At 47.6% G+C, this 68,717-nt stretch overlaps 6 protein-coding genes and 1 long non-coding RNA gene across 14 annotated transcripts in view; 2 read left to right on the top strand and 5 right to left on the bottom strand.

Annotated features, from left to right (window-relative positions):
* Positions 1–2,525, top strand: part of LOC120691385 (elongation factor 1-delta 2) — a 4,169-nt gene extending 1,644 nt beyond the window's left edge. Inside the window, exons 3-8 of the mRNA XM_039974439.1 lie at positions 1–56; positions 138–222; positions 435–558; positions 848–961; positions 1,087–1,248; positions 2,257–2,525. The exon at positions 1–56 is cut by the window's left edge and continues 61 nt beyond it. Of these exons, the coding sequence (XP_039830373.1) occupies positions 1–56; positions 138–222; positions 435–558; positions 848–961; positions 1,087–1,248; positions 2,257–2,258 (543 nt within the window). The 3' untranslated portion in view covers positions 2,259–2,525. The remainder of the gene's footprint in view (positions 57–137; positions 223–434; positions 559–847; positions 962–1,086; positions 1,249–2,256) is intronic.
* A 442-nt stretch (positions 2,526–2,967) lies between these two features.
* On the bottom strand, positions 2,968–4,525 carry LOC120689194 (protein NEGATIVE GRAVITROPIC RESPONSE OF ROOTS-like). Its single transcript, XM_039971513.1, has 5 exons — positions 4,520–4,525; positions 4,334–4,418; positions 3,707–4,239; positions 3,448–3,625; positions 2,968–3,360 (listed from the first exon to the last, which is right to left on the bottom strand). Exons 1-5 carry the CDS (start codon positions 4,523–4,525, stop codon positions 3,341–3,343), a joined length of 822 nt encoding a protein of 273 aa, XP_039827447.1. The 3' UTR covers positions 2,968–3,340.
* A 6,032-nt stretch (positions 4,526–10,557) lies between these two features.
* Positions 10,558–12,668, bottom strand: LOC120693559. The gene is made up of 3 exons (XR_005683022.1): positions 11,692–12,668; positions 11,070–11,162; positions 10,558–10,905 (listed from the first exon to the last, which is right to left on the bottom strand). It is a non-coding gene; the product is annotated as an uncharacterized LOC120693559 (long non-coding RNA).
* Positions 12,669–17,280: 4,612 nt separating this feature from the next.
* LOC120693380 (protein LAZ1 homolog 2-like) lies at positions 17,281–20,480 on the top strand. 6 transcript variants are annotated; one of them, XM_039976803.1, is made up of 9 exons: positions 17,289–17,520; positions 17,719–17,930; positions 18,091–18,147; positions 18,412–18,520; positions 18,706–18,890; positions 18,971–19,059; positions 19,329–19,578; positions 19,689–19,928; positions 20,013–20,480. In XM_039976803.1, exons 1-9 carry the CDS (start codon positions 17,319–17,321, stop codon positions 20,304–20,306), a joined length of 1,638 nt encoding a protein of 545 aa, XP_039832737.1. In that variant the 5' UTR covers positions 17,289–17,318; the 3' UTR covers positions 20,307–20,480. The 6 variants fall into 6 exon arrangements, with proteins under 6 accessions (XP_039832739.1, XP_039832740.1, XP_039832737.1 ...); XM_039976804.1 differs by having other exon boundaries at positions 17,291–17,520; positions 17,738–17,930; XM_039976802.1 differs by having other exon boundaries at positions 17,298–17,520; positions 17,629–17,930.
* LOC120693379 (inter-alpha-trypsin inhibitor heavy chain H1-like) lies at positions 20,340–34,737 on the bottom strand. 3 transcript variants are annotated; one of them, XM_039976798.1, is made up of 13 exons: positions 34,241–34,734; positions 32,708–32,857; positions 32,397–32,609; positions 32,221–32,310; positions 30,827–30,943; positions 30,108–30,377; positions 29,868–30,024; positions 29,458–29,535; positions 28,724–28,824; positions 27,899–28,069; positions 22,195–22,269; positions 21,352–21,447; positions 20,340–20,975 (listed from the first exon to the last, which is right to left on the bottom strand). In XM_039976798.1, exons 1-13 carry the CDS (start codon positions 34,667–34,669, stop codon positions 20,640–20,642), a joined length of 2,283 nt encoding a protein of 760 aa, XP_039832732.1. In that variant the 5' UTR covers positions 34,670–34,734; the 3' UTR covers positions 20,340–20,639. The 3 variants fall into 3 exon arrangements, with proteins under 3 accessions (XP_039832732.1, XP_039832733.1, XP_039832734.1); XM_039976800.1 differs by having other exon boundaries at positions 20,353–20,975; positions 32,708–32,844; positions 34,241–34,728; XM_039976799.1 differs by lacking the exon at positions 27,899–28,069 and having other exon boundaries at positions 34,241–34,737.
* Positions 34,738–47,917: 13,180 nt separating this feature from the next.
* LOC120687219 (guanine nucleotide-binding protein subunit gamma 3-like) lies at positions 47,918–54,832 on the bottom strand. Its single transcript, XM_039969210.1, has 5 exons — positions 54,186–54,832; positions 52,283–52,335; positions 51,914–51,958; positions 51,780–51,833; positions 47,918–48,844 (listed from the first exon to the last, which is right to left on the bottom strand). The coding sequence occupies exons 1-5, from the start codon at positions 54,303–54,305 to the stop codon at positions 48,523–48,525; spliced, it is 594 nt and encodes a 197-aa protein (XP_039825144.1). The 5' UTR covers positions 54,306–54,832; the 3' UTR covers positions 47,918–48,522.
* Positions 54,833–62,221: 7,389 nt separating this feature from the next.
* LOC120692416 (serine/threonine-protein kinase RIPK-like) lies at positions 62,222–66,606 on the bottom strand. The gene is made up of 4 exons (XM_039975700.1): positions 65,787–66,606; positions 65,539–65,674; positions 63,597–63,733; positions 62,222–63,055 (listed from the first exon to the last, which is right to left on the bottom strand). The coding sequence occupies exons 1-4, from the start codon at positions 66,234–66,236 to the stop codon at positions 62,396–62,398; spliced, it is 1,383 nt and encodes a 460-aa protein (XP_039831634.1). The 5' UTR covers positions 66,237–66,606; the 3' UTR covers positions 62,222–62,395.
* Between the last annotated feature and the right edge of the window lie 2,111 nt (positions 66,607–68,717).

The following is a 68,717-nucleotide window of genomic DNA, read 5'->3' as shown; positions in this document are numbered from 1 at the left end:
AGCTATGTCAATGTTACAAGGTGGTACGATCATATCAGTGCTCTCCTTAGGTCCAGGTGAGTACTTGAGCTACCGCTGATATCTACAGTTTCGTTGCATTTTTCATGAGCCTAAAAATACTCTGATTTGATGTGCAGTGGAGTCACTGCAGAAGGTGAAGGTGTTAAGGTTGAGTCATCTGCTTGTTCTATGGCTTCAACTCCTCGAGTTGCTGACCAAAAGGTTACAAAACTGCTATATAGCTTTTGTTTTGGTGGTTAACTGTTCAGTATCAGGCTCAACACCAGAAGTTGTACTCAGACAGGCAATTTTTAGATACCAACAATGGGCAATTTGATTTACCATCTTTCTGGCACCAAATCTTCTATGTAACAAGTTTGCACTGTGAAAATTTGTATTTCTATCTCCTTTTTTTGAAGCAGTTGTGATTTCAGCCATCGACAGCTGATGAAGATGATGATGATGATGTTGACCTATTTGGTGAGGAGACTGAAGAGGAGCGTGCAGCAGCTGAAGCACGTGTAGCAGCTGTTAAAGCTTCTGGCAAGAAGAAAGAGTGTATGTCTGTCTCTGATTTATCTGGTTTCCTGCCCAGTATTTGACTTACTTAGACAGTGGTATTGAATAGTAGAAAAAAAAAGGCATGGGCCTTGGCATTGAAATCTCTAATTAGTATTTTTATGCAAAATGCAACAAGTCTTTAGCCAAATTTGCACCATCATATCTTGTAGTGATTTTTATTGCATTCAGTTGCATATATGCTCATTTAGCCCTCAACCAAAATAATGAAGTTAGGTTATATATGATCTGAGAAAATCCATTGCTAACTTGATGTATCTTACTTTAGCTGGGAAGTCATCAGTTCTTCTAGATGTGAAGCCATGGGACGATGAAACTGACATGCAAAAACTTGAGGAAGCTGTTAGGAGCGTGAAGATGGAAGGTCTACTCTGGGGTGCATGTATGTGACTCTGCTCTTTCATAGTATTTTACTATATATCAAAGCAGGTCTAACAACTTACTGTGACCTGTTAAAGTTCAGTTTGTTTGTTTTTTTTTCTGAACTTGAGATGGCATCCTTTGCAGCAAAACTTGTTCCAGTTGGATATGGCATCAAGAAGATGCAAATTATGATGACCATTGTGGATGACCTTGTTTCTGTCGACATGCTGATTGAGGATCATCTCTGCACTGAGCCAGCCAATGAGTACATTCAGAGCTGCGACATTGTGGCGTTCAACAAAATCTGTAAGTTGTCTTGAACCAGTAGTTTAAGAGCATGTTTCGACTGACTAAACTCACAACCAGTAGTTTAAGAGTATATTTGGACTAGCTTTAGGTTCAGTTTGGACTCATCTGTGAATTTTACAAGGACTTGAGCCCTTTTCCACTCTGAACTCTCCACTTAACTGAGAACATATTTGACAGAGATAAGCTTTGTAAGTTAGCTTCAGTTCATTAGGTCCAGGAGCCCCTTGTCATTGTCATTGGCTTGAAGCTTATTAGGGGTCTTCTGCTTTGAATCGGTCTAAAGCTTTCAGTAACAGTGCGACAGAACATCCCACAGTATTTCCTAATCTTTAAGAAGTTCATAAGCTGAAGCTGATTCAAACAGCAAAGCCAGAGGTAAGATTGTGGGACTTGGGAGCTGAAGCCACATAAAAGCTGCCTTTTAGTAGCACCTCTAGTTTGGCCAAAGTGCCCAAGAGACATGCTGATAGCCAACCTTTGGAGAAAGCTGATTGGTACTGCTGTTATCTGGCTGTTGAATTGGGGTCTCCTTGTTATAATTTTGTTTTGCTTTTTTTCCCCTCATAAGTATTCAGGTATGCTGTGTGTACATCATGAACATTTTTACTTGGAATAAATAATGTACCCCACTGGACTATTCTGGATCCATTGATCTGGTGTATGTGGGAGTGGATTCTGTATGCATTCCTTGAAATAAAACCCTAGAGTAGTCCAGTTGAATCACCAATCTTGCAAACCCTCAGGCCTCAATGGTTTAATTAGTTCCTAGCAGTAGAGTCTATAGTTGTGCACTGCTGGGTTCTGGAGCCTGTGCCCTGGTTTCTTTATCACTTATTTCACATCACATTAACATTAATACATTATATAATTAGATATGTCGAGTTTATTAGGTTAACTTTCATTCCTTGACCCTGATGTAGTGTTAGGACAAGGAAAGTTTATATTTCTATTATCTAACCTTTGGCTTCTGCCGGAATACTGATCTGCTGATTTTTTTTTCTCCAGAAAACTGGATCATCATGGAGCCAAAGTTGAATGGAGCACCTTGTTAAAGTTGCATCCCTGCCTCCAGCGCTCATCGTAGCAATCACCATTATATCTGTTTTGGCTTTGAACTTGTTTGCTGTAAAACTGACTGCATTTGCCACAGATTGCCACAGAAAGATGCTAGTTTGGATGTTAATTTTTGGAACTTCGCTAGAGTTTATACCTAGCACTGAGCTCCTTTCGTTGACTATAATTTTTAGGTTATGATATGAACCATGATTGGCTCAGATTTGGCCACGATGCTGCAGAGATTAAACTATGGCGATTCCACAAGGTTTACAGGCGTTGGCGCGTTGCTTGGGACGCACTTGTTTGCCCTCCTTTTTGTTAACCTGAAACCGGAAGTGCCGGGCCTCTGCTACCGATCCAATTGCCAAACAGCCAAAGCAGCCTGGCTTTCCTCTTTTGGTAATAGAAGTGCTCAAGTACCGATACCGATGCGGCCATAACAAGAGTGACGTTTTCAGCATTCAGACGCTCCTAAAACAAATAAAAATATCCATATCCCTTTTTATTAATACCATCCATTGACAAAACAATAGCAAAACTGCAGTGGCTGTGAAACTTCCTTTAAAGACAAACTACTCATACAACCTGTAGATGCTCAATCTCAACATACATGAACTGATTGATAAATAAGGTTCTGGTATGTTGTATGTTGACACTGCAGATCATAACACATTACATGTACTCAAAATCTATGTACCATGAGCTAGGCCTCATGAAACATCAATGTACCATATAAAAGCTGATTCAAAATCCTTCCAGCCCAACTATATGCGGCGCAAAATGAATTTACATATCCACATTAGGACAAAAAAAAAGGAGATTGTTATCTCAAAAAAAAAAGAGTTTTGAGATTTGATAATTTCCCCCATTGCAGGAATGCAAGCAGCTCAAGGTCTTTGCTTGCAGGGGGGGGGGGGTGCTTTTTTCCCAGGACCCTGATCGACTGTCACCGATGACTTGTTCATATTCTTCACCCCATTGCCATTGGTCTCACGTGTACATGTCTTTCACCATAGTCCTGGTTCATGTCGCTTCAAATCTCCAAAACAATGACTGCACAAGAAAAAGAAAGGGTTTTCAGATACAGAACTGTGTCTGAATATTGCATGTAACTTGGAATGTGAGTAGCCAGAGACTTACATTCAGAGTCTGTTCTGTCCCACCTGCAGCTCCCTTCCCTCTCCTCTTCGCGGCCACAACGACGACCACCTTGCCTCTTCCCCTTGGTTCCGTCCTCCAAGAAGTAATTCTTCCTCGACGATGCCGTGCCATTGTCCGACCTAGCATTCATCTTCTTACCAAGCATCGTCCGGAAGAACTGCCAATAACAGAGTCGAAGTTCAGAGGACATATTTGCATGAATCTTTCACCATGTCTGCTGGTTTGAGCACACGCGTACCTTCTCCATTCTTGATTCTATTGGGTCCTTCAAGCTCCGAGGCGGCGCGGAGAAGCCACCATTGCAGACAAACATCTTCTCGAGCAGGAATTTGAATGACTTCTGCTTGATGCTGCCGCTGGCACTGCTGTTGTCGAGCAGGTCCCTGGCCCTGGTCAGTATGATCTTCGTGTCCGGTGAGAGGTCGCCAGTCTGGCCATCGCCGTCTCCGTGCTTCGGCGTCTGAACCCTCCTGTCCACCTCCAGGCAGGACGGGCAGTTGAGGAACCTGTCCAACGGCGGTCTGTCCTCGCCGGCGCCGGAGCCGCGGGCGCTGGACTTGGACTTGGCCCGTCGCAGGAGCCTCGCAAGGGCGTCCTGGAGCTTCTTCACCTCCTCCACGGTGAACTCCGGCAGGTCCTCCTCCTGCGGCGGTGGATGCTCGCCGTTGCCGAGCGTGCCAATGGAGAGGAGGCCGGCCTGAGGCCATTGATCGGCGCTCAGATGCTTCTCTGATTCATAATTGATTTGTGGCTTCTCGTGGACTCCAGCACCTATGCAGGAAACATACGCACATTTAGCACAGCAACGACTGACAGTGCTGATCAGTGATCACACACGCTGCAAGCGTAGTGCAGTGAGAGTTACCGCGAGATGAACTGACGGCGGCCGCGCCGTCAAAGGTTCTGTTCTCTGTCTTCCCATGGAGCCTGCTCTGCATCCATTTCATGATCTGCAGCCAACAAAAAAAAAATACAGAACCGTAAACTTTTTCGTACAATCTGTCATGAGCTAGTTCTTGTTTCCCTGCAATGCAAGTGATGTTTTACTTACCCCCATTGTTGTCCCGTTCCAAGAATCTGTAGCTTAGATTCACCTCCAACTACCTGGAGCAATTGCAATGAGACGGCAAGGGTAGGTTGCAGAAAAGAATGCAGTGGGGAACCCCGCGGCAATGACGATATATAGGACTTAGATTCAGGGGCTCTATGGTTGTCCCAAAGCCCTTTTTGAGTATGTTCTCACCAGGCCAATCAGGAGTTAGAGTTCTTAGTGAGTTCTAGTAGTAGCTACCTCTGGTTTGGTCCCCTGCCCAGGGGAGGATTATGCTTAAATAGCTGGAAATTAGCATGCCATCATTAGTCATACTTGATATCAAACTGGAATTTAATTAGTGCGATGCTCGCTCCTACTTGCAGCAGCGTGCTTACACTGAATTGTACTGTAGTGGCCAATGCCAAATGGAATGGGCAGAATAGCTTCAAGTTTAAGGAAGCACATGTCAACTATAATTTTTTCTCTTGGGGTTGTTTTGTTACAGAACTGGGTATTCATTATTTTTTTCTAATCTGAATTATATTAGAAATTTTATTTGCTAGTGCTTCTCGACAACATGTGAACTGTACATTGCACTCATCTCTCATTGCGACAACATGAAGCAGTTAAAATTGGTGTTGTTGCTTCAAAATTATATAGCTGTTTCCTTGCTGTAGATCAGCTGCACAACACTGGAAAAGAATTTAATATCTTATTAAATAAATAATTCTTCTTCTTACCGTATTTTTTACCCAATCCCTTATTTAGCACAGTAAATGAAGCAAAAGGCTTCACACATGTCGTTGACACATCAATGGAAAATAAGGAATTGATCTCGTGCACAAAGATGTGGAGACATTATGATACAACACGATGGATATGGTGCATTCAGATGCACTTGGTTTGTCCTTACTTTTTTTTAGAAAAAGGATTACGAATGCGGCCTCTCATCCGTGGTATGTCCTTACTTATTAGTAATAATTTGTTGTTGTTGTTGCTATCTATTATCAATGGTAGTTAGTGTTAAAAGGCAATGATGAATGATAATGTGTGGTGCATTTAGCACTATAATGACAACTACTCATTATAAAGGAGGTTATGAACAAATATGAAATCCTAAATTTTGTTTAAAATATGAAACGTCATGCAACATGATACATTCATTCAAGCGAGCAATTGAGGAAGCAAAACTGAAATTCATGACACCATTCTCTAAATCAATGAAACAGATATCCCAATTTTTTTCACCATTTAATGCAAGGCAAGGATATTCATGCTTGTCAATGGTTAAAAAATCAATCAAAATTCACATCATCTCTCTAGTACAATTGAACAAATCCAATTAAATAGCATCTTACATTCTTACTATTACTAATTGGAGGTTCCTTTCAAGGTTCCACATAAAATCACCTAGGATTCTTGGTGGACACTCTACAAAATAGAGAAATCCTAGAGACTCTCACAAAAATTAGAAACATCCTACCATCAATCCGACAACTCTAATTATAATAGCCATTGAATCTGTTGTCTTTCCTAACAAATTACCCACCTCTGCCATTATAAAAAATCTAAAGTAACCCTCTAATCTTCATATAAATTATCCACCTGTGCTATTATAAAAATAATGCAAATAACTCCTAAATTTGCATATAAATTATTCGAATATAGCATTATTAAAAGTTAAAGTAACCCCTAAATCTGAATCTAAATATATAGTTATAATAAATATTAAAGTGGACCAATATAAATTCTAAATTACTATTCCTATCATTATTAATATATTATTTGTGTTATTATTTATATAAATACTATGCACGATATGTGTCACCATATATTCTATGTATAATGGAAGAGATAAAAATACCAATTCACAAACAAATGGTTCAATTAAATATATATCAAACAAACATGGAGGTGTGATGCAAAATGAAATCTGTTGCAACTAGATAATGATAAATATTATTTTACAACATGTGTTAGAATAATCATTTTTTTATTATAGTTTTCCATATGATTTAACAGATATTAGTTAATAAAGTAATAAAGCATGTGATTGCCTCCCCGTCACCCCCAAAGCATGTCAATTGATTTACATGAGATTCTAAGTAATGAATGGTAGTGTCGATGGTCCAACAATAAATCACATAAATAATCCTCACATTGTGTTTATTAATTGATTTATGAAAATCATTTTGGTACAATCCGATGTAGATGGACCAATAATGATGGATGTACAATGCAGACTGTTACTCCAAGAAATTCATCAACTTCATGACCACCTTTCTGTCCCGGGAACGTCGATCTTATTCTGAAAACGTGGGAACGATCTCATTACCGCTTTGTGAACTTTTGTATGGTACAATGCTTTTTGACCTTATCAATCGGGGGAATTGGTGATATTAATTGGATCACACCAGCTTCCAGATTGGCACCATGTGCTAACCGCCATACATAGGACGAAAATATGTGAGGGTGAGAGATCGATCATTCTACCAGTTTCGGATCGGCGCTTTTTCCCAGATGTGATAAGCGCGAGTGATGAGTGACTAGTTTACGGTGATATGTTGATAGATCGATTGGGTATTGCCTAGAAGACATTGCCTCAAGATTCGGACACAGGACGCTGAGAAGCAGCACATGAAGAGACATGGTCGTGGTTTCCCGGGGCGTAATTGACGCATGCGCTGATGCACGCACGCACAGCCCTTTTGACCTGAACACGCAGCACCACCGCCACCGCACCATTATGCTATTGTTTACAATGAACAACCTATCGAAGCTCAATTATTTACGGCATGTAAAGTCCTATACAATCTTATCAAGCGTCTCGAGTTGCCGCGAAAGGGCATGTAGTCTAGTGGTTATAAGAGCCTCGTTAGCACCAGATGTCCTAGTTTCGACTCCTCTTAGGAGCGTACGTGTGTTCATAGAGGTGTGAAGATGCGTGCGTTGTAAGTATATGAGTTGTATTGTAGTAATCTAAAAAAAAGCGTCTAAAAAACCGTCTCAACCTGCCAAATTGGAGCAGAAGCATTAATAAAACAGCAGACATCATGCTAATTTGCACCAGATTGTTGCTCTCGAAAATTCTTTGGAAATTCTTGTAAACAATGTATACTCCCCCTCTTGGATAGAAAATCAAAAGCTTCTCCAACCATTATTTTTAGAGAGAGAGAAAATAAAGCCAAATTCATTTTTTAGATTATACAGTACAATTCAGACACTCACAACGCACACACACTCACCCCTATAAGCATACGTACGCAAACCCTACCTCTATGAGTATCTTCGAAGACTGAGTCGGCAAATCTTCAAGATGGAATCACCACAAACGTCTCGATGTCGACGGGAACGTCACCTACCACCAGAAGCACAATACCATTAAATTCACCGGAAGTTGAACCCAGGAGCTAAGGTGATACTGGGGCTTCTATAACCACTAGACTACTTGCCCTTTCGCAAACCCATCAAGATTCATCCTAGAGAAAGAACCTTTTATACAATTTAGTGAACTATCACGAATAAGCTAGCCTGCATGTCTTCGCAAAGGAAAAAAAACAACAACTAGCGTTGCATGATAACCGAACACCCAATCATATATATTACCCTCGCAACAGTTAATTACTCTATATAGGGATTTGAACAGTACTACCTCCTGTCATAATTACTTGACATTGTTAACTTTTTATGGTCTCCAAAGATAAATTTGGCCTCCTTTTATTTTAGACTATTGTTCATTATCTAAATAAATTTACGAGATTAAAAAAAGACTTTTCGAGATAAATTTATGATGCACATGACTTTATATTTCAAACTAGGTATTTAAAATTAGTAGAGGTCAAAGTTTCGAAAGGTTAACCGGATTTTAATCAAAATATCGACCCGAAGTAGTAGAAAAGCATGGGGCCGGGATAAAAATATAGGAGTTCTGTAGAAATGGAAATGCAAGGAAGGAAAATTAATATTGGACTGATTTTTCTAAAAGTATTAAGGATTTTGGAGATATAGCCACACAAGAATAGGAATTTGGAGACTGATATTCCTCCATGATATTATATTGAACTTGGACTTCATGCAAGAATTTCTCTAATAAAGGGACACGATAATATATGCCGAAGGAAGGAAATCTTAGGGATCCAAAACAAGCACAGCTGGCTTATTACGAAACTTGTAAAAAGGAAAATTTCATAGCATAAGTACCTTGCAGAGGAAACTTCAGTATGATCGGGCACAGACTAAAGCATGCCTATCACTGGCATGAATGTAGTTTATAAATATATATGGTACATAACCTGTAATCACTTCGTTTCATGGAGATCGATCTCTTGGATGCATTATTCTACATACATAAATATATAGTTGCATCGATGAGAGAGAGCAAGAACTAAACTTTGTCCTAGAATAATAAGTTGGAGCCCAGACATATGCATCATCAGTCTTGCCTGCCAATGAGATCGGCGCACTTGAGTACTACATTTGATTAAAAGCTAGCCATGCATGCGGCTGTGACTGTGAGTGCTTAATAATCCTAATGATGAGCAATCAAGGTAACTTGCTGGACTAATGGGAACCTTTCGTTCTAATCCTTTACTAGCACATACTGTCTTAAATTAGAACGCAAGTAATTAAACAACTCATCAGCCTTGAAATTTGGCAAGTCAATAGTCATACATGCATGGAGAATATAGTTTACGATTATAGATGCGGATTATGCCTTGTACTGCAAGAGCTGCTGACCTTCGGCCACGTACACAAGCTACTATTTGGAGACGTGGCCACTAGCCCCATGCCGGGGCTCAGGGGACACCGTACCGCGGCTCCGATCCTTTCTTCTTTGCGTACGACTTCCACAGGATTGGGCTTGCCGTGTTTAGTTGCGCTACTAAAGTTTTTTAAAAGATATCTTTCTATGTTTGAAGTAATAAATATAGATTAATCACAAAATAAATTACAGAACTCGTCTGTAAATCGCGAGACGAATGTAATGAGCCTAATTAATTCGTCATTAGAGGTTGTTTACTGTATCATTACTGTAGCAATTTAGCGTCTGATTACGGACTAATTAGGTTCATTAGATTCGTCTCGCGATTTATAGGCAGCAGTCGCAATGCGTTTTTTATTTCGTCTAGATGTAAGTCTACATGCAGGTGCCGGAAAAAAAAATTGGAATTTTGATTTTTGCAACTAAACGGGGCCTTGATTTGATTCTAATAACTCGTGAATAAGAAATCTCCACGGTGATAAAATCCAATCAAAAGCCAAAGAAAATATTATTTTAAGCGTTTTCTACTTAAATGGCACATTTAGCAAGTGGCATCAATCTGTACCTTCAAAATTTATGCACCTCGATGCATCATGCATGAAACCTCATGGCAGGTTTAGATCCAGCATCTCCAACAGATTATTCATATCTCATATCCAAAACATATTCTCTCTCCATTACCAATAAATACTTTTGTGTTTTAGATAATAGTTGCTGCAACAGACTACCACTACAAAAAAATCTGGTGATCCATGACGATTGAATTTTGTCACAGATCACTGGAAAACCGTTATAAAACAGTATCTATGTCGATCTCAAATAACGTCATGTATTGAGCGTCATAGATCACACCTCGTGACGTTCCTTAAATTTTCGTCATAGATTGCTTGATCCATGACGTTTTAAAACCGTCATGGAATGTCTCCGGACCCCCTGAAGCCCAACCCAAACCCGTTTTCTATGACAAAAATTAACGTCACGAACAATATAATTTTCGTCACAGATTCTATTGCCATGTCACACATTGATGACATGGAGGATGACGTAGCTGCTGATATGGTGATGACGTGGATGGCAATGATGACGTGTAAATTGACGTGGACGATGACATGACGGCTGACATGAAAAGTGGTGCTGATATGGCAAGTGACGTGGCGATTGACGTGGCAAGCAACGTGGCAGGTGACATCAGCAGCACAACCCATGAGTGGATGGGCCCAATTCAGAATGGGGCACTAAGTTGGGCCTAATTTCAGCCCAAAATTAATTATTATATTAGTTACTCAAATTTAGCTTTATACACAACCCATTCAGGCCGAAATTGACATGAATAATATTTCCATCACATACATTTCCATCTATGAAAACTAGTAGTAACATTCCAAGACCACATAGTTGACCAGAAACAACAAAAGATGGGTTTCATCAAGAATATGAACCGGCAGCAGCAAAGTTTGATTTGAAGTTCAACCTAACAAACCAACAAAATTTTGTAGCAACAAAGTTTGGTTCCTGCAAAAGATAGTTCCCCCAAAAGCTAACAGACCACGTAGCAGCAGCTCAACTTTCTTCTCAACTCATCTTGCTTCTTAAGATTCTCCTCTAGATCTTTGATCCTTGTTTGTTTTGTTTCCTGGACTTGCTGTGACAAATCAAAGCAGTTACAATCAGCAAACCAAGTTGAAGTTGCAATTAGTAAATTGAAGTTGATCCAAGATGGTCATTCAATCAAACAAACCAGTTGCAATCAGCAAACAAACTAACAAGGAAATATGCTATATGGCAAATAAATGAACAAACTCTCACCTTCGGTGGTCATTTGGTTGTGTCCATCAGAATGAGTAATGCAATCATCTCTGTCACCAACAATGGGGCTGTCATCATGCTTGGTAGATCCATCTAAAAATGGCAGGCAGTAAGAATGCATTCAATTTATGGATCAAATCTAACAAAATGATAGTAAAAAAACAGATCAATGCTGCATTTAGATGCAGTCGCATGGAGGAAATAATAGTTAATAAATTGCTCGGTCAACAACTTGCTGTTATCAAACTTTCATAAAAATTAGTAAGGGCCGACCATGAAACAGAGCAACAAATGACAGAATAGATCGAGTTACTACTGCTGTAACAACAAGACAGATCTCGAGACCTGCTCCCCAACCAGATCTTGAGTGGCTAGCATATCAGTGTATCCATATTGCAAGAACATAGTTTCGGTGTTACAAAAAAATATAGTACCTCTGCAATAACCACCAAAAAGCTCATGCATTCAGGATATATAGTTAACTAATCATTACAAATTTTAAGCACATAGTCCCAAATCAACGAGATAGAATCGAACTATTGGGAAACATTTCTACTCCAGAAACACTAACCAGGCAACCGGAAAAACATACATCAGTATAGGAGGACAATCAAATTTGTACCTGATTGTCACTGAGCTGAACAAGTGTAAAAATATTGGCCTGCTGCCTCTACTGCTTCCCTGCACAAACACGGAGTCTTTGTCTGCTAGTCTTCTGCATAATCAAATAGGCAGCATACAGATCCATAACCCCAGTTGTAGACCCAATTCCCTGCAGTGTAATTCAGGAAGGAGCTTGAGTGAGAGATGGAAAGAGATAAAGGAAAATAAGATGGCATGTACTCTGAACAGTAGCTACGAGCTGCTTCTGTCTGACGATCTGAAAACAAAGAAAGAGCACAGTTGCTGCTGCTGAACAGAAAGCTTGCAAGTTGAAGCTAGGAGGCGGCTGCTGCTGCTATAATACGGACGAAAGGGCTTCTAAATGCTAGAAGAGACCAGCAGCAAAAGCTCTACAACGCCAGAGACCCGATGCAAGACTCACCGCACGAACAGCAGCGGCCAGCTCTACAAGAATTCCAGGAATACCAATAGAACTCCTCGAATCAACAAGAGAATCAAACCGCTACCTCACCACATCATAAGCAAATAGATCCGAGCAGAGGAACCTCAAAAGATTGAGAACTCGTCACCAATTTTAGAAATTCGTGGAACCCTAGAAAAGGGGGAAATTTTGGGGAATCATCAAATCCGTGTGTTCAAATGAGGAATTTGCTAATGGATCATCCTAGACTCCATCACAAATGTCCTAGCACCGATTTGCCCCCAGAAATCTACCCCAAATCGCAATCAAAAGCGACGAACGAAAAATCACCGAAAAACACTAAGAAAATAGAGAAAAAGAAAAAAAACGGCCGGCGGGAGGCGGATGACGGCCGGGCTCCGACTGCCACTAGTGTAGGCACCGCCCTATAGGTGCGGCCATGGAGCTGCAGTTACTTCTGCTGGCGGCCGGACGGTCACAGGGGACTGGGACGGTGGGGCGACATCGGTGGGGAGTGGAGAGGCAGCGCCGCAGCGCAGAGGGAGGGCAGCCGCAGCTGCTGTAAGCATCTAGGCCCTCAAGGTATGTTTCGGTGATTAATGACAACCATTATTGTGACTAATGAGTTTGTGCAGCTTAATAGATCATTATCGCTCATTTGGTCGTATGTCAAAAGAGGCCCCTCAATTTCGGTCATTCAAAAAGGCGATCTCGGCTTTTAACTTATATTTGTCAAGGCTAAGGATCTTTCTAGTCCTAAGTGTCACAAGGTTGAGAAGGACACTTAGGTTAGTATAGGTTTTATAGTTTTGTAGTGATCGCACTATTAAGAGGGGTTCATGAGTTAGTAGCTTGATCAAACTTGAGTTGGCCCTAGACATATTACACACTCACTCAAAAACAGCAAAAGATGGTCAATAGAAGTCAACACAACTCTTGGAAGAAGAAACAATCAAAGTCACATTCGAATCCAAGTCAAAACAGCCGAAAACAAAGAAAATCAGTAGCACCGGTTGAACCGGTGCACAAGCATCGGAGCATCCGATGCATGGCGGAAGGACCGATGCCCTGTCGGTCCATCTTCTCTGGATGAAGGCAGATATCAAGTAAAGCACCGGTTGAACCGATGGTCAAGAACATAAGCACCGGTGCAATGAAAGTCCTTTGTTCCAGAGAGCATGTTTTGATGGATTCCAACCTCTCTTCAGCACCGGTTTAACCGACGCTCCGAAATCAAAGCACCGGTGCAATGAAAGTCCTTTGTTCCAGAGAGCATGTTTTGGTGGACTTCAACATCTCTTCAGCACCGGTTGAACCGATGGTTCAGAAACAAAGCACCGGTGCATTGGATGTACTTTGTTCCAGAACGCTTGTTTGAGTTGATCAGCGAACCTCTTCAGCACCGGTTGAACCGATGCACCTACGGAGCATGCACCGGTGCAATGACGCAAGCGTGGATACTGTGTCAGAACTCCAACGGCTACTTCTTTGACACAGAGAGACCGGTTGAACCGATGCCCATATTTTCTATACCGTCGGTTCTTCCGGTGGTCACGGTTTTTCTGCAGAAAACCTCCAACGGCTATGTGACCTCCTCCACTCTATATAAGGGTACCCCCTGGTTCATTTCAGTTGCCTTTGACACCTTGAAAACCTGAGGCCACCCTTGAGAAGAAGAAATAGAGCTTTGAGCAAAAGAGAGAAGATCTAGTGCTTAGTTTGTGCTTCAACCTTGAAGAACTCATCCATTGCAAGTGTAGCAAGTGTGCTTGAGCTAGGGCCAACTGAGTGTAGGTCAAGTGAAGGCTTAGGAACTTGTTACTCTTGGTGTTTGGCAGCACCTAGACGATCTTGGTGATCGAGGTGTTTCTCGCGGAGCTTGCCAAGGATTGTGGGAGCCCGGAGAAGAAGATTGTACGTGGCTTGATCTCCACCACGCCGGGATGGTGAACGGAGACTCTTAGTGAGCGCCCTCGTCTCGGTGACTTGGGAGGTGACAATACTCTTTGTGAGTGTCACAACGTGGATTAGGGGTGTGTGCCAACACATTGATACCACGGGAAAAAAATCCGGTTGTCTCTTGTCCATTCCTTTTATTCAAGCATTTTCTTTCATGCAATTTACTCATGTGCTTGACTTAGAGATCATAACTTAGCTCTACCTTGCTAGGCTTTACTTTGTTTTAGCTCTCTTAGCTTGTGTTAGAAGCTTAGTTATCCGGTTGGTGAATTGGTGCCCTACTAGCATTGCATAGGTTAAGATTGCTTTACTTTGTTTTAGAATTTGAAAAAGGCCCAATTCACCCCCCCTCTTGGTCCATCGATCCTTACAGCTGCGCAAGAGGAGGAGGAGGGATATGTGGCTAGGGTTTTGCAGGTGCTGGAAGGATCGAGTATTTATACAGAATGGGCGCAACATCGACCATCCAATTGCAAATCGACGGGCAGGGATGATTGGGCCGGTTGGGCCGTGTACTCCCTTCGAGAAAACAGCCTAGATGCAAGGTTTTTGGCCCGGTTATTGTTGTTTTTGCATTTTTCAACTAATTAATGCATCATTTGTGAAACAACTTAAACAAATATTTATCTTAAACGCCTAAATACATTTTGACATGTAACATACAACATATAAGTTGTCATCTAGAAGTTTCAAGATTTTCCAAATATATTTGCTATTTTCTATCATTTAAATGAATTTATGCGTGTTTACCAAAAGTAATTCTGCGTTGACATATATGCACCACCGACAAGATTTGAAAAATTGCAAAAAAACTATATTTAGGCTCCTATGTTCTATTCTAGCCCACTTCTTGGAGATTGATGAAAATTTCAATAGACTTATAGGGAAAATTCAAATTTCTACTAGCCGTCTTATTATAAAATAATGATAATAATACCTAAAACTTCTCCAAAAATTATGTAAATTGGAATAGAATCATTTTATGAATGTACAAGCTTGACATAAAAGTCCCATAAGATTTTATGCAAATTGGAGTATACATTGTTCATAAACTAAATTGTTCTCTCACATTGTTTCATACAACTCAACTCAAACTTTGAAATTTCATACAGCTCAAGTCTTATAATGCTCATATACACTTACAAATTGGACACAACCTCACATTTACCCTCATATCAACATATGTGGGTTTTTCATTGCCACTTGTTGTGCAAAAATGTTGTTTTTGTATTACTTAAGAATAACTACTTAATACATCATGGTGAAGTAACTTGCAAACTAATTATCTTATGTACCCAATTCAAAAAACACTATTAAATGAAAGATCTTAATTTTAGAAAACTTTAGAAAAAAATCTCATCAAATTTGAAGTAACTATGATCGAGAACAACCAATTTCAAAATTTTATTATAGATTAAAAAGGAAAATATGAAGTATACACCAAGCTCAACGCGCCACGTGCTCATCGCGCGTGGACCCGCTGGCTTCGAGCCACACCCTCGGTGCATCCTTTTTATTTTTCCGAATTAAACATGAGACACTTTGTTAAATAAAATAATAACTAACCACAAACACATACTAAGCTGTAGTAGAGAGGTATGGCGCCCCGACCCTCCTCTGTGAGACCTGGGTTCGAATCCCGCGAGCGCACGCATTGCTTTTTTTTAAATTCTCGTTAGTGCGGGCGCGGGTACGTATGGGTGAGCTGGCGGCCTTGCGCGTGGGCCTGTTGACGCGGCCTTGCTGGTCCTTCTACTGCGCCAAAAACAACAGAGTGGAGAGAGAGGAGGCCCGAAGCGCAAAAACAAGCTCGGCCCAGACACGTGAAAAAGAGCTAGGCCGTTGGTTTTTTTTCCAAATTTTTTACTACAGCCTAAGAAAATGTTGAGATGGGCTAGAATGATTTTTTTCAGGATAAAAATAACAAGCGATTTTCTTATGCCACAGGAATTTTAATTTTAAAAATAAAAAACCCGGATTTAAGCTTGTACAAAATATTATGTTGCAAATTGGATGCATATGTGAACTCGGTATCTTAAGGTGATTTGTGGGCTCATGTTAACTATATCGCATTTTTTTTATCATCATTGTGGTTTGAGTGTGATATTAAATCCGTGACGATTTCTGTTTTCATTCATGGGCTCGCAAGTGGGCCCCACTCAGCAGACCACGTGTGCGCTGACTAGGCTGCCACGTAAGCATAAAATAAGAGAAGAAAAAACTTGAATTAAAAATGAAAATGTCAAAACATATAGTCAAAATAGCTATGACGATTTTTATGACATTAATATTAAAACGTTATGTTTTGTGGGCTAAATTATGACAAATTCAATAAAACGTCATATTTTGTGGGCTCAATTATGACGAATTCAATAAAACGTCATAAAGTTCTGGGCCTAGGATCCATACCTTCAAATTCGTCATAGATTGTGTGCAATTGTGACGCTCCATTAAAATGTCATAGAATTTTCGTCATAGATCACCACGTTTCTTGTAGTGTACCAAAATGCAATCAACAAAAATATAGTAGAGGAAACAACCCCTACATTTAGGGGAGAGGAAGGTGTGTTTTGGTGATTACCAAAAACTTATAGGTAATAGAGATTGGATTGGTAATCTGTTGGAGCACCTTCAGCACTAAAACATTAATTTTTTAGTATTTAGGAGAGGAATAAGTAATGTGTTGAGATGCCAATCGGACCATTTTGATCCTCAAACTTCCAAACACGGTTTGATTTGGCCCCATAATTTACGCCTTATATAACTTAAATGAATGTGAAGATCGATGTATTTTGTTAGTTAACATCTGATGCGGATGTTAACATTCCATTCACTCTATTCGTTTGGCTGTGGCTGATGGCTGGTGTTGATTTGTTATGAGAGAAAAATATTGCTAGCTGGCTGGTGGCTGGTGGTTGATACTGATTTGGTGAGAGAAAAATATTGTTGGCTGGTTGGCTGACAAGGAATTGTCTTTCCATGCTAAAAAAATCAAGGGGTTGTCCTTCCTCTCTTTGCAATCCACTACAGCATCTACCACCACTACACATCCACGCCGAGTGTGCTATTTTTCATGAAGTTGAGCCGTATGTGTATATATTAGAGGTCAAACTTGCCATTTTGGAACATGGAGGCTAAAACTGAGCAGCACTAGTTTATTACAAGATGATAGATATATCCGTACGGTCAGCTTCCTGGAATAGCGTGGTCTCAAGAAGAAAAGGACAGAGTGGGAGTGAATTACGATGCGGAAATGGTCAGCTCGGCTCGCGACGCGGACGCATCCGACCGTTTTTTCCGCCGTGGCCACCGCCGCGCGCGCGGAGCGCTCCACGCGTCCGTCAGGAGCCAGGCGTCCTTGCTTCTCCCCGCCGTCGTCCTCGTCCACCCGCGCGCTGGAGGGGGAGAATCCACCCGGGCTCCGATTGGTTCCTCCTTTTTCCGTTGGTAAGGATCCCCTTGCTTGCGAGGATGCATCGTTCGATCGTCTACTTGTGCAGAATCATTTTCCCTGCCGCCGCCGCCACTCAAATCCAAATCTTTTTTCCCCTTTAGTTTCTACTAGTACGAGCACTCCGATCCGTGCAGCTCGTCGCGGATTCATTTGCCGCGCGGCGGATTACAGGCTGCAGCTGATTTTCCCAGCTTCTTCTCCGAGTGTCAGGTCCTCCCCTGTTCGGCTGTTCTGGATGTGGAATGAAGCGATGGCATCTGATGGAGGGTCCTCTAGCTTCCGGGAGCTGTACGGAAACATCCACACCCCCGCGGTGCTCACTGGCGCCGCGTTTGCGCTTGTCGCTCTCCTACTCTCTCTCTGGCTCATCCTGCAGCACCTCAGATCGTACAGCGACCCAGCCGTAAGTGCAAGGGTTTTACTTCGCATCCCAACAAAGTTGTGACCCCCTCTAGCCTGTCAGTTGTTCGGTGAAATGTCTCAAATGTAACTGATGCTTATGGCTTTATTGTTATCCGTGTTGAAAAAATTGCTTTTTTTTTGTCCTTGCTGAAATTCTGCAGGAGCAGAAGTGGATCATAGCTGTGTTGTTCATGGTGCCTGTATATGCCTCTGAATCTGTAAGTACAAGCTCCACTTGTTCACATGCCTATTCAAGGCGGGAAAATGCTACTGGTAGTACTAGGTTTGCATTCAACAGCAAACTATTTTGACAAAATGTCAAGTGTAGTTCTTCACTGCTTCTCAAACAAAATTTCAGTGTCGAATGGACTTTTTAAGTCTTGCTTCAACCAGGATGTTTTTATTTAGGATATCCTCTTTTCCTTATACTTCAAGGTACTGACATGAATTGATATCCCATTCCAGTTTTCGATTCTTTTCAGATAATCTCACTGTGGAATTCGAAGTTCTCTCTGGCTTGTGATATATTGCGGAATTGTTATGAAGCCTTTGCTCTGTATGCCTTTGGACGATACTTGGTTGCTTGCCTGGGTACTACTGCCTTATTGTACATTATCTGCATCTATATCTCAATTAGTCTTGGGCCTATTGTTGAGATAATAATTGTAATATTCTTCTCTTTTAGATCAAGTCATTGTAGCCTTGTGATGATCAACTACATATGCATGCTGCCAACTGTGTCATTTCTCTGAATTTTTTGTAACATTGTGCTTCAGGTGGGGAACGGCAAGTGTTCCGGTTGCTTGAGAACAGAAAAAGGGAAGAGCTAACTGAGCAGTTGCTCGACGGTCAGGACAAGGCACAAGCTCAAAACCAAAGCAGAGTGCGCAATTTCTTTTGTGACCCTAATGCTCTGGGAGAGAACTTGTATACAATTATAAAATTCGGTCTCGTGCAATATGTGAGCTCTTCTATAATATGTTCCCTCAGCCAGCACTGGCAAATAACGGCATGCTATAACCTTCTTTGACAAAATTGCAGATGATTCTGAAGACACTATGTGCTTTCTTGGCATTGATTTTGGAGCCTTTTGGAGCCTATGGAGATGGTGAATTCAAGTGGAACTACGGGTAATTCTGTTGTTTGGTTTTATGTGCTACTGAAATCAACAATACATCTAGCCTTAGGAAACTAGAGATGGGGTCAGGAGATCCACATAGAATTTTTATTGCATCACTTTCAGGTATCACGTACAAAACCTTCTTTCAGCTTTCCTCTAAAATAAATAAACTAGACTTCTCTTTTAAGTATTTTCTTTACAGTGTGCAAATATAATATGCTTCACTATTATGCAACTGTTATGTTGTTTTCTAACAATATGTTATCCTTTCATATGCAGATATCCTTACATTGCTGTTATCATAAATTTCAGCCAGACATGGGCATTGTACTGTCTTGTCAAATTTTATAATGCAACACATGAAAAATTACATGCAATAAGGCCACTAGCCAAGTTCATAAGCTTTAAGGCCATTGTATTTGCCACTTGGTGGCAAGGAGTCGGCATAGCAATCATATGCCAAACTGGGCTCTTGCCCAAAGAGGGCAAAGTGCAGAATGCAATACAGGATTTCCTCATTTGCATTGAGGTAATCTTGTCACCTCACTGAATTATCTTTTCCTCTGTTACTTCAGTAAAACTCTTTTGTTATTCTCGTAGCTCGTTCAGTTCAGTAAAATTCTATTGTTATTCTTATAGATGGCTATCGCAGCTATAGCGCATGCTTATGTCTTCACTGTGGATCCGGACCTACACATACCTACACTCAATCATGGGAAGGTCAAATGTGAGGAGAGTAAAATGGAGGTGAAGGTAGATGTTAACGATGACAGGAACAGTACACCAACTACTGTTAAGCAGAAAGATACCCATGTCGAAGCCCCGGGTACAAGCATCAAAGAGAGCGTGCAGGATGTTGTTCTTGTTGGTGGTCACCATGTAATTGATGAGATCTAATTTTGTTTTATATGTTGGCACCTGAATTCATCATGTGTAGCAGATCACCATCGACTTGCTGTGTAGGTTGTCAAGGATGTTGCCCTCACTATCTCACAGGCAATTGGACCTGTGGAGAAAGGTGTCGAGAAAGGTGTTGGGAAGATTCAGGAGAAGTTCCACCACATCTCACTGAAGCCAGGGGACAAGAAAGAACCTGAAGTTGATGTTGAGGAGCACATCACTGAGAATGTGGTGGACGGCAAACCAGTCACGGTCGACGCAGATGTTGAAGTTGAACAAAAGGTGCAAGATGACAATGAGGATGGCAAAACTGCTGTGATTGAAACCGAGGTGGAAATCCAACAAACTGAGAGATAATAATGAAGTGTAGCCATCCTTGTTATGTACTGCTCACTCAAAAACATCAGAAGCATACCTTAACCCTTGATAGGAACTGGAAAGAACATGTACATAGTTTATGTACTCTTCCCCGTCTGTTTTGGGATTTGATCATCGTCTGTCTTTTAATACAGTGATTAGAATTACATCGAACTTATGGTCCATTACTGCAAAATGTACATATAGATAGCAGAGCCCTTTCTTGATCAAGCATTCAAGTTAGATAAACACGTGATGCCCATCCTATACAGTAATAATGCTATTCACATTACCATACAACACAAGCACACCGACTTGTATGCAGCTGTCCCCTCAGTTTGCACCACCGCAGCACAGCTCCGAGCAGCACTCAAAGCATCCAAGGCACGCGAGGGCTGCACAGGCCTGCATCATGACAATTGCGCACTGATCGTTCATCTTGCTGCATGCCTTGATGAAGCACATGCAGCAGAAGCAGTCAGCCACGCGGCTGCAGCAGCCGACGGCCTTCTCGAATATCTCAAACTTCTCCGGTGATTTGATTTCTCCAAATCCTGTTGTCAGGTTCTCCCTTGTTGCCGTGACATCACCAAATCCAAGTGTCAGGCCACGAAGTGGCATCGCTGACCGCTCATCTGGGCTGCTTTGTTTTATTGATTTATTCTTCGCCTGATCAAATACAGAAATATTAGTCACAGATTCTAGGGCCTGTCTAGCTTTGTTGCGCATAGAGTGAGACATCAGATTGGTTAAAAGAAGAAGTATGCTTCCAAGTCTCAGCATAGAAAGTTTGTCTACATGAGAAGGTGTGGATTTAAATCTTATGATTCTCAGTTCTTGAGAAAATTTTAACTTCATATAGCACAGTTGGAAGTCCAAATTTTCAAATGGGCCAATTAAAATGTTTAAGAAATAGAAAATAAATGTTCTAAGCTAGGCTATGTACCTATCATCTTGTAGTTTGCATTCTTAATTAACTTGGATTGACAATAGAAAAAAATGAAAGTTAGTTGTCAAAATATAATTCTTGTACAAAGCATTCTACCTGTTGTGCTGGATCTATTTTGTCCAAGCTAGTTTGAAGTAGGACCATGCGTGTGTACTCAGAAGGAAGGCTATTCTGTATGCTTAATTTCACAACCTGTAAATTGGAGCAAAAGATATATGGAAAATAATTATTATTATTAAGTGAAGAGAAGAATAAACAAACAAGGATATATCAAAATTTTGTTATAATATCGACAAAAGGAGGGTTATGTAACTATGTTATCCAGCAGCTTGCAACAGGCTGCAGCAACTCTACATGTCGGCAGAGTATAGCAGTGGTGTATGGAACGGTTCCAGTTACATTGCATGGTGACCATATTTTGCTCTTGAAAAGAATGAAAAGAGAAAAATGAAACAGATAAGGAAACAGCTGATCAATACAAGTTGCAAACCTGCAACTACATGATAGTGATTGTAAGGACCCATACGACTATTTCAAAGGATTATTAGCAGTTCAGAACTATTAATACCTTACATAAAGGCAGTGGAAGAAAAGCAGTGCATGAAACTACAAGCACAGTTTGAGACACTCTTTATCTTTGTTCCTCAGTGTTATATGCAATATGAATATTTCACAGGTAGATGTGAAGCTTGTCAAACCATCACCTTATTAGATAAACGTGTTGATGGCTCATAATTTATCACATGGAAATATTTATCCGATGATTTTGGTCATTCTCTCACGGTTGTAATAATTTATTTTTTAGGATGTTAAACACTGCCCTGAAACAACCACATCAGTCATATCAAAACTTTGTACCCTACTTGCAGAGCTTCATTTAAGGACCTTGAACCGCTAGCTGATGTAATTTTAGCATTAGCCTGCAATAGATTCCATTACCTTTCTCTCGAGCTCCTTGTTCTCCAAAAGCCATGCTTTTGCTGTGAGAAGATCCATCTGTTGCTTTGCCAACACCTGAGATTCAAACAGCCAATACAACAATCACAACAAATCCTTTCAGTCCCAAGCAAGTTGGGGTAGGCTAGAAGAAATATGTTGTTTATTTCAAGGGGCAATTTCTCATATGCCCGCTGCAAGCTTTAGTTCAAGGTACAATGGATATGCATATAACTTGGGTTATGTGTCTAAGTGTGCCAAGAAAGGCAATGGTTTGAACAAATCAAGTCAAATAAAAAAACTACTTTTATTCAATTAGTGTTTCGTTTGGTTACCTTGGTTAATGTTGATATTGTACTAATCCTTAACTGGACACTTGAAATGATGCATAAACAGATGAGTAAGCCGCTTGCAATATATATGTTTACATTGTTACACAGTTACACTAGATGTTTCTCAGGGTCAAGAAGCCACTTCAGACTGATGCAATTAAGTTCAGCCTTAATGTACAGAAAAAATCATTCTTAGTCTTGTACAAAGGTCTGTACCTGTAGGAGAGAATAATTGTCTTGTATTCCTCCAAACCCTAGAAGGGTGTGGGATATATGGTTCCTATACATGGACCTCTAGATGGGCCTCTATACATGGGCTCAATATACACCAACACCCCCCCCCCCCCCCCCCCGCAGTCTGAACTACCGGCGCAGCGGTGTTCAAGACTGGACAACAAAAAAACCAACACCCCCCCCCCCCGCAGTCTGAACTACTGACGCAGCGGTGTTCAAGACTGGACAAGAAGAAAGTAAAAAGGGCAAAGACCCCCCCCCCCCCCCGCAACCACAACTAGCCACCTGCTACGTTGAGGCTGGAGCGAAACTCTGAGAAGGTCGAGGAGGGTAGTCCCTTGGTGAAAATGTCGGCAAACTGGGAGGTGGTCGGGACATGGAGTACCCGAACATCGCCGATGGCGACCCTGTCACGCACAAAGTGTAAGTCGATCTCCACATGCTTCGTCCGCTGATGCTGAACGGGATTGGTGGAGAGATACACGGCGCTGACGTTGTCGCAGTAGACGAGCGTGCTCTTGGCGAGCAGGCTGTGGAGCTCCGCCAAGAGCTGTCGTAGCCAGGACGACTCCGCCACGCCGTTAGCGACAGCACGGTACTCCGCCTCGGCACTGGAGCGGGAGACAACCGGCTGCCGCTTGGACGACCAGGAGACCAGGTTGCCGCCCAGGAAGACGGCGTAGCCGGAAGTGGAGCGGCGAGTGTCCGGACAGCCAGCCCAATCAGCGTCGGTGTAGACAACCAACTTAGCAGAGGACGAGCGGTGAAGAACCAGGCCGAGGTCCACAGTGCCTCGGACGTAGCGGAGGAGACGCTTCAGCGCAGCAAAGGTGTGACTCCCGGGGATCGTGCATATGGAGACAGACCTGGTGAACAGTATAGGTGAGGTCTGGCCTGGTGAAGGTGAGGTACTGCAAGGCACCGGCCAGACTCCGGTAGGCAGTAGGATCAGCCACTAGATCCCCCAGGTCAGCAGACAGCTTCGCCTGAGTGTCGACGGGAGTGGAGCAGGGCTTGCAATCAGTCATCCCAGCCCGCTCCAGAATGTCAAGCGCGTACTGCCGCTGGTGAAGAAGAAGACCAGACGGGCGAGGCTCAACATTGACGCCCAAGAAGTGGTGGAGCTGACCAAGATCCTTCATAGCAAACTCCTGCTGCAAAGAGGAGATGACGCGCTGAAGCAACTGCTGACTGGAAGCTGTGAGCACAATGTCATCGACATAGAGCAGCAGATAGGCAGTCTCATCCCCACGGTGGTAGATGAAGAGAGACGTGTCAGACTTGGCCTCGGTGAACCCCAATGTCAGTAAGAACGTAGCGAACCGAGAATACCAAGCCCGAGGAGTCTGCTTCAGACCATAGAGAGACTTGTTGAGCCGGCAAACCATGTCCGGACGACTGGAGTCCACAAATCCCGCTGGCTGAGAGCAGTAGACTGTCTCTAACAGAGTGCCGTGAAGAAACGCATTCTTCACATCCAGCTGGTGCACAGGCCAAGAGCGAGAGAGCGCAAGCGAGAGGACCGTGCGCACAGTAGCAGGCTTCACCACGGGACTGAAGATCTCATCATAGTCCACACCAGGCCGCTGGGTGAAACTCCGAAGAACCCAGCGAGCCTTGTAGCACTCCAGTGTGCCGTCAGCCCGACGCTTATGCGTCCAGATCCACTTACCTGTGACCACATTGCCACCAGACGGACGCGGCACGAGATCCCACGTCTGGTTAGCAAGAAGAGCCGCGTACTCCTCTTCCATCGCGTGACGCCAGTGAGGATCCGCCAAGGCGTCGCGGACAGAGGAGGGTACCGGAGAGACCCGCGGCTCCCCCTCGGTGACGGAGAGAGTCGCGGCCTGAGACGCCATCCGCCGAGTCACCATGGGATGGATATGTCGAGGATCCCGATGGACGACTGGCGGGTGGTACACCGCCGGCTCGACTCGAGAGCGAGGCGGCGGCGGCGGCGGCTCCGGTGTAGGCGTCGCAGGAGCCTCCGGAGCCGGAGGCGGCGCCAGTGTCAGCGCCGAACGACGCCGGTACACCTGCACCGGCTGAGCGAACCGCGCAGGTGCAGGAGGAGGCACCGGGGCCGCGCGTGGCACAGCAGGAGACCCCGGGGCCGCGCCTGGCATGACAGGAGGCCCTGGGGCTGCGCGTGGCGCGACAGCGGGCACCGGGGCCACGCATGGCGCAGCAGGGATCACCGGAAGCGGTGCCGGTGTGCCGGGAAAACCTGCAAGGAAAGGGCAGACAGATAAAGGTGGTTGAACCACCGGGTCAGTCGGAAACAGGGACTCCAACTCGGGGTCAGGAGAAGGTGTGGAGGTGGTGGAGTAGGGGAAATCCGACTCATTAAACACGACGTGTCGGGAGATCAGGACGCGGCGAGAGGTGAGGTCAAAGCATCGGTACCCCTTGTGGTCAGGGGAGTACCCAAGGAACACACAACGAGTCGAGCGAGGCACCAGCTTGTGAGGAGCGGTGGCTGAGGTGTTAAGGTAACACGCACACTCGAAGACCCAAAGATGGTTATAGCGAGGAGGGGTACCGAAGAGAGCGTGGTGTGGAGTGGGAGCAGGAGAAGCAGTGGACGGAAGGCGGTTAAGCAAGTAGGTGGCGGTGTGGAGGCTCTCGGCCCAGAAGCGCGGGGGCAGAGAGGCCTGGATCAGAATGGTGCGCACGACGTCGTTCGTTGTGCGAATCATCCGCTCAGACTTGCCGTTCTGAGGAGAGGAATACGGACAAGACATAAGCAGCTGAACACCCCGAGAGAGGAAGAAAGAACGGGAGGTGGAGTTGTCGAACTCACGCCTGTTGTCACACTGGACGGCCTTAACGGTGAGGCCGAACTGAGTGGACACCCAGGCAAAAAAGTGGAGGAGGGTGGGGAAGATCTCAGACTTAGCGCGCAAAAAAAAAGTCCAAGAGTAGTGTGAGAAATCATCGACCACCACCAGATAGTATTTGTAGCCAGAGAGGCTGAGAACAGGAGAGGTCCACAGGTCACAGTGAACAAGATCAAAGGCATACGTCGCATGCGAAGAGTAAGAAAAAAAAAGACGAACATGACGACCAAGCTGGCACGCATGGCAGAGGTGCTCAGCAAGAGCTCTAGTACCAGGAACATCGGTACTACGGCTGGAGCTGAGTCAACGTCGCGGCCGGGGTGACCAAGACGGCGGTGCCAGGTGGTAGAAGACGGCGTCGCGGCAAATGTGGCAGACGAAGAAGGCAAAAGTGGTGCAGCGGAAGACGGAAGGCGAAGGGTGTAAAGGGGCCCTGTGTTGTCACACCGAATGAGCGGACGCCGGCAGGCCGAATCCTTTACAGTGAGGCCAGAAGAGTCAAACTCGATGGAACAAGAGTTGTCAGCAGTAAACTGACGAATAGAAAGAAGGTTATGAACCATCTGAGGAGCAACAAGGACATTGGGAAGACGAAAAGAACCAGGAGCAGAACCCACGGCGGTGACAGGAAGGCAAGACCCATCACCAACCATGATAGAAGAAGGACAAGAGGGGTGTGGGGGACGGACAGAAGAGAGGATACCGGCATCTGGGGTGGTGTGGAAGGAGGCACCTGAGTCGGCGATCCACTCAGTGCTGACCGGCGGCGTCAGCCCCATGGCGCTGAAGGACTGCGCCAGTGCAGTCTGATCCCACCCCCCAGGCCAGGTCGACTGCTGGCTGGGCGGAGCGGGCGGGTCCAGAACGGCGCGACCGCGGGCGGCATACCGAACGCAGGCCACGCGGGCGCGGGCGTGGGCACGCGCGCCATGACCAGTGCGGCCGTCGCGGGCGCAGGCAGGGGCGCCACAGCAGGCGCGTGCAGGGGCGCGGGCGCGTGCACGGGAAATCTGGCAGCAGGGGCGGCAGCCTGCGCTGCGCGTGCGGCGGCGAGGGAGGCGGCGGCCCGCGCGGCGCGCGCGGCGTGCGCGGTGGGCGCAACGGCCTGCGCGGCGTGCGCCCGCGCGGCCTGGACGAGCTTGGCTACGAGGTCCCGCAGTATCTCCTGCACGCGCTCATGCGCGGTAGCAGGGGCGGCGCCGAGGGCCGCATGAGGCGCCAGGGCGGCGGCGGCTGCGGGGCCGTTCGGCGGCTGCGGCACACCGGCCCTAGAGGGGTCGCGCGGCGGCAGCCACGCGCCACCAGCGCCAGAGGAGGCAGGGAACGGCAACGGGGCCCAGGCGCCGGCCGCACCCGCGACCGCACCCCTTCCCCTCCCCCCACAGCAGAGGAGGCAGGGGCGCGCCGCGGGGGCCAAGCGTCGGCCGCACCCGGAGCGGCTCCGTGGAGGGCCAATCCAGCCGGAAGGGCGGCGGAGGGGGCCGGACCACCACCAGATCCGGCGGCAGTGGAGGCAGCAGCGCCCTGGGAAGGAGCGGCGCCGGCAGCCAGCACGGAGGGCGGCCACGCGCCAAGGCTAGGCAGGGGCGCCGCGGCGGCGGCGGCCGGCGCGCGCCAAGGGGCGGCAGGGCAGCAGCCAGCAGGGGCTACGGCGCCCAGAGCAGCGCCCTGCGCCCCCCCCCCCCCCCCCCGTGCACGCCAGTAGCGGCGGCGGATCGGAGCAGAGAGGCGCGACGAGGACGGCGGCGGCAGAGGCCCCGCGCGCGGCAGCAGGGTCCGGGACCCCTGCGCCCGCTGCGCCCCCCGCGCGCATGCTAGGAGCGGCGGATCGGAGCAGAGAGGCCGCGGATCTAGCGCCGTGATGCCAGGCACGCGGAGCAGAGGAAAGGGCGCCGCCGGCAGTAGAGGATGGTGCACCGCCTGCAGCAGAGGAGAGGGAGGAGAGGGGAGGGGGGAGGGGCGGCGCCCGGCCGGCCATGGTGCTGCCGGCCGCCGGCTGCAGCTAGAGGAGAGAGAGAAGGCTAGCTGATACCATGTAGGAGAGAATAATTGCCTTGTATTCCTCCAAACCCTAGAAGGGTGGGATATATGGTTCCTATATATGGGCCTCTAGATGGACATCTATACATGGGCTCAATATACACTAACAGTACCAGTAAGAACACAATTGAGGATCAAAGTTACTCAGCCACCTCTATTTGTGTATTTCACTGACTGATGTTCGTCAACAGCTGAGAGTAATTGTAAAACCAATCAACTGAGTGAAAATAACTAAAAAATGGTAATGGAGTATCTTACTTTGTCAAGAGGTATATCCTTTACATGGTGGACTTTCAGTTCAATTGATATTTCACTCATATCAGCCAAGTGACCCTTGGCGATAAGGGTCTCTGGAAGCTTGCCATGGTACCTTCCAGAAACACAGAGTGGATATTTCGCAGATACATCTTGAATGTATTCAGAATCCAACTGAATGGAAAAGAAAAGCTTGAATGTAAGAAACATATATTTTCCAGATAGGGTAACTAATGTCTTAAGATATGGAGACAGTTCACTCAACATTAATCAACTGCTTATTGCAATGATAATGGCCTAAAAGTATGGATCTGCAAGGTATTCCTTCCTTCTCAAAATGGCTGCACTATCTATGGGATTCATTGTTTAGAATAGTTTACTCAGCTTTTTGCTCCTCTTTCCAGCCTAATATATCAATTGGCATGGACAGTTTGTTCCTAGTTGACCTGTGTGCATGATGTAATTAAACTAGTCAATTTAATCTTACATCAGGTCAACAGCAGAAAGGGTGGAGGACATGGATTGCTCTTTCACAGGCACCAACAGAACAGTGAAACAACAACAACAACATAGCCTTTTTTCCCAAGCAAGTTGGGGTAGGCTAGAGATGAAACCCAAAAGAAACAAAGGTCACGGTTCAGGCACATTGATGGCTAGTTTCCAAGTGCTTCTATCCAAAGCTATCTCTTTAGAGATATTCCGATCCTTAAGGTCTCTCTTAACCGTCTCATCCCAAGTCAATTTAGGTCTACCTCTACCCCTCTTTACATTATCGACCCCTCTTTACAGTATCAACAGAACAGTGAAAGTAAACTAAAAATAACTCACCTCAAAATCTTGAATATTCTTTATAGCATCAATGGAAATATTCGATACTATTGTGTTTGAGGCTTTCTGGAACCATTGAACCATTCGACCCTCAATTGATCCTGAGGTGAAAACAAAAAAGAAAAGAAAAGTTCAGCTTTACAAATTTGATTAATCCCTATAATCTGTATAGTGTATTTCAGTCAACATATTTAATATGCATTTAATTTTGCTGAACAAGATTCGTTAATGCTTTTTATTTGATCCTAGATTTGCTGGATTTAATGGAAATATAAAAAGATATCAGAAAGCACATTACGCGAATAAGCATGGTAGCAATGTTGGCAACCAATTAAATAAAAATCATTTTATCAGTAGCAGAATAAATCCAAACTTTTCATAATGCAACAACAAATCCTTTCAGATCTAGCAAATCAGGTTAGGCCGATCATGCAAGAGTGAAAAAGTTTCCATAATCTTCACTTTTGCTCTGGAAGAAACCAAGATGGTAGTTGAAGTTATGTTCATGTTATCTTCTACTGATATCAGATCATCTAGGCAAACTACAGCAGGGAATGTCAAAGAAGAAAGAAAACCTAAAAGTTAGGACAAAATAATTAGAGCATAATGAAAGTTTTGAATTTATTTTCATTACTAGATAGTGTGTGCTTGTGCAGAACAGAGGAGGCGCCGCGCGGGGGGGGGGGGGGGGGGGCATTTCGCTTCCAAGATAGAAGGGACAAAAATGTAAATACCTGTATCAAATGCAGCAGCATAGTGACCCTTACCAATTGATGCCAACATCCTCAAGAAATAGTGGTTGCAATATGAACCTTTTGTTTCCGGTGAAATAGAAATGGTTAGAAAATGTATCAGACAAGTAATCAGCAATTATGTAATGAAATCAAATTTTATGCCCAACACATAGAGAACAAGAAACAACATCATTACTGTGCTTTAGTTCCTTCACAAGAGTTAAGGGCTACACTTGACAAACTTTAGAGACACAAAAGCAATCAACTTAAACAGTATATATTTTGATAGAATGATGTTGGACTGCAGAATAGTATCTCGTACATGACTCCAGAAAAACAAACAGAGATTTGCCAATATAGCTTAGCCTGACCAGTTGAGTGATATAATCTGAAATAATTTGAGATATTACCTAATCCAAAAGTAGAAACACGAGGAGACTTAGGTCCTCTATTCATGAGCTGAGTTTTCACAGTATGGCAGATATTCCGTTCATCATCAACTGACCCGTCGGTAACGAGATAGATTTGTGGAAGAGCATCATGAGAATTTGATAGCAAAGTCATTGCCTTATACCAAAAAAAGAGGCAAAATATGAGCAACAATGGTGACATTGATCATATGACAAATGATAACTTGTTATAATCCATACCTCACTCAAAGGATGCATGATGTCAGTTCCACCCTGAGCAACAAAGTTTAAGTCCATCCATTGGATAGCATTTTCTATTGTTTTATCATTTACTTGCTCCAAACATGATGAGAATGAGTGAAGCTCATCATTAAATGCTATTATGTTGAAAAAATCTCCTTGAACAAGATCAGAGAGAGCAGTGGACATGGCATTCTTAACACTCTCAAGTGGTTTTCCTTGCATGCTTCCACTTGTATCAATGATATAAACAACAGCCTTTCTGAAGACCTATCAGATCACTCAAATGAGATATATTGCACTAAAAGGGTAACTTTATGAATATGTATTAGGCATGTATAGCTGTGTGTGTATACACGCACAGCTATACATGCCTAATAATATGAAAAGGGGGATCACATAATAAATCTTATTTTCATATTGAATAAATAATTGTTCGCACCACTAAATCAAGTTACTGTGTCCAAGAAACGAAAGATTTCAAGCTAAGGTAAAAAAATATATCAACATGTTTGGCAAACAAAGCACCAGAAATTTAGAGCAATCTGTGTTGGGGAAAAAAGGGTAATTTTGCATTCAGCTTGCTAGAACATTGTACCTAGTACCTACTGACCTTACCCTCAAGGAAAAACCATTTCTAACCATCAGCTGTTATCCACTAACAAATGTTTACACATGATGCTACGACAACAAGACAATAACCAAGGAAGAGCAACTACCTTTCTGTCGACATTCTTTCCAGGTAAAAGAAAAAGGCAGAACATGTCTCTGTCATCATAATCACGCAATGTTGAGGGCTTCACGAGAACTTGACCAGACAAATCACCAGAGTAAACCTATAGGCATGACAAAAGGATAAGTTGGGTAAAACTAAAAGAGTTCATTCTCATCTCCACTGCAAGTATGAGCCAAATTGGAACAATCAACTCCACAAAGCATCCATTTTCAATATTAGCAGATCATTTTCTTTCTCGAACTGGCAGGAATGCTGCCCGTTATAATATTATGAAGGGAAAAGGAGGTGTAAGTACATTGCCTTGTTGGACAAGCCAGCAAAGAGCGAATAAAGATAGAAACCGGGAAACAAATAAACCACACAAAACTCATACACAGTACAAGAATGAACACAACACAGGAAAGGCCTGATCATTGATCAATAAACAGAATAAGGATAAGATTTTCTCACTGTAGTAAAAAATGAAAGAGTTATACGGTGCTGAATGTTGGCCTACAAAAAGGCGACATGTCCAACAACTGAGTGTAGCAGAGATGCGGATGTTGCGGAAGGTTTTGCGGGCACACAAGGAGGGATAGAGTCCGAAACGAAGCTATTCGGGATAGGGTCGGGGTGGCACCAATTGAGGAGAAACTTACCCAACATCGGCTGAGATGGTTTGGACATGTCCAACGGAGGCCTCCTGAGGCGCCGGTGCGTAGTGGGGTTCTTGAGCGGGTCGATAATGTAAAGAGGGGTAGAGGTAGACCTAAACTGACTTGGGATGAGTCGGTTAAGAGAGACCTTAAGGATTGGAATATCTCTAAAGAGATAGCTTTGGATAGGAGCGCTTGGAGACTAGCTATCAATGTGCCTGAACCATGACCTTTATTTCTTTTGGGTTTCATCTCTAGCCTACCCCAACTTGCTTGGGAAAAAAGGCTATGTTGTTGTTGTTGTTGTTGTAGTAAAAAATGAAAGCATTAAATGACCCTGCAAGTTATCATTATTTTTTTTTAAGAGAAGGGAGAGATCTTGCATGTACATGTCTATACCTGTCAAGAATACATATGCTCAATTCTATATACTGAACAGCAATCATAGCATAGCTTTGGTCCCAGTATAAAAGTAAAATTACATCAAGTATGCCATTTGCATAGTTGTTCTATTCAAAACCCAGAAAACTTGCACTGCGTGCAAGTCTTATGCCCATCATACATGGGAAGTTGATTAGAGAAGTCAAACTAGAAGTACTTCCAACTTCACATCTTAATAAATAAAACCAATTATGCTATTGATATTTGAAGAGTCACAGATACAGGACTGACAAAGAGCAAAAGCATAAACACAAATATGAAATAGGTACAGGTAATCCAGAAAAGGTGTGGGGTAACTTACAGTATATGTGAAGGTAAAATCTTTGGTTGACCAATTCTCAACAGCAGCTTCATGCAGGAAAGACAATTTCTCACCTTGCCTGCCTTTTTCCTGAAATTGCAATAAGAGGTCGTTCTGTAATTATATGTTGCGGAGGTTTTCCTAGTATCAGCAAATAGCAGTAAATACTTGATTACCTTCAAGGGGTGGCTTGTCCCCTGCAAAATAATCTCTTTAGTCACACCACTATTAACAGTCAACTGTATTTTCTCCTTTTTCATGAAAACCTTTGGCAAAGGATTCACAAACTGTGGAAAACGAAAAGGAACTTCAACAGAAAACTGTCCATTGTCATATAGCAACTTCTGTGACCACCTGATTGTGGCAAAAATATCTTCTCCGCCCCCGACCTTGTCAAATAAAAGAAAAGAAATCAACAAAGGCCAAAGTGACTGGTAGAAGCTTGAAACTTCACAAGGTAGCAGTTGTTGAAGTGCAGAGAAGGTACCTGTGGTATTGTCAAGTAAAACAATTCCTGCTTCAAGAGACCCCCACTCTCAGGCATGGAAATCTTCACAGCACTGTTATCGTCCGTATCAATTACATGAGTATTGTACGACCTTTTCCCAACAGTAACCTCAGCGCCTAGAATTGAACCCTATTAGTGAAATTATTCTTTAGATTGTGACCAGCAGAAAATCACATGAAGAATTGTTTCTGATAATATAAGCATCGAAGACTACTGCCAATAAAACCAAAGTAGCAAAGATATAATTTTATTAATTAAATCATTAAATGTTTATAGACATGGCATGTACATTTCTTAATATTCAAGATTCTGCAAAGTATGCACACTACATAAAAGTGATTGCTTTCTCTTATTGTTGGCATAATCAAGTTGGCAAATTTAACTCACAAAGAAAACGGTTGTCAAATTCAGAACATCTGAAAGATCAAAAGGAACAGAACACTAAAGACGAAAGAAATAAAACTTCCTCATGCACATTTCACAAGTTCCACGGAACAAGCCTTCGCTAAAGTACTTGGCAACCAACACCAGAATGTAGAAGATATATTATACCAAAGAGACATCAACCTAATAAGTTTTAGCAAATTTCCTGGAGAAACTGAGCTTCTATCCAAATTAATAGTCTGTCGTATGACTTCAGTGTCTCTAAATTACAGTTGAAAATGTGCATTTCGTTTAGGCAGAATAATGGATTCCATCCAGCAAAGTAATTCTCCAAACCCTGTGCTACAATAAGAGCAACTCCAAGAGACTCTCTATATCTATCCTAATTGTTAGCAATAGAGATTTTGGTGGAAAAATAGCCTCCAAGAGCTTCTCTAAGTGGTTATCCAAATATAGCGATCGTCTATTCCGGATTTCTCGCTAGCCAAAGATAGATAACGAAAATGGTTCTTTAGAGTGTAAACAAGATATAGAAAAGCTGTTGGAGAGTGAAGATGTATATAAAGCGATTTTTATGTACATGACTTTTCAAATGATAATTTAGAGAGTGAAATTTAGAAAGACTCTTGGAGATGCTCTAAGTAGCACCAAAGAATGCAAGTGACTTCGTCAAGTGAAAGCATCTACTGGATAAGGGTACAGCGACAGCTATTCTTTTGCAAGTCCAAGCTGATATGTCTTTCTTGTTGCTTAGTATCTTCTAGCATGGAAAGCAAGGAATGGGTCATGCTTTGTTGCGAGACTATGCTGGAATCCACTGGCAGCAGAAAGGCAAAGCGATGGCCCCGTACAGCAGGCCCAAGTGGCACCAATGCTCCAACGTAGGTCCTGATTTTTTCCCGGGAGCACAGTCCAAATTGCATGATAGTGCACAGCTAAATCAAGGGGCCCATCCACCTAACCGGAATCAAGCTGCCGGGGCGGGCATGGAACTCGATGCTAATCATTCCAAGGCCTAACCATAGTCAAATCTAGCACAGCAGCAGCAGAGTGAGGAAAAACAGATCCGTCGAGGACGAATGCAGCAAGCAAGGGGAGGGAGGGGTAGGAAGACGGCGGATGATGGACCTGGTGACCCATGGGCACGACGATGCGGCAGTGGCATGCGCGGCTGCGCGTGACGCAGTGCACCCACCAGCGCGCGCGCAGGGCGACCTCGGCCGTGGCGCACCCCGCGGCGGCGCAGTCGACGCGGAGGTCGACCTCCCGCATCTGGAGCGGGATGAGCGCGGGCGGGTCGAGGCGGCCGTAGACGTGGGGCTGGTAGCTGGGCACGTCGGGGCTGTCGACGGCGCCCGGGTCGACGACGACGGCGTACGCCATGGGCGCCGCGGGGAGCAGGTGCTGCAGCCACGCGGCGTGCGCCGCGGCGGGGTCGTCCCGGTCCATGCCGTGGGGCGGGTGCGGCGGGGGCAGCCCCCCGCCGCCCGGGAGGACGAGGCGCTTGGTGAGCTTGAGGCCGTCGTCGACCGCGCGCGCGAAGGCCTCCTCCGCCATGGCTGGGAGCGGGGAGGGGGCGCGGCGCGGGGGAGGCGTGGGCAGGGGGTGAGAGGAGGGGGGAACCGCAGCGGGAGGAGAGGAGGGATGGCGGAAACGCATGTTGGTTTTAGGCGTGGTTTAAGGGAGTTAATAAACTAACTAATCCAGATGGGAGAGTCTTCCGGAAGACGAGGCGAGGCCATGCGGGGGCGGTGAGCTTACCGCCAGCGGGGCATGCACTGATGGAGACCTGTTGTTTTTCTCGTGCTCCCATGGATGTGGTCCACGCATCCACGGTGGGATGGGGGGCGTCTATTTATCGCTTTCTGCGATTGGAATCCATCCAATCGCAGAAGTGCTGCGCCGCCGCCGCCGCCATGCTAATCGAGCCCGCCACCGCGCCGCCTAGCCACCGCGCCGCCTAGCCACCGCCGCGCCGTCTTCCCTTCGCCCCCGCCGCCGGCACCGCCCACCGGAGGTCCGGCCCCCGCCCGGCCGGCGGCGCTCTCGCGCTGCCGCGCCCTCCGCCGAACGAACCGCCTCCGCCGCCGGGCCGCCGCCACCGCCGGGCCCTCCTCTAGATCCGGTGGTCATGGAGCCTCCGACCCCCAGCAACCCGAAATCATAAGCTCTGCCGCCTCCCGCCACCACCCCGGCCGCCGGTGACCTCGCCGGCAGCCGCCCCGCCCACCTCCCACCCCTCGCCGGCCACCCCCTCCCCTCATCTGGCTCGCCGGCGGCCACTTCACCCTCCCCCGGCTCGGGGAGGAAGATGAACAGGGGCGGGGCTCTTCTGCGACGCGTCGGCTGCCAGCCGCGCGCGCGATGAATAGCCCCGCCGGGGATGTGGTCATGGACTCATGGGGATGGGACGTTTTAGCAGCTTCTTCTGTACTCCCTCCATCCAAGTATGATAGATATATTTTCACATGGCACAATGACCAAGGGCACCAAGTGTGCTTATCACATAAATGCAACATAGATTTTTTGTTGGCCCTCTAATATTTTAACTAGCAACTCATCGTTTCTAGTGTTATTTATTGCCACAACCTATGTCAATAGCAAATATAGCTATCATTTTTGAAGTTTTGAAATATAGCTGTCAAAAGTGGATGGAGGGAGTAGTGGATTCGCGGCGCTGTCTGGAGTAGAGGAATAGTACAGCGGATCCTTTCGCTTCATATGTTTACTACTATATGTAAATATATAATAGTAAAAATTATGTATCTAGAAATATCAAAATGAACTATAGTTTGGAATGAAGTTAATACTTCATTTGTTCTAGATTATATTTATTCTACCATACTAGCAAAATATCCTCGTATATTTCTATAGCTGAAGACTAATGCATACACTATAATAGGAAACATGATTCTATAAATTGCGATATGTTATATACTTATATATTATATCTTAAATATTTAAATTGGAAAAAAAATCCCGTTCAAGATCGGAGTGATATTAATTGAACAGATCGTGATAGAGAACAGTTAGTGTTGCGCTAGTGATAGAGCACAGATTGTTGCGCTGGTGAGGTCTATATTGGCTCATATGTAATGATGCTCTACCACGACTGCCAATGACCCCTTCGGAAAACATCTGAAGTTTGTGCAGTTCAATTCCAATTCTATAACGATGATATGAGTTGCACTCATATAGAAAGACACATCTTTTTTGAAACCTTAAAGACACATCTTTCAAAAAATAACTTCAGGGATATATCTCTCGATGACGATGATAGGTGAGGCGCCCCATCAATGCTACTCGCTGTGTTTGTTTGGCTGTGGCTGATGGCTGGTACTAATTTGTTATGAGAGAACAGTACTGCTGACTGGCTGGTAGCTGGTGGCTGGTGCTGATTTAGTATGAAAGAATAGTACTGCTGGCTGGTTGACTGACAAGCCAAGCGATGTCCGAGCTCTTGGTAGTAGGTTCAGCGAGATCACTAGTCGCCTACATAATACTGTCTCCATATATAGACCATAGAGTGAGCGCGCAAGGCACTGATTATTAGGTTCTGATTAGGATTACGAATTATGACTTGCTTTAAAAATAATGGAGCTAGAGATTTCGAATAAGTTTATTAAAAGCATCTACTACGACATCAAATTAATCTTATCGAATGTATCATGAGCATGCTTTCATACTTCATAGTGCATCATTTGATGTTGCAGTCGTCATTGTATTCTTTATAAATAGTTAAAGTAAAAAAACTTAAGAGAAAACTAAAGTGAAATACTAATATAAGGCAAGAAAGGTAAACGAGACGCATATCCTGCACATTTGGAGAGAGCGAAAGACAAACAAATATGCCTGCTCGCTTCAACTGACTGCGGCCGGCAAGCACAGCCGCAGCTAGAATAAGCACAACTGAGCACGCCTGTAGTGACCTTATAAAAGGGGGCGGTGACCGGTGAGGTTACCGTAGACGATCCATCATTCATTTCCCGCGTGTGGATGGATCGGCTCGTCTCCCGGCATCCCTTCCGCTTCGGGCTGCTCTCGGCCGGAAAGCGATCCCGTCGACTGTCGGCAAGAACCACGCGGAGCCCACAGGCCACACAAAACGAACGTGGCCCACGCGTGTTGGCCAGAGCTCCCCCGGAGACCGGTAGGCCTGCTAATGGGTGTTCACCCACCCCACTCCCCGCCCCTACCCATTGTCAGCAAATATTTTGTCACCCGCCCCACTCCCGCCCAAATATTTTAAAACCCGCTCCGCGGTTGTGGGTTAAACATCAAGTTGACTGCAGGCTCCCCGCAACCCACCCCGCGATGGCATTCAAAATAAGTGACTTGAAATATGCCAGTATATTTCCATGATATTCTCACAGTTTACAGGAACTTGGTCAATCGATTTAAATCATAAACCTTCATACACATACAAACACAAATAATCACAGTACATAGCCCGTACATGGCCCTTCTGTTCTAATAGGAAAGGAAAGCTACAATCTTTTATCTTTTATCAAATGGAAAGCACAAGATGTATGATATCCAATGGGCTCATCAACTCATCTCCGAAGATTCAATCCTGCAACAAAATTAGTTTCAGAACGTCCATGGCTTTTGCCGTCTCGACGTTGAAGGCCCGAAAGGTGAATGCAGCCTTGCGCATGGCTGGGGGCAGGTGGAGGTGGTGGTAGTCATAGCTGCGGACTTGCTTAACGCAGTATGAGAGAGCTGCTTGTAGGCTACTGCTTGCTGCAGGTGTGGCGCTCTCAGGTGTGAACAAGGTCCTGCAGGACACTGAAGAGGAAGATGCACACAGTTAGATGCAATGTAGAACACCTGAACATAACAAGGTGTGGTAAGTTACTGACAAAGGAAATTAACAGGTAACACGAGTTTTGACCCAAGGAAAAGGAAAGAAATTTCCGATCCAGTTTAAGGGGTTACACTATTAAATGTCTGAACTTCTGAATTTGCCCCAAATCAAACATGGCATGCCCACAGGTAATTTGCAATTGATTTGAAGCTGAATAACATACTATGCAACATACATAGAGAGGGTATAGAACAATTTGACATGCATACTCGGTGGACAGATATATGACAACAGAGATGGAGAAACCAACTGCAGTTTTAGAGAAGGATGCCCTGGTTGAACCAGTTTTAGAGGAACTCTACATATGCATGGGACATAGTTTCAGAACTATAGAAGTCATTTGTCGGGCGATCAGTTAAATGCTTATAGAAGCTTATGCTTGGGGCAAATTTCAGAGAACTACAGAAGAATGCAGGTTACTCAGTTGTTTTTTTCTGTTGACTATTACGATTTTACTATAACTGTTCTAAACCTTAATAGAATGCGTACTGAAATTATATGATGGAACATTGTACACTGAAATTACATGGAAGAAAGATTATTTATTTCTGGGACAAGTACATGCCTGCTTATTACATGTCTCTTCATCAGGAAATTACTTGCAGTCGCCGGTAGCACATGCTGCATGCAGTCAGTCACAACTCACAATGCAAGCAGTGCACCTACCCATTTAGATGATGAATCTGTTATGACCTCAGTGGTCTCAAACCAAAAATCTGAAACCGTTTTTCAGAAGGGTCCTGATTCTTCAGTCTACTACTACCTCATTAGTAAGCGAGCCACGTGGACGTGCAGACTGCACGGCATTGAAGCACATGATGATTGTTTTTTTGGATACTCAAAGGAGAAGCTACAGTAAAGATTCAACTACCGAATAGGAAAGGAAAATGAAAAGCATGCAGTCTCTGGATAGTTAAGTACAGACTACAGACATTATAGTTCAAAAAGAAAAGAAGATTACCTTGCATTGGCTGTTCATGGCATTGCACTTATTGGCAGCAGAACTGAGTCTTAGAAAGAAAGCAGCGGCATCTGAATACCTGTCACAGGACAAAAAGATGGATAAATATAAGATGATTATGTAGGTTTAAAACATTTTCTGCTACATTTCGGTTAACTGAAAAGAACTAAGAGCAGGGATAAGAAGTCTGACCGTGCAAAGGATAAGCTTCTCAGAATTCCCTAACTCACTTCATTGGTGGGATATGTGTACAACCAATCTTTGCAACAGACCAAAGCTTGAAGAGTTTCTGATTTCATTGAGCTTCGATTGTCACTAAGAATCCGACCGCTCAAGCTGAATGCAGATTCAGACGAAACAGTGCTGAGTGGAATTGCTAAAAAATCACGTGCCATTGCTGACAGCACAGGATACTTGTTGGAGTTTGTTTTCCACCAAGTCAGAATTTCAAATCTTTCATCTGGTCTCACTGGTGGCTCTTCTAAATATGCATCAAGTTCTGATTTTTCAATCCTAGTCCCTCTCCTCCGATTCCTGTATTCAGCAAATTCTTGTTCCAGTCTTCTTTTTCCAAGCACTAGCACTGGAGAACGGTTCACCATGCTTGTGGACTGTGCAGTTTGTGACACCACATTTGTTCCAGTCTCAGACCGGGATGATGGGCGCGTTACCGGCTCGCGTCGCGTGGGTCCTGCTAAAGGTAACGCGCGTTACTGGGATCCGACTCATCGCAGAAGCGCTGCGCGCATCCTGTTTTTTTTTGTCGTGGGCCTTCCTTCCGTCAATTTCGGCCCGCATGACCCCCGAGCCGGCCCATCACGTCACAGAAGCACGGGGTGAGCTGGGCTGCAGGGGAGCTAGGCCACGAGGGGGGAGCTAGGCTGATACTTCTTGGGCCGCTGCTCCCTCCATAACTAAAATAAATTGTTCCACTGGAAAAAAGTTCCAACAAATTGTTCTGCCGGAACAAAATGTTTCGTTGGAAGAAAAAAAAAGTTCAATCAAAACAAAAAATAAAAAATTTTCGGTTGAATCTAATCTTACGCTTGAAAACAAAAAATGTTTCGCTTGAACAAATGTTCCGTTGGAAAAAATAAAAAATGTTTTGTTGGAACTTACAGAAAAAAAGAAAAAATCACAAATTGGGGTGCGGACCGTTAGTGGGCCGCCTCCACGAGCCATCAGTGGACCGCGACGGGGCACCAAAAAGCGTTCGTGGGCCGCGCGCGACCCCGAACATCGGCGCGTCGCGCGGCCGGGGCGTGGGCGAGCAGATGCAGATCAGTTCGGTAACGGCTAGTTTGGTGGGCCGCGTGGCACGTCCAGTCAGGCAGGCTGGCAGGTCCCTGGACCCGACCGCGAGGGCCGAGGGCAACGGCCAACCCGGTCCATATCAATCCGCAGCTGCAGTGGCGTCCACGTAGACCAAGCGCAGAGAGCTGGCTACAGGCGGTGGTGGCTGCTCCTGCTGCTATAGTTGGCTAATGGGCCGGCCCGGCCCGGCACGATTAGTCCCAGTCCGATTGGCCCGATTATTTATCCGGGCCGGCCCATGTGCCGAGGTCACAGGCACGGGCACGGCCCGAAGGCCAATTTGTCGTGCCGGGCTGGCCTGACCGGCCCATTAAGCGCCCGACGGCCCGAGCCGCCGCGCGGAGGAGCTGCCGGCCGTGCGGTTCCGGCCGCCACGGCGCGGGAGGATGGGCGGCGCCGGCGAGGAGGTGGCCCGCCGGCCGCAGTTCGAGAGGAGAGAAGGGGTCGCCGCCGGTCGCGGTGCGGGGGAGAGGAGGTGGCGCGGCGGCGACGGTGACGGCCGGCGGCAGCGGCCTGGAGGAGGAAGAGGAGGCAACGTCAGCGGCCGCGAGGAGAGAGGGGCGGCCCCGGCCATGGCCCGGAGGAGGAGGCAAGCCAACACCGGCGGGCGGCGGCGTCCCGGAGTAGGAGGGGGCGGCGACGGCGTGCCGGAGGGGCGGCGACGGCGTGCCGGAGGTGCGGCGGAGGAGCGGCACCGGCTGTCGCGTCATCGCGTGACGACTCGGAGGGGAGAGGGGCGGCGGCTGGTGGCGGCGCTTGGGGATAGCCAGAGAGGGATGGCGGCGGCGCCTGGGGAGCGACCAGAGGGTTGTGAGAGGAGGGTAGGGAGATGTGGAGTTTAGGGTTTGGAGAGATTGAAATGGGCTAGGGTGTGTAATTGTTTATTTGGGCCTGTTATTAATTGGGTCTTTCGTGCTCGGGCCGGCCCGCCCATGTGCCTCTGACGGGCCGGTGGTTAATCGTGCCGGGCCGGGTCGGCCCATGTGCCGAGCCGTCGGCCCAGGCACGACCCGACGCTCGTGCCGGGCCAGCATGGGCCCGATTAAATTCGTGCCGGACCGGGCCTTGTACCATGCCAAATTGTCAGGCCTCAGGCCCAATGGCCAACTATACCTACTGCTGCGCATTTTGCTTTGCTGCTAAAATGCTTAGCATACTCAGTTTTCTGTGCCTAGAACTTCATTTTCTATTCCACCTTTATCAGGAAGGGTTCCCATGTTTGGAAGTCAAAATATTAGCATGCCAAAATGTAGGCAAACCTACAAATTTTAGCACACGTTTCGTTCAAGGCTAAAATTCCAACCCACGTTGTTAAATGCTATTCTAAATTTGCCAAAATTTTAATACAAAAATAGGATGCCCGTGATTTGGCGGTCACAATTTGGCATGCTACTTCCTCCGTTCCATTATAAAAGTAATTTTAGGACCGAGCACACAAATCAATGGTAGGTGTAAAATTACAAAAATATCCTTTGTTTTTTGTAAGGAGTGGATGAGGTGTTAGTTGTCTTTTGTAAGAATCTTCTAGAAATTGTCTTGTCTTTTGTGGTAGGTAGGCCAAAGTTGCAATTTCTATGGGACAAATTTTGAACTCTATAGTTACATTTATTTTGGGACAGAGGGAGTAATTGGCAACCAATCAGGCCTGAAGAATCATGCTATAGCCAAGCAAAGTGACTCATTAGCAATTTAGTGCTAATTGCGATCCGTGCCTCTGTCTGCCGGCGTTGCAACCAGACCCTATTGATCCGCAAGGCAAAGGCAAATGATCAAGCTCTCCACCATTCCCCCGCATGTGCTCAGATGGCCCCCCGCATGTGCTCAGATGGCCTGGCCCTGCGCCCTCACCCACTGACATCCATCTCCATCGTCAAGGGCCTACCTGCTATACTGATGTGGTGATTCCCTGCTCATCTCTGCTGACCAGAATTTAGAGCCTTTCTGGTTTGTTTCTGCCTTTCTTGAGGCAGCTCAGTTATCACCTTGATTCCTTCACCTGATTCAGTGATTCTGCATTTGATGAAAAAAAAGCTAGACATTTAGACAATCTGTGACAGAACCGCCAAATTAAAACTCTAATTAAGCGTAATGGCCGTCACTTGAACACATCAGGCTCATTAGCTTAACGACTTAATTTGGCGATCCTTTCGCAACCCACGTCCCGATCGAAACATCACCGATAGTCCCATGCGAAGGTGGGCGCAGATGGTCCAAGCACGACACATATTTGAATATACAACAAATATACATAAAACTTGACCTTAAGTTTTACAAACTGAGTTTGAATAAATACATAATTCACAAACTTTGCAATACTGAAATCCTGGTTCATCTAGAGGAAATGGCCTATAACTACCCCAAAAGTGTGCCAGAGGGATCCCCAACTAAACCTCCGGCTCCACGACCACCCATCCCTCTGCATCCCGGCGGATGAACTTGGCGCAGCAGGGACAGAAGTCTACGTCGGTATGCCCTGAAATAATATTGGCAACAAACCCTGAGTATACTAATACTCAGCAAGACTTACCCGACCAGTTGTATAACTTAGCCCACATAACTAGACATGCAAGGCTTTTGGCTGGTGGTTATTTTGCAGAAAAAACAACTAAAGTAATTCCTTACTTTCATTATTTTAGCTTCAGATTCTATATGAATTAACTCTCATCTAATATTTGCAAAGACCTACTATAGCAATCATGGTGATGCAAGCAAATAATTTGATGAGCTCAATATTTTATATGAACATACCTAACTCACATTCTACATTTTTGCTACGGTGTGACAAAGAGACCAAGGCCCTCATAACCGCGAGACACGGCGAATCGATCCGATTTAACCTTGCAAGGTGGACCTAACCAACACGGCACGTATTTGCCCCGTCGGACTATACATATCAACCATTCCCCTCCCCGCCTCGAACTACAGGAACCAGCCCAACGACATATGGTCAGCCGAGCTCAACGTGAGACCACCAAAAGTAAACACATGCATCCCAATTCTCCGCGACTACTCGACTCGCCCCAGGAGTTGGGTGCGGGTTCCTGTACTTTCGAAGCAAGGCAGTACTCGGCTTACCGGTTTCGACTACCTCCTACTCCCGGCATGCGGTTAGTACAGTTCAATCCCCGATCAGCACTGCCACATCCACCGGTCCTTAATCGACACAGACGGGGCTAAGACACCCAGGAACCCTGTCCTGCTGCCATACCTATCCATCATCCCCGCCCGGTCTCACATTTCCATGTTCATTTCGAAACCAATCTCACATACTGAATTATATAAAGATAATAACGTATCTCGCGAGTAACCGGAAATTAATCGGCTCCTAACATCCTACATCTCGCGAGTGCAGGAGACCACTCGTCTTCTACCGGTAACATTAAGCTTAGCACTTCTATCGTCCTATACATGCTAGTATAACTCAGGGAATCATATGGATCATGCAACTAGGGTTCCAAACAATTTCTGAACTTAATGCACCAGTAGTAGAAACATACATAGGTGTCATAATTTAAAATACTAGGATGTGCACCGGGGCTTGCCTTGCGTCTGCTGCTCAACACTGGGGTCAGACGGGCCTTGGGCCGGGGGCTCACACCTCCCCTCTTGGGCTTGCGTCGTTTGCTCTTGTGGTGCCGCGATCACCTCAAAGACGGCGCCCTCAGAAGCGGATGCTACACGTATGCATATGATATAAATGAGTGCAGCCCAAAGACGCAACTGGTTTACTTTAACTGAAATACCTTGCGGACTGTCCGCGCCCGAGTGGCGGACTGTCCGCGCCCGAGTGGCGGACTGTCCGCCGTACTATCCTACCAACCCAGCAGAGGCAACAACGTCTCTGGAACTTTTCCCCATTCTACCTGCGGACTGTCCGGCCACCCCTGGCGGACCGTCCGCAGTTCAAGTACTCAATCTACCAGAGGCGAAACCGTCTCTGGACAATTTCCTAGACTCTACTGCGGACTGTCCGCGCCCTAGTGGCGGACTGTCCGCGCCCTAGTGGCGGACTGTCCGCGCCCTAGTGGCGGACTGTCCGCGCCCTAGTGGCGGACCGTCCGCAATTCACCCCTGCGAACCTCCAGAGACGACATCGTCTCTGGAACAAATTTGAGCCTCAACGGCGGACCGTCCGCTCCCCGATAGCGGACTGTCCGCAGTCAAACTTGCAAAAACAACCAGAGGCAACATCGTCTCTGGACAAAACTAACCTGACCGGCGGACCGTCCGCGCCTCCCAGGCGGACCGTCCGCGATAACTAATTTCTGACCTTCGCCCTAGGCGGCAGCAAGGGCGGCGGCGACGGCGGAGGCCGTGCTCCGGCGCCGGCGACACGCCATGGAAAGGGAAAAAGGCTGTGAAGCATAAGGGACTCACCACGAATCCATTCCCGCGGTCGGTTCGAGTGGAGGACGACCGGAGAGGCGGATCGGCGGTGGAGCAAGCTTCAAGCACCCCCAATGGTGTCCGGCGGTGGTGGAAAGATTCCGGCCGGGGATAAGCCGGTTTAGGGGTTTGGGAAGGTGGAGGAGGTGCCGAGGAAGGTTCCTGCGCGAGGAATCGAGGTCTGGTGGACGGAGGAGGGAGATCGAAGCAAGGGGCGACGATGGCGCGGGAGCTCGAGCTCCGCTCGGCTCTGCAAGAAAAGAGGAAGAAGAGAGGATTGACGAGTGGGTCCCAAGCCCATCCAGATAAATATCTGGACGACGCCTCGCGGACTGTCCGCCGTCACCTCGCGGACTGTCCGCGTGGTGGTTGTTACACAATCCATCCCAAATTTGGCAAATACATGTTAGAAACTTGGCAATAAATGAAAATGAATTATCGACGAGGCAAAACCAGCTTAAGACTCAAACTATGCAGCCTCATCTTACTATGTAACGCACCAGCTAAACCGTTGGGTTCCACCTCCTTGAGAAATAGTAGTGCACTATCATGCAGTTAGATGTCGGTCTTACGTCACTGTCTTAAAAACATGGACTACTGTAAGATTTCTTGGACAACTGTGGTGACCTAGCCATACAAACAAGGGCACTTGGTTTAACGACATTCAGAAAGATGCAAGTAAAGACACACATCGAAAGTCCCTACTCAAACTCTTGTTCAACATTTAAGAGCATCATCTTCATGCTAATGGCAATACATTATGGTCCATCCAAAGGCTGCTAACTAAGCATGTAGCTGTATTAATTTACCAAATCCAATTGGTTCTGACTTCCTTTAGTCCCAATCCCATCTTACCAAATAAGGTTAAGCATGTAGCAGTATTGGTTTTCAGAATTCTTGGAACAGCAACGCCAGTCTCGATCGATTGCACCACAACCAACATTGCAAAACACAACCTCTGAAATGTAAAGCGTGGCATCACATCAAACACGTCTCAAGCATACCTTCTTTTTTTTCCGAAAGATCCTGAACCTTACGGTTGGGCACATATTAATAAGAAGAAAAGAATTGACCTTGTTTATAGGTAAACCGGACTCAAAAACCGCAAAATGTAACTACAACACTGGCCGGTTGGATTGGGACATCAACCGGAACTCACTCGACTCTGGTTGGTCGGATTGGGACCTCGACTCGAGCCACCACAACCTACGCTCCGCCTAGTCGGATTGGGACATCGACACGAGCCACCACAACCTACACTCTGTCCGGTCGGATTGGGACATCGACCCGAGCCGCCGCGAACTCTACCCGGTCGGATTGGGACATCGACATGAGCCACCACAATCCTAAACAAAAGGAAAAAAAAAAGAAAGCCCTTTCGGAAGCTGCCAACGCCGGGGGAGCCTCCATGTCGGAAAAGCAAGAGTTAGGTCAGAGCCAGAGATGCTCGACATCGTCTTCAGAAAGGAAATGACGCCAAAGACGCCATCGACGCCGTCCCAAGGAGGGATGGGTTTTCACCCGCATCGAAACTGCGATGAAAAGAGACGGCTGGCGTCAGCAGTCCCACCACCATGGTGTAGCCGTTGAACCATCGCACGGCCGCAACCAGCGACGCCACCACGGCGACGCTGGCAGCCGCCCCGAGCAAACCGCTCTCGGCACACACCACCACGGTGCTGGCAACAGACTACAACACAGGTTGACCAAACGCCGCCAAACCGGGCCGTCGCCGCCGGAGCCGGAACTGGAGCCGGAGCCGCCGCACCTTGATGCTGGCCAGCCATGGAAGGAGCCACCGCCGCCGCAACACGAAACGCAGGTCGCGGCCGGTGTCGCGCCGCACACCCGACGCCGGCGCCGGTGCCGCGGCGGCGAGCGCTGGAGCACGGGGCGCGCGGGGCAGGTCCGCCCGTGCTGCCCTAGGGAGTGACGCGGATGGTTTTTCAGAAAAAAGTTTCACCCTTGTCTCGAGCATACCTTCACCTGGGGGTGCAAATTGGTGACCCTTAGGTGCACTTCCAACCCTCTTTATTGCAAAGTTTTGTACTAATTTTTTAAAATGAGATCTGATTTTGGAGAGATAGTATAAAATTTTAAACTAAAAATAGTTGAAAGCACACCTAAGGATCACTAATTGACATCCCTACCTCCACCTGAAGAGACTGGCCCTGTTTGGTTGCATTCTAGAGATTCTAGAATGCGTTTTCTAGGCACCGCGTGAAGTAATAAATGAAGTCTATTTTCAAAACCTCTTCAGAAATGAGTGTAACTTTTCGCGATGAATCTAATAATAACGTTAATTAATCGATGATTGGCTACAGTGATACTACAGTAATGCGGTCTGGAGTAACCTCTAATCACGCGGTCAAAAGTCTCATTAGATTCGTCAGGATTACTAGCGCAGGGGTTCTGGAGTTAGTTTTGTAAACTGCCTTTGTTTGACATTTTTAATGAGCGGTCAAACTTCATTCTAGAATCTTGGAACGACAACCAAACAGGACTAGTCTCTAAGACTCTCTAAGACTCCGTTTGGATCCAATTGCTAATGAATGAAAGTGCTAAATTTTAGCACACAAGTATTGTATCCAAACATGAGCGCTAATAGCGTGGGTTAAAATTTAGCCAAAACTTAAAAACTCTAGCACTCAATTTTAGCGTCTTCAAACAGGCTCTAAGCCCACATCGCCACAACAATCGCGTGTGAGCCTTTGGCACCGCAACATGCCTTGCCGGTAGGGCTAGGCACTTTCCTGAACTTTTTTTTTCAGTTTTTAATGTTGGCTTCGGTTATGGTTTTTTTTTCTGAGTTCGGTATTAGGTATCGTGATCGGTCTTGAGCGCTGCAACACGGAAAAACCGGAAACATCGATGTCTCCTATTCTTGACGGGCGAAGCCAAAATAACGGTCACTGGGTCGGTACAAATGAATATGAATGCTATTAACTTAGCGCGTGTTAAGTACTGACTCTGCTTAACCCGGCTCATTGTCTTCCTCTAATTTTATTTACATATCGTATTAGTTTATCCTAAATTAAATTTGGTAAACTTTAACCAAACTTATAGAAAGAAATAATAACATTTACAATACCAAATTTGTTTCTCATTGAGTCCACCATGAAGTATACGTTGGCATTGCATATGTTGGATAGTATATTTATTGCTATATTTTTTATAGACTTGGTGAAAGTTAATACAATATGTAAATGAAAATGAAGTAGCGCGAGCAGAGCTTCCAACAGGGACCCGAGAGCGGATGAAAAGAGAGGGGGAAAAAAAAGAGAAAAAGGCATCACCTGCTTCCGGTTCATTTTGGGGGTCCAGTTCTGGTTCATGTTACAATGTTGTTTCAAAGGGTCAGGACCCATCATAACCATGGCCCAATTACTCAATTAACCGCCTAGCAAAGGACCCCGGCGGCGATGTCGATTCTCACGGGGCGGAGGCGCGACAGGCGGCAGACCCCAGTGACTCCGACTCCGACGAACTCGCTTCCTCTCCGGCCTCCCAAAGCTCTCGCTGCACCGGGAGCTCATAGAGGCCGGCCATCTCCTTGCTGCACTGCGGTGCACCGGCGTCCCGGCTTGTCCTCAAGTCCTCGGCCATCTTGGCAGCGTCATGCCAGGGCACGCACGCAGGGCAGGCGCATTGCCACGACCAGGCCGCATTGTCAGAAGACATGCAGTCACCACCAACACTCGTGACACGCGAAAGCTAGTTAGACCAAAAGCAGGCACACTGCAGACTGCCAATATCCATCAGCATCAGAACCCATCATCCTCATTCATCATCAGGGTAGCAGCAGCATCGATCGATCTAAACGCAGCACGCGCGCACGCAACCAAAAAAAAAAATACTCTCTCATCTCCGATCGCCATCATATCATAGGCACAGGCAGCAGCGCGGGACGCAGCACGCGCCGCCGCCGCAGCCGGGGCAGGCGCACGACGACGAGCAGCACCGCGGGCAGGCGCAGTCGCACGAGCAGCGCGGGCACGGCGCGCAGCACCCGCCGCAGCACCCGGCGCACACCACGCGGCACCGGCAGCAGCAGCAGCAGGAGCAGCACGAGGCGCAGAGCTTGCGCACCTGCGCGCCGCCGCAGGAGCAGCTCGCCGCCGCCCCCGGCCTCATCTTCAGCTGGAACGGCGGGCACCCGCCGCAGCAGCAGATCCACGACAGGTAGCTCAGGCAGCTCTTAGCTCTGCATATGCGAGTGCACGCAAACGATGATCAGCTCGGCGGTTGTTAGTTAAATGGTAACCCCACCCAAGCGACGACAAACAACAGTGTGCGAGCTATCTTACCCAAAAAAAAACAGTGTGCGGGTTCATGGAAATCATGATTGTTAACGACAAGTTCAGGAATCATTGAGCTAATTATGGTAAAGATGAGTTGATGTTTCTGAAAAAGTATCATGACTAGATGTTTCATTACTACTAGCTATCATCAGTGCAGGCAACGACAAGTTCAGCAATTATTAAGGTGATAGCCAGTGAGTTGATCGTTCTGTCAGTGTGACATTGATAACGACAATTAATGTAACAAAAGGACAAGTTAATTGTCAAAGTCCGTACAGTGCAGGGGTTGCAGATTACATAAGTAGAGCTGGCAGCGATGATCTGATAAAGCTGTTCTTTTCTAAATTCTAATGCAAGCTTAATTATAAGCTGATACAAAGCTGCTGCGACTACAACACAACACTGGGAATCATATACTACATTCGCAGGTGGCCTGCTCAGAAACTGAGGAATGTGGAGTACTCACTCTTGGTTGTGATGAGTGAATTGTCAACCGTGCGGTGTGATTATGTGCTTGATCTTTGGTTGCAGGTACACGGGCATCGAGTGTCGACGGGGAGCTGCCGTGGAGGTGCCGTGGCCGATGGACCGTGCGGTGGACGGCGATGAAGGGTAGCCGGGACCGGAGCTCGGGCCGGGGCGGCGGCTGTGGCGTCCACTCCTGGATCGAGGGCGCAAGCGCCAACGGATGACGGGTTTCTTGGTTTGCGCCACAAAACCAAGCTGGCGGACGGCGGTTGAAGATTCCAAGTCATGGAGGCACGGGCGTCGGTCTCGGGACTGGCGGAGGAACGGGCGTCGACGACGTCTAGGGCCTCGCTGCGGGCGAGGAGGTGACGGGCGTCGGGCGGCGTCTAGGGCCGTCAGGAGGCCAAGGCGGGAACGGCGTCCAGGGCCACGGCGTGGAGGCGGGAATCTTCCCGCGCGTGGAGTTTTGGCGGTTTTCTCAAAACCGGCCAACTACCCGGGTTTCACGGACCCTCCAAAACCGCGGACCGGATCTTCATCCCCACAACGGCATCGCGGAGAAGACTTCGACTCGAAGAAAGAACCTTGGCCGTCAGATGAGTCCTTGTATCTTTTTCCGATTTTGCCCCTACGGGCTTTCTAGTGTCTAGTTAAGTCTAGGGGTATTTTAGTCTTTTTGTTCTAGAGTTAGTGGGCTTAAATACCCCCTCTCCTCTCTCTCTCCCTGCCTGGCGCCCAGACTCTGCTTCCCTCCCCCGTGCGCATCCTCCCCCTCTTCCTGTTCTTCCTCCCTCTCTTCTCTAGGGTAGGATTTTAGCTATGGATTTTTGAGACTTTGTACTGAGATTGAATGGGAAAGGAGGCCCTTCCCTCCTTGTGCCCTCCGGGGTTTTGACTTCATTTCAATTTCATACGTCTCGTGCTTTCTTTGCGATGAATTTCGATTTTGCTTTGTTGGTTCTCTGTGCACGAGTTTGTCGAGATTGTGTGACTCTTTGAAGTGATTCTAATCCATCTAGCCTAGTGCTAAAACCCCCGGATTCACGAGTCCCCTCAAATCGAAGTTTTTGCGTTCTTGAGAAAACCCTGTTCTTGCTCGGAAATTCCTCGATTCCTCCGAAACCATGGAGTGATTCGTCGATTCCTTTGGTGGGTATGTTCACAAGGTCTTTGTGATCATGCCTGCAAATTTTGGTGAGATTTGAACTTGTTTTGATCCTCCGATTGTCAAGTCTCGGATCGAACCGAGAGCAAAAACAGAGTTTCTGCGTCGGGCTGAGTTTTTACCTATCACCGGTTAAACCGACGCTTGTGATAAGGTGCATCGGATCAACCGGTGAGTAGGTTTTTCACGCATTAGGGTTTTTGGGGTTTTCGATTGGTTGCACCGGTGCATTAGTCCCACGTGCATCGGATCAACCGGTGATACCTTTTCACTGACCTTTAGTGTGCTGTTTTGAGCGTTGCACCGGCTTATAGGATTTTCTTAACGTCGGTTCAACCGGTGCTCAGTGCGTTTCGTTTTGCAATCTCTCTGGACAATTGCATCGACGCTAGGGTTTTTTTTTCATCGGTTTAACCGGTGTTAATCATGCGTTTTTGAGTCCCTCTGGACAATAGCACCGACGTTGGTTTTGATTTTGCCGGATCATCCGGTGTGATAACACCGGTTGAACCGACGTTGTTCCAACCCATACGTCGGATCAACCGGTGCTCGCGTTTCTCTGCTGCTGGCTCTTTCTCACCGGTTGAACCGACGTGTTCATATCTATGCACGTCGGATTAACCGGTGAGTTATACCGAGCTGTTTCTTGTGCTGTTTTTCGTGCTTGCTTCCGCGATTGTTCTCGCTTGTCCCTAAGGCTGTCGTGTGCTGGTGTAGCTCCTACATAGCTACTCCACACTTCACCTAGGACGTTAGGGTTGGGTGCATACTTTGGATCTTAAGCCGAGCTTCCGATTGCGATAATTTTTAATCGGCTCCCATTCACCCCCATCTGGTCGCTTTTTCGGTCCCTCAGAAACTTCATACAAATTGAATTGAATATGCACTTGCTTATCAAAAGATGGACAAGTTGTTTTCTTACTGAACAGATATAGGTGTCATTTTAATTAGCTGGTGTTAGTTGTATATATATGTCTTATATATGCGTTCAGCTGGCTGGTTGGACAGTTTAATTTTTTTATACCTTCTGCTACCTAGCTAATAATGATAGTAGAATTAGTAAGTACATAACGATGGTAGAATTTTTTGTGTGCCAATTTAATTTGTCCTTTTCATGTGAAGTGATAATTAACAAGAAATAACATGACTAAATGAAACAAGAACCAACAATACTAAAAGCTGGGAACATAGAAATCATTATATACCTGAACTTCTTCAGAAACTGCTGAGATTGATCATTGCTTCGTTTCTCTGGCTGACTGCTTTTGAAGAGAGATAATAAGAAAAATGCACCATTGATGCTAAGCTAAAGACAAATTCTCAACCTGAAAATCCATACATCGTTATGAATGGATCGGGGTTTCTTCCCACGAACTCATCAACCCTGCAAAAGAAATAACAAAGAGGAAACTGAAAGACTTGATCATCAAGATCTTTTGAGGAACTGTTAATGGCAAAATTAACCCTGCATATAATTTTCCAGTGAAAATTAGCGAGCTAGTTTGCATTGAGCTTCTGCTTGTTAATCGTTTCAACCTAACATGGTTATCTAGTATCTACCCTAAGCATCATCATCCACGCATGGACACACTTGAATGGAGAATATGCTTTGAAGTGTAATAATAAGAAAACCCATCAATTTAGCCTCTAAAAGTAACATTTCTTGCGAAAACACTAGAAGGCCCGGAGTAACATTTCTGCAGCTTACTCTTTGCAGCATCTGGAGGCAGCGTGGACCCCCTCAATAGAACTTATTTCACCCTGCAAGGAAATTAAATTTGGTGTTAGCTCTGGGGTAATAATAATATTACAATACTGGCAGTATAATAGTAATACTGTGCAAGTAAGAGCCATGTGTTCAGGCTGTCAACTTTTCAGGTGCTGTCTGGTATATTTTTAACACACGGCATGCGTACTTCAATCAAAGCCGAGCGCCGAAGCAAATCAGGGAGGCGGCTTTCAAATGTTCTAAGGAGATGCATGCTGCAATACGCGCCAGCATTTGCATCAATGCGACATCGTTCATGGAAACAGCATATAAACGTTACCAAACAAAAAAGTAGGGACCTTATATGTGCATCAGAGAAAGCCATGTACTGCTGACTATTATATGTAACAGCAAATTATTATAACAAAAAAGACTACTACATACCTCTGTTCCAAAATATAACAATTTATAGACTTAGTCAAAGTCAAACATTTTCATATTTAACCAATAATATCATAAAAATAATTAAATTTAAATAGAAAAATTTACATGTTATGATAGTTGGTTTCTTTACAAAATTTACTTAGAAAAAAAAAATCTAAAAATAGCTATATTCTGGGATTGAGATAGTAGCATTTATTTTTGCTGTTGCTCCAGGATCAATACATACCATATATATATATACTCTTTGTGGTAGAGCATCGATTGGTTGTATTGGAATAAAATTTTGCAGCACATTTATTAATCCTGCCAAACACCGATGTCACGTAGAGATGGCCCCGGCATGCAAGCCTGTGTTTTTGCAGGCTCATCGGGCAGTAAATAGTGTTAATCAACAAATATTTTTGCAGGACTCATTATTTTACACACCCCAGTGACAGTGAGCAGGATGGGCAGACGAGTAGTTGGAAATCTGGAGCAGTCCCGATACAAAATCTCCCAAGCAGCCCATGTTCCTCGCTAAGCGATGAGAAGTCTTACCCTCCTAATCAGGATGCGCTGCAGCTGACTGATCAACTTATTACTCCCGTGGAACAAACAAATATTATAACAGATTAACATTAACGCGAGAAGCTTGCAACAAAGCCTATAGCTTGGAGTACATATATCTCGCACGTAGTATGAACTAGGAAGTACAAAATGGCTACGAGAAAAGGTTTTAGGTACCTGCTGTGTATAGTATCTCTAGAACGTAGCGGTCAAAGTCAAAGCGGCGCCTACATGATTAGTCAAACCAGCTACTGGGCGGTGTGCTAAGCCTAATTTCAGGAAGTGCAGGTGGGATTAATGGCCAGAACGTGGACGTTGTATCCAAAGACCGACCTTAACTTGTATCGTCTTCATCTTGTGGATCCCATCCAGCTGGAGCCCTTAAACCCTAGGTGGAAGTGGAACAAAAAATTGTAGAAGAGCTAGCGCTCCTCGCTCCAAGGGTCGAAGAGAGACGGGCGCCATGGAAATGGTAGTTAGCAGTAGGCAAAAGGAATAAAAGGAGCAGGGTTAGCCTTGACGCGCGCGCAAATCCATGGTACGATCCGCACGTGCCCAGAGGCGAGATTGCATTGCCCGGCTGGATGATTAAACTAATAACATTTCGAGCTAACGGCCGGTCTTATCAAGGGATAGCGCCTCAGCTGTCGGTCGCGGAGCGGGCTAGCAATTTCGTTGACCGCCGCATGCTTTGTTTATTTATCCATCTCCGCTGTTAAACAGAAATGAAAAAAAAAGCAGCGAAACAAGGTGGTAGGAAAACACAAGAGCATTGGGGGACAGAAACACTGGAGGACAAAGCTAGGCATGCGAAGATCGGGGAGAGCGGCGGAGCAGCACAAGAAGACGAGCGTTGTTCTCTTGCGCAGTATGAATGGCGGCGTGGTAAGTTAAGGTGGTGGCCGGTGTGTACCTCGAGGAAGCCGATCTCCCGGTGGAGCGCGTCGACGGCGAGCTGCAGGCGGTGGCGGCCGCAGGGGTCGGGCGAGGCCGGCGGCGACTTGGGCCTGGGCGCCGCCGGCGCCGCAGCCATCACTCCGCCGCCTGGCTGGTTCGTGCCGGCAGCTACCGGACGGCCGCCCGCCGGCAGATGCTACACTCTACACAATCGAGAGCGCGGCCGGTAGCGGCTGGATGGAGGTGGACGAATGGCCGGCCTGGCGAGCCAGTGATGATTGATGAGCGAATAACAACAAAAGAGCTGGGAAGGAATGATGACGGAGCTAGCTAGCAAGCTAGCTGCCGGCCGGCCTGCTGCAAGCAGCGAGGCGGGATTAAATGGCGGTGGTGGTGGAGCGGCGAGCTGCAGGCGGGCACATGGAGGGAAGCCGCGGGGGAGATAAGAGGAGAGTCTGCTAGCTAGCTCTGGCTGCTGGGGATGGTGGATGGCGGGTTGCCGTTTCGGGCGGCAATGATGGATGGAGAGGAGGGACAGCGCCAAGCCTTCTTTCCGGAATACTACCACGGACGGCCGGACGGGGGGGCCCTTGGCGGAAAGGAGCTTGGTAGCAGCGACCAGGCCGGCCGCCACCACTGAGACGGGAGGGAGTATTGCGACTCAGCGAGCTAGAATCTAGCACGAGAAGAGAGAGAGAGTGAGAGCAGAAACGTGAAGGGTGGCAGAGGAGAGAGAGGATGGGGCTTGAAAGATTGTCGGGGCCGGATCTAGAGAGAGCCGGGGGACGGGGCGTGGGGACGACGATGCTTGTGTATACTATTGCATTGCATGCTCGCTGCTGCCTGTCTACATGTGCTGCTAATCGAGCTACATGCTGCGCCTTCAAGATGGTCTGTCATCTTTCAAAAACTAAACAAAAAAAACGATGGTTTGTCATCTTTCAGAAAGCAAAAATACGGTTTGTCATCACACGGTTCCTTTCGATTATTATTAGCTTTTTCGCAACGGAAATCCATGAAAACCCCTTTTTATTTGGAAAACCTGTTGGGATAAAGGCACTAACAAATACACTACTTAATCTCTCATCTTGTGATGACCATTGAGGAGAACATCTACCAACAGATATGCAGCAGAATAATAAGAATCACATGCACAAGAGACACAACGTTTTACGTGGGAAAACATCCTCAAGGTGAGGAGTAAAAAATCTACGGGACCAATCGGTCCACTCCAAGTTTCCACTATAATCAACAAATGTTTATAAGGAGTCATCTCTAAGACCTCTAGAGGATTACACCAGGAGCAACACATTCACCATGATACACTTGACATCAACAATAACAACAACCACAACTATCTAGCAAGAGGTATGATCACTTTCAAATAGAGAAGCCACAGATTATGTCCCCTTCGGTAATTAGTTTATATCTCACAAACCGCAGTTCCACTGTGCACAAATTTTGGTAGGCAAGTAGATTTACGAGTCCTCTGACTACTGACAAAATTTCAGCTCAATTGGACACCGTTTCACCACCCAAACAAATCATCTACCGAAACTGCTCTGTGCTGAAACTGCAGTCACCCGAACTGACAAAACCCCTATCAAATCTGATGCTCTGCTCAACCAATCCTCAAACCAACTGACCAAATCAAAGTACTCTAAGTGTAGAATGAGCTCACCAAGTTTGCACGTTTGAGCCTCCAATAACTGGCTTGAAGCAGATCAGTTCACGGACACCAAATCTGGACAGATCTCCTTCTCCTTCTTCTTCTTCCTCTCTTCTCTCTAGTTGTGTTGTGTGTGTTCTACTCCTCTCCCACCAAAAGTGACGACCAGCACCTGGTAAAGATGAGGGTAGGGTTTTCTTGCTTGCTACTTCCTCTCAAGGAGCAATCTCAACCATTAATTCAAACACCACATCAATGGTGCACAAGCACTTGGGCTTGTGGGCTATCTTCATGATTTTGCTGGGCTCCAAATCATCCTCTATGTGGAGGGATAGTCCAACAAAACCTTGTTTTATTTTTTGTAGCTAACTTCATTAGGGATAAAAAAAGAACTGGTTACTAGTACACTCAAAATACCATGCGTCAACCAAAACTCTTAGCCACTTTTAACAAAACCTGCGTTTCTCAAGTTGAAGCGCGCTGCTGCATTCCTCTTTGTTTACACTTGATAGATCGATTGGGGGAAATTATGTACTCATGGGCGATGTGGTGTACGTGCACGATGCCCTACCGGACGGTCACACGAGAATATAGATTTAGTCGGGAATAATGTTGCCTAGTACTCCTCGCCCGTGACCAGTACGGGGGTCGGGGGCAAGGAGGCCTGCAGGCGCCCGCGGCGGCCGCTGGCGGTCGGCATGGCCGGCGGGTGCCGAGGGCCGAGGCGGTGGTCGGTGCAGGCCGGAGGCGGGCTGCAGCCCTACAGGTCCCCGCGGCGGCGGGCGGCGCCGAGCGCGCGGGATCCGCCGGCGGCCGACCGCCGAGTGCCCGAGCGGGGGGGGGGGGGTGCACGGGGCTCAGCGACGTGGGGGCAGGATGGCCGACGGCGTCGGCGGCTCGATGCTGGGTGGATGGTGTTTGCGTTGCGCGGGTTGGAAGAGGAAGAAGACCATACACGTAGCGTTGGGCCGGAGGATGCAACCCACCATGCCAGGCGGCCCACGAGGCCCACGCTTGCCCAGTCGCCCCCAATCTCAAGCCTGGCCGACGCCGTTGTCCTTCTCGCCGAGGGCGTTGCTGTGCCGCCATTAGCCCTCGTCGAACTTGAGCGAACTGTGATATGATGTGGAGCTCGCCCACAGGGACCTAGGGCGGCCGCCCTAACTCGTCCTAGCGGTGGCTCCGCCTCTGGCCGTGACCACCTCTTCTCGGCCGTGTCAATGGAGCCCCCGCGCCCTCGGTACCGTGTATAGTAGCTTGACAAACCGAGTCGCGCGCGCGCCATGAATTACGATGGAGGTCAGACAGGGGAATCAGCAGCTCGAACCTGAAACTAAGGGCAGATCAGTGTGGTGGCTGCGCTGGGCTGGTGGCCAACGCACAACTTGAAAGCAGGCGAGGTGACGGCATGGCATGGCCGCTCCCGATTCCGGGGGCGGGTGGTGCGCAACAGCGCAAGCATTCACTGCACGCTGGCGCCAGACCACGGCTGATGATCGATCGGCGGCGCGTGCCCTTCCGAATTCTGGTAGACGGTGGTAGTAGATTTCTGAAGCCTGAGCATGCGTGCAGCGTGCCCGTACCTGGAGCTGCAGGCAGGCCTGACAGGATCCGAGCGCGGGCGGTCGCTCCCCGATCGCTCGATCCACCAACTGTGCCAACCCGACATGTAGTACGACGCTCTGAATTGAACCCCACAGCCCAGCAGGGGTACTCATTGTAGCTAGATGTTTATTATTTGGTCCAATTTCTCTATCTATCGAAATAAAAGAAAAGGAAAAGAAAAGAAAAAAGTGATGGATCGGAGAGGAACAGTAGTCGTGGTACCCCTGGCCCTAGTCGAGCGTTGGTTCCGGCGGCTGCCCCGTCTTTTTCCTCCTCGCAGCAGCGCAGCGATGGAACAGTGATACGAGCACAGTGGAGGCTACAGCCGCCTGTAGCTAGTAGGTGAGGCCTAGCTAGCTAGCTCCACTGCGCCTGCATGCATGCGAGCAGCACGCACGTCCGGACATCATCGGCACATCAGATCAGAGGCGTGCGCGCGGCGGCCCGCTCCAAACTTCCGATCCAACGGCTGGCTGGATGCTGGCACGCCAATGCGCGTGGGCCCTCAACTCCCGACCCTTCTTTCCCCTTGCTACAGTTGAGAGGCGAGTGAGAGGGCGAGCGTCCCCGCCGGCGGAGCCGACGGTCTCTCCTGCCTCCGATGGCCCCCGGGGCGTCTTGAGGTGGCGGAGACCATCGGCCTTTTGTCGGCTGGTGGTGGGGTAGGCAGTAGTATAGGTCCTAGGGTTTCTAGGATTTCGTTTCCGGCGTCGAAGTCGAGGCGTCGGGGGCGGCGTCATGGAATAATGTCCTCCCGAGTTCTTCCCCGTCTCGATGGTGCTCTGCTCCGGCGCCGTTGACGAGCGCGTGGAGGAGGGGTTCCCGGCGTGGATCCCCTGTACAGGAGTCCGCGGCCGGCGGCTTGTCTGCAGGTGAGTCCGTTGGCCTTTTGCTCGATGGATCCAGGGCATGTTGTGGGTTTTGTGGAGGTTGGGTGGCCGGATCGGGCTCGGTTTCTCCTCGGCGGCGGCGGTCGTCGATGGCGAGCGCGGATCCGGGAGTTGCAGAGGTCGGGGCGTGTCCCCGATCGATGGGCGACAGCCGAAGGCCTTTTCTACTGCGACTCCAACCAAAGCCATGGCGCGAAGGGGCCTCTTCAGCTCACGGTGGAGCTTGTCTTCCTCGGCGGCGGTGGCGGCCGGCGTGGAGGTCGACTCCTGATGGTTCGCGAAGGATCTAGGGACTTGGATATATTTTTCTTTTTTCTTAGGGTCCTTCGTGTAGTATGGTTGTTACAGCTGTCTTTGTATCCTTGGCGTATGTGTCTGTATTCGTACGTCTTCATGTACATTGCCCTTAACTAGAAATACAGATGCGTATTTCAAAAAAAATGCGCGTGGGCCCGCGTGCGCCGTGGATCGCGTCATCGTCGCACGCATGGAGGAGGATGGTTCATTGCTGGTTCGTTACGCTAGGTCACGTCAAAGATGGCGGGACCCGCTGCGCGCGCGATCCAGGCCGGGGAACATGCGCTGTGACGACGAAGCCGGCACGCGTAGCGACGGCGGCTGCACTGTACGGATGCCGCAGAGGATCGGAGTACGTACTCCTACAGCCGTACAGTGAAGGGAGCCGACCGTGGTTCCGGTTCCGGGTGCTGATCGGAGTCGATCGTCGCCAGAGATCCGTATCCAACTCACACCAGGGCCGCCGCCGTACGTGCGGTGCCGTGCATGCGCGCGCTCCCTGTCCGGGTGCTCCGTCCGGCCGCCTGCCCGCTTTTTTTTTCGCGAACGTGGCTTAGCACGTATTTTATTAGGAGGAAAGCAGATTACAAACATAATTTGATACTAGCCAAATAATAGTTGACCGGCACAAGCACACAAAGGAGTAACAACAGAGAAAAAATTGAAAAGAGGCCAACGAAAACAAACAGCCACAGCACTAGCAGAACGACGACCACAGAGCAGAAGACCTCACCAACCCGCCAAGACCCACGAAACAAACTAACACAGATGAACCTACAAGAAGAACAACATCACCGAGGCCGCCAACAGACCACAAACACAACCAATGGGTGGCCAAGCATCCACCAGAAAAAGCAGTTCCACAGTGGCGAATCATCCGCCAGAGACGACCAATCAGCAGCGCAAACACGGCGGCAAAGCATCCACCAGAGAGTAAAAAGGGCGGCAAAGTATCCGCCGGACCAAGCGAAATATGGGCGGCAAAGCATCCGCCATCACAATGACGGCAAAGCATCCGTCAAAGTAGCTGCAGCGTAAGCAGACCAAGGTGATGAAGCATCAATGGAGCACGGTAGGTAACATCCAAAAGCCGACCACCCTGAGCGTGAAAAAGTCCCAAGACGACGCCCTCAACAGGGACCATGACGCGCAAGACGCCAATGTCGTCCGTCCGAGCACCGGACATGGTTTTCACCAGGGAACCAATCTCAAAGCCAGGGCGGATCGCCGCGACCGTAGCCCAAGGCAGACCCGAGGACGACAGCCGAGATGCGAAGACCAGCAGAGGAGGCATAGGAGGTGTCCATGGCGACGCCCCCAACAGGGACATGACGCACTAGGCGCCATCGTCGCCTGTCCGCAGCACGGACATGGTTTTCACCAGGAGCAAACCTCCATGCCATGCCGAGCCGGCATCCAGGCTCCACAAGGGCGGCGCAACCCCGGTCCACCAACCACCAGTGGGGCGGCGGCGGGGACACAGGCCCCCGGCCTCCCAAGCGCCAGGGGGGCGGTGGCAGCGAAAGCCGCAGGGCGGCGGCGGCGCGACCACAGGCCGACCACCCGAGGCGGCGGCGACGCAGCACAGCCACGGGCAGGCCACCCGAGGCGGCGGCGACGCGGCGCGGCCACAGGCCGACCACCCGAGGCGGCGGAGGCGGTGCGGCCAAGGGCCCCCGCCCCCGCCCCGGCGACGGCGCGGCCACCGCACCCCGCCCGGCAGCAGATCCGGCCATGGAGGGCCCGGATCCGGCGAGGAGGAAGTCGGGACCAGCCCCGGCGGCCGGCGGCGGCGAGGTCGGCGAAGTCCGGGCAGCGGGATGAAGAAGGTAGCGGGAGAGAGAGGAGAGAGCGTGGGGGCTGAAGCCGACTTCGGCTAGGGCACGGGCCGCCGCCGCCGCCCGGACGGAAGCCGGCGGCGGCGGCGGCCACCGGAGGCGGCCCGGGGGGTTGGGTGGACGGCGGCGCTCGGAGCCCCCCGAGTCGCCCAGCAGGAGCGACTCGTGGGGTTTGGATGACTAGTCCGCCTGCCCGCCTTAAGAGCAAGTTTTAAGTTTTATGGTCCCAGCCGGCTGCCGGCTAGGAGCCCGCACTCAGCAGGTCGCAGCGCTTGTTTTTAATGCGTTGCAGTGAGAACACGAGCATTTTTGCTGGCTTTCAGCGGGTGATTCGGCAGCCGCCCGTTCATGCTCTCTCCTCCCCACGTCGGATTCCAGCCGACTCCTAGTCTCTTGTAATACCTGCTCTATGTACACCTGACTCTCCGTACCTCGTCTGCTGACATGCACGTCGCGACGTGGAGGTATCTCCCGCCGCACGCGCCACGCTGGCCCAGCTCCACCTCCAAACCATGCAGACGAGGCAGTGCAGGCTCCCGGCCCGTTCTTCCGTCCTTTTTTTTTTTGTTTTGCTTCTTTCTCTATGTCGCGGCACTAGATGTTCTCGCAGCTAGCTAGTCGTGTCGTATGATTTCCTGGCGCCTCCCGGTCTCATATCCGGGCCCAGGTACTTTGGAATGGTATGAAATTCCATCACCATCCATCCGATTGGATACATTGGCTAAAGTATTTAGACTCACTCTTCGTTTGGCTGTGACTGGTGGCTGGTGTTGATTTATTATGAAAGAAAAGTACTGCTGGCTGGCTGGCGGCTGGTGAATGGTGCTGATTTGGTGTGAGAGAAAAATACTGTTGGCTGGATGGCTGACAAGCCAAGTGAATAGAGCATTTTCCGTCAGCTGATCCAAACATAAAATGTTGACTAAGGTTTAATTGCACTCCAACTAAATTCAGTCCATTAATCCTTAAAACCCACCTAATATTAGGTGATGCACACAGGTGGACTAAAAATGTTCAGTAAAGTTCAATTCCACCTACTAAAATTTAGTTCATTCGTTCCGAAAATCCACCTAAGTTAGATTAAACCAACCTGCAAACTGCGAAAAGATCAAACTATCCCTCACTACATATGCGCATGCAGGCATAAGATTAACGAAATTCAAGAGGAAAAATAATATTTCTATAGGTGTTGATCTTATATATCTAAAGTTTAGTCTAAAACAACATGGACTAAAATTTAGTCCTGGATGATCCAAGCTGCAGATAAAGTGGGCACCTGCACTGCGCACCCACTGCTCCCCATTTGTCCCAGCTGGCTGTCTAGAAAGCAGCTCTGGCTCCTTGGCCGGGCGTACTGTGCGCGTGCCTGCCCCTGTGTAGCACCCACTGCACCGCAACAAACGAAAACGAGACAAGCGCCCACTGCGCAAATCACATCCGCCCCCTGTGTACTTCGCCTTTTCCATGCATGCATAATTGCATTTGCTTTGCTAGTGTTTATGTTTTGTTTTGGAGCTAGCATCTCAACTCAGTCGTCTAATAAGCTCACCACCGTAGAAAACACACACAGAATTAGTAGTGGAGTAACAACAAAAGAAGAAGAACTACGTACTGAAAAAAAAGGAAAGGAGGTCAAGCCCGGTAGATATATATATATCAACCAAAAATAAATAAAGAAAAACAAGGAATTACAGCCTCAGATTACAGCCGGGGGGGGGGGGGGGGGGGTATGGTGCAGTAATCCTCAACCCCGTCAACAAAATCACTACTACGTTACGCGTACTCCATCGACGCCGACATGAATCTATTTACCACCTAAATTTACATCTCGTTTTTACACACGACACGAACCAGCAGCAGCAATAACCGTGCATGCCCACACATCACCGTTAATAAGAAAGGAAAAAAAAAAAGAATCGGTCGCTCGCTACGGTTTGGGTTGCGCGGGCATGTGCCACTCCCAGAACTCCTGGCTCTGCCCCGGTGGCCTCCTGGTGGGGACGCCGCCCGGCCTCTTCGGGTTCGGGGACCTGGTGGCCACCACCCTGTCCTGCCTCTCCCTCCGCTCGCCGTCCCTTCTCCTCGCCCTCTCCTTCCTCGCCGTGGCCGCCTCCTCCTCCTCCGGCTCGCCGCCGGGCGCGTCGTCGCCGTCGCCGGTGACGGCGAGGAGCGGCTCCAGGTCCTCGACGACCCTGCACATGTCCGGGCGGCTCTTGGGGCTCCCGCTGAGGCAGCGGTACGCCACGAGCGCCGCCCTGTGGGCCGCGGCGGCGGGGTAGGCGCCCTCCAGGGCCGGGTCCATGACGCGGCCCAGCTTCTGCGGGTCCTTGAGCCACGCGCGCATGTGCTCCACCAGGTGCTGCTCCCGGCTGGGCCGGGCCTTGTCCACCGCTCGCCGGCCCGACAGGATCTCCAGCAGCACCACGCCGAAGCTGTAGACGTCGCTCTTGGCGGTGAGGTGGCCCGTCAGGATGTACTCGGGCGCCGCGTACCCGTGGGTGCCCATCACGCGGGTCGACACGTGGGTGTCGTCCCCCTCCGGCCCGTCCTTGGCGAGCCCGAAGTCCGACAGCTTCGCCTCGTACTCCTGCAAAATGAACTCCCTAGTCTTGGGCTGAATTGACACGCAGTATGGCCCATTTCGCTGGGCTGGGCTGTGCTTTTCTTTTGCTTTTCATCAAGATAAGAATTGAGAAACTTTGTGGCACCTCAAGACTTTTCGATTTTCAAGGGGCCGTGTGGTGGTTGGTACACACATGCGCATTTGTAGCATTTGTGAACAAGCAGCAATTTTTCTTTCCTTTTGTCGCTGATCTATTGTACTTTCTCGCAGAAGGAAAAGGTAGTATGAAAGGATATGAAAAGTAGCATCTTCAAATTTGCGGTGCGAATTGAATGAAAGAGGCTCTCTGATCTTGTCAGCTCTCTCCCACGACCACAAGTGGCCTCGCTCGCCGCCGCAGTTGAAAAGTACTAGTACAAGGGTAGGTTTACTACTACTAGAAGTAGGAATCGATCTACCACGTCAAACTACTGACGCAGCAACCAACTTGAAGGCTCGTTTTGGACTTTGATCGACGGGCATGCATCATGCTTGTAATTCAACTGGATTATTAGTATTTGCTTACCGGGTTGAGCAGGATGTTGGATGTCTTGAAGTCGCGGTAGATGACGGGCTTCTCGGCGTCGTGAAGGAAGGCGAGGCCCTTGGCGGCGCCCACCGCGATGTTCAGCCGCGTTGACCACGACAGAACGGGCGGGAACTCTGCAAGCACAAATAAAACAATGCACCCATGTGTCAACGTGTGTGCTGCGCATGCAATCTTCGCTCATTTGTTTTTTGTTTTTTTTTTGTTTCTGCTACCACAAAGGGATCGGTTAGAGTATGCGAGCACCACGCTCTGCAACGTGTGTCGTTTCAACATGAGGTACTTACGTCGTAGTTGTACGTTTTCAAAAAGGAAACCAAAACACAGCAGTTGCAGACTTGTGCTAGGATCGAGCTATCCGGAGTAGTTGGAGACGACACAATGGAGCGTGCAAATGTGAGACGACCTACAGGGAACGCGCAAAGAGGCTTGCTGTGATGTGTTCAGCTTTAATTTCCACAACCAACCTGAAGAATTAACCAAGGGTGTGGGGCCCAGGCAAACGCTAGCTGTACCAGGGTTTTTTTATCCGACCGTTTGGACCGAACCGCCGGCGCCCGGTTCCGGCTAACCGGTCCGGTTTGACCGGTTACCGGTAAAAACCGGTCAAACTCAAATTTGAATTCAAAACCCGCAGTTATACCGGTTTCGAACAGCTAACCGGCCGGTTAGACCGGTTTACCGGTCCGGTTTGACCGGTTACCGGTCGGTTTGACTGGTAACCGGTCGGTTTGACTGGTAACCCGCTAAATTCAATTTTTTTTCTTTTTTTGTTTAAATTCAAATATCCGCAAAGTATACTAAATGAATGTTTGTATAACATGTTTTAGTCTAAATGAACCCTCCAACCCTTTTTTGTACTACTTTTATATTGTATTTGTATACTTTTGTATGCATGTTTTTTTGTTTAACTTCAAATGCTCGCAAAGTATACTAAATGAACGAATATTTGAAAAAATTTGACTTCATTAAATTCGTCGCAACTTGAAGTATTTTTAAGATTTTTTTGGGATTTTTCTATTTTTTAGAATTCAAATTTAAAATTTGAATTTGGGCCGGTTTAAAACCGGCTGGAACCGGAACCGGTCCGGGCCGGTTAGACCGGTAACTGCGGTAACCGGACCGGTTCCGGCCGGTTTGGTGAACCCTGCTGTACACGCAGATAAAGTCAACAGGGGCTCGCCCCGTTCGGGCAAGAGCTAAAGACCGGTCAACCACCATCTCCTCTGGTACTAGCAGTAGCTAGCTCGTTAAATTTGCCACGCTCGCTCGCTCCCCCATCGCTAGCTAGCTAACTGATCCATAATTAATTATAATTATTGCCCTGATCTTTTATTTATTTCAAACAGTGCCTGCGTGGTTGCTTGTTTATTAGTAGTACAACCAGCTAATTAACCCTCCATCGATGGGTTGTTCGGCTGGAGCTAGCGCACACACACATGAATGCGTGTGTAGATTATATGGTCAATCAATCCGTTATCGATGAAAGGCTATCTATATAGCTAGCTACTCCGTCCACCCATCGTTTCCGGCCGTTGACAACGTGGTCAAAAACAATCAGCTGCGTACTGTATGTAGTAGTGCAGTACAACCAGGTAAGCAAGCTGGTCTAATCAATTAGGTGATGGCGTGATGCGTGCGTGTGGCTCCAAGCCTAGTTTGTCAGCTGACGTGGCACGGCGCACGCATGTGCCCAACGTACAGTAGCTAGATAGTACTATCATTAGTTGATGCTGCTAGATTTGCTTCCTCAAATTAAGGATAGTATAGTATATAACACACACGGATTAATTAGTTAAGGTGTATCGACCTAGGTAATATTCTCTAATTAATGCGTAGGAAAATAGTATAGTATATATAACACAGACAGGAGGAGCTAGTAGTACCAATTAATTAAGGAAAATAGAACACTAGTACTCACTCTTGAAGAGGTGGTTCTCGAGGCTGCCCTTGGGCATGTACTCGTAGACCAGCAGGCGGTGCTCCTCCTCGCTGCAGTAGCCCACCAGCTTCACCAGGTTCGGGTGCCGGAGCTGTCCGAGGAAGATCACCTCCGACTGCACGCGCGCGCGCCATTGTTGTTAGCTGCTAGCTCATCTTGGCTATAGCTACCTCACCATCGTCAGCCTAATACTACAATTGAGCAAGCAAGCAAGCAGGCACACGTACCAGCCACTCCTTGTGCCCCTGCGTGCCCTCGGGGTCCCAGAGCTTGACGGCGATCCGCTGCGCGGGGAGCCCCGGCTTGGCGCCCTCCGCCACGGCGCCCTTGTACACGGGGCCGAACCCGCCCTCGCCCAGGAAGTTGGTGTCCACGAACCCCTGCGTCGCCGCCTTCAGCTCCCCCACCGTGAACACGTGCAGGTTCGACCCCACCAGCGACACCGAGAGGTCCTGGTCCGAGCACGTGCTCATCACGTCCGTCACCGACAGCCGCTGCTGCAGCCCCGCCGCCGGGGACTGCTGCTGCTTCGCCGCCGTCCGCGGGCCGGGCCGGACCTTGTTGTCCCCGCTCCCGGCCGCGCCGGCGCCGCCCATCAGGCACCCGCCGAACAGGAACCGCCACGCCGACAGCTGCTGCTGCTGCTTCTTCTTCTTCGCCGACGACGACCTCGCCATGATCTATCTATATCTCTCTACCTTCAACTGATGATGATATGGCGGATCGGATCCGTTGACGCACGCCTCCGATCCTCAACTGATGATGATGGCCAGCTAGCGCCGCCCCGGCCGCGATCGATCGGTCCGTTGACGAAGCAAAGGGAGCAAGCTAAATCCGCAGGCGCTGGATGGAGGCCGGCCGGATCGACTGCAATGGAGTAGCAGCAGTCGAGAGGTATAGCTTCTGGCGGGGGGACTTGGGAAGAGGCGGAGGAGTATTTGTAAAGGGCCGGCCGGGTGAGACGAGAGCTAGCTACCAACCATGCCGAATAAATGGACGACGGGCGATGAGGAGAGTGAGAGACCATTTCTCCTGGGATATGGCCGGCCCGGCCTCCCCCGCCCCGCGTTGAGGCGCTCGATGATCGATCGGCTTCCGTTCCGTTCCCCGCCGGGCCGGATGACATGTCGCCACGCTGACCGTTGACCTGACAGCCCAACGCCTGCTTCCCATTTCCTTTTTTTCTCTTGTACTTTTCTCGTTTCTCTTTTTTTTTCAGAGCACTTTTCTTTACGGCTGCTGGTTAAGTGAGGTCTCTCTCTCTCTCTCTCTCTCTCTCTCTCTCTCTCTCTCTCTCTCTCTCTCTCTCTCTCTCTCTCTCTCTCATCTACCGGATTTATATTAGTCTCGACGTTTTAACGGAAACTTTGAAAAACTAAAAGACAAAGTGCAAGCGACCACGTCAACAAGTCAATTCTAGTACCACTGCTACTTTTTTTTCTCCCGCAAAGTGCTAAATGCTTGGCGATAATCTTTCACAATTCACGTTGATGGAAAATCTGCTTATGATGCTGTTACAAAATTGTACGTCTTTTTTTTGCAAAAAATATGTAGAAAAATATCCACATTCAGCATAACCATTCATCGATCCTGTCCTACCGATACAAACTCAACTTAATGACGAGAACTACTAAATCGCAGTAGCCAAAGTCGGCAAGAGAAGCAGATTTATGTGACAAAATTCGTTTCCATGAACATAAATGTGCGACATGGCAAATTTACCTTAAATTTGTTGAACCAACGAAAAAAAAGTCAAACCAACAACAGGGGGAACTTGCAGCCTCAACAAAACCACCACCAATTTTTTTTAGGTTTGAGTATCTCACAAATACTGACAATTACTTTTCCGAAAGAATGAAATACTGACAACTACGTATCTTCTTTAAAAAAACATTTTCTGAATGATGACGAATCTTTCTAAAAGAAACAATCAGCAACGATCCCAAATTATGATGTTGAAACATGCTATATGCCCCTAGCATCTCTAGGAGTGCAATGTGTTGGCTCTTTATAAGAAGGAAGAAACAACCTGTCCGGCGGGGCTTCGCTTTTGCACAAATTTAGTCAGCCTACAAAATACAGAAGCATGTGTTGGCGGTGGGCGGTGGTGTGTGGGCGGGCGGCGAGGCGGAGCGCCGCCGGCCGGGGTGGTGGGCGCCGGTGGCCGGACTAGGTCTCGGGCGGGGGCGTGGCGCCGGAGAGGTTAGGGGAGGGCGGGGATGCGCCGGCGGTGGTTGGTGGCACTACTAGAAAACAGACCTTCGGCACCGGCTGAGAAGGGCCAAAAGAACCGGTTTTCCAACCAGTGTGTAGGATCAAGAACACCGACTAGAGGGGGGGTGAATAGGCGGTTTAAAATCTAAAACCAAAAACACTAGAGAAATTTAATTAGTAACAAAGGAAAGCCCTATATTATGCTATTACTATCTCTAGATGGGTTTGCAACCTAGGGTGACAAGACACAAATCAAGCTCTAGTAAAGTAAATTGCTCAAAGTAAAGACAAGAATAAAAGTGAGCAAGAGAAGTAACCAAGCTTGACACAAGAATATATCCCGTGGTGTCGATGACTTGCCGGTCACCCCTAATCCACGTTGAGGTGGATTCCAAGAATCAACCGCTCCTCTATCAAGAACCTCTTGATCTTGAGCCGGCTTGAAACAAGGAACCGCTCCACACCTCGATTCCACTAGAGTTGCTCTTCACCACTCCGGTGAGGTGAGCACAAAACCTCTCACAACCGAAATCGGGGCTCCTCAACAATCTCCTTGGAGGTGCTCCACGAAATCCACTTCTCCAAACCGTCTAGGGAGCGGCAACTCCCAAGAGTAACAAGTTGATGACGCTTGCTTGAAGTTTCCCTAATGCCACAAAGCTCAAACTCTTGATGCAATGCACTAGGAAGCTCTCACACTCTCAAAAAGCAATCTCTAAGCAAGTGTGTGTGAGAGAGGGATGCCTTAGCTCTAATGTGTCAAGAATGCTATCCAAATGGCCAAGAGAACCACCCAATGGCCGGACATTGGGTATATATAGACATCCCTCCAAAAACTAGCCGTTACACTCTTTTCTGCGAAATCGCGGACCGTCCGGGGTTCAAAAACCGGACTGTCCGCCGTTATAAACCAGTGAGTCAGAGTGCATTTAATGCGTGTCAGA

Source organism: Panicum virgatum, chromosome 9N, assembly GCF_016808335.1.
Source record: "Panicum virgatum strain AP13 chromosome 9N, P.virgatum_v5, whole genome shotgun sequence".
In the NCBI taxonomy this organism is placed as follows: domain Eukaryota; kingdom Viridiplantae; phylum Streptophyta; class Magnoliopsida; order Poales; family Poaceae; genus Panicum; species Panicum virgatum.
The sequence above is the reverse complement of the archived record's forward strand: the minus strand, read 5'-3'. Positions and strand labels throughout refer to the sequence as shown.

Excerpts from the sequence above, each read along its gene's own strand:
- LOC120689194 (XM_039971513.1), bottom strand. Across the intron at positions 4,240-4,333 it reads CGCCGTCAGTTCATCTCGCG|GTGCTGGAGTCCACGAGAAG; the intron begins GTAACTCTCACT and ends TTTCCTGCATAG. Across the intron at positions 3,361-3,447 it reads GGACAGAACAGACTCTGAAT|TCATTGTTTTGGAGATTTGA; the intron begins GTAAGTCTCTGG and ends TTTCTTGTGCAG.
- LOC120693380 (XM_039976801.1), top strand. The coding sequence starts at position 17,319 with ATGCGGAAATGGTCAGCTCGGCTCGCGACGCGGACGCATCCGACCGTT. Across the intron at positions 17,931-18,090 it reads GATCGTACAGCGACCCAGCC|GAGCAGAAGTGGATCATAGC; the intron begins GTAAGTGCAAGG and ends GAAATTCTGCAG. Across the intron at positions 18,148-18,411 it reads CTGTATATGCCTCTGAATCT|ATAATCTCACTGTGGAATTC; the intron begins GTAAGTACAAGC and ends GATTCTTTTCAG.
- LOC120693379 (XM_039976798.1), bottom strand. The coding sequence starts at position 34,669 with ATGGCGGAGGAGGCCTTCGCGCGCGCGGTCGACGACGGCCTCAAGCTC. Across the intron at positions 28,825-29,457 it reads TGCTGCTGCATTTGATACAG|GATCAATTGAGGGTCGAATG; the intron begins GTATTTACATTT and ends TTTTCACCTCAG. Across the intron at positions 28,070-28,723 it reads AGAATATTCAAGATTTTGAG|TTGGATTCTGAATACATTCA; the intron begins GTGAGTTATTTT and ends TTTTCCATTCAG.
- LOC120687219 (XM_039969210.1), bottom strand. The coding sequence starts at position 54,305 with ATGGCTGCGGCGCCGGCGGCGCCCAGGCCCAAGTCGCCGCCGGCCTCG. Across the intron at positions 52,336-54,185 it reads GGGAGATCGGCTTCCTCGAG|GGTGAAATAAGTTCTATTGA; the intron begins GTACACACCGGC and ends ATTTCCTTGCAG. Across the intron at positions 51,834-51,913 it reads CCCGATCCATTCATAACGAT|TCAGCCAGAGAAACGAAGCA; the intron begins GTATGGATTTTC and ends CTTCAAAAGCAG.
- LOC120692416 (XM_039975700.1), bottom strand. The coding sequence starts at position 66,236 with ATGGCGAGGTCGTCGTCGGCGAAGAAGAAGAAGCAGCAGCAGCAGCTG. Across the intron at positions 65,675-65,786 it reads AGGGGCACAAGGAGTGGCTG|TCGGAGGTGATCTTCCTCGG; the intron begins GTACGTGTGCCT and ends GCGCGCGTGCAG. Across the intron at positions 63,056-63,596 it reads CCAACATCCTGCTCAACCCG|GAGTACGAGGCGAAGCTGTC; the intron begins GTAAGCAAATAC and ends TTCATTTTGCAG.